Source organism: Erythrolamprus reginae, chromosome Z (assembly GCF_031021105.1).
Source record: "Erythrolamprus reginae isolate rEryReg1 chromosome Z, rEryReg1.hap1, whole genome shotgun sequence".
Lineage (NCBI taxonomy): Eukaryota > Metazoa > Chordata > Lepidosauria > Squamata > Dipsadidae > Erythrolamprus > Erythrolamprus reginae.
The window spans coordinates 76,879,418-76,951,506 of NC_091963.1; the positions used below are offsets into that span (position 1 = coordinate 76,879,418).

A 72,089-nucleotide genomic window follows, 5' to 3' on the forward strand; every position below is an offset into this window, starting at 1 on the left:
AGAATTGCAATTAACTATTAAAAAGCAACAAAGCAACTGGGCCTGATGCTATACCGGCAGAATGGTACAAAATAGATAGTGATGTAATAATAAATAATATGTTGGAAACTTTTAATGAAAGTAGAATGAGTGGTAAAATTCCTAAATCGAAGCTAGAATCTTTAATGACTTTAATTCATAAATCAGAACACATAAAGAAAACTTTCATCTTACTTTCTAAGATTTCAAAATGTGGTAGAGGCAGAAAATGAAAACCTTGGGGAGATTATGACAACAATAATCTCAGGGATATTACAGACTAACAGAGAGGAAGTCATAAATGAATTAGACGAAATTTACAGAATCAATACTAATTTTGCCAGAAGACATCGATTACCCAGGGAAATACATTTAAGATTCGCTAGAAAGATCACAAGAGACAGGGTATATGCAGCCTCTAGAGAAGGGAAAATGACATATAAAGGCAGAGAACTAAATATTTTGAAACAAATCCCTAGAAAGATTAGAGAACGAAGAAGGGAATATAAAAACTTAGCCTCCCTCCTGAACAAAAAGGAAATAACATTTAGATGGATAACACCAGAGGGGATGATGGTAAAAATAGAAGGAAGGAGAGTGAAAGTCGACAATGCGGAAAAAGCACAAGAGATATACGAACGAATAACTGCCCTAGACTCCGAATTAGAAAGTGGAGATAGACTAGAATCAAGCAAGGAAGAGGATATAGACACAGAGGGACAAATAGACAGAAAGCAAGGACCAGAGGAAACAGAGAGAAGAAAGGAGAAGGAAGAAGGGGCTAAGACTAGATCACAAACGGCAGCGGCAGTAGATAAACAAAACTAGCTTTCTTGCTTCAACTTTTTTCCTCCCTAGGAGGAATACTTAACTAAATGCTTTCAGATATTAAATTGATTTCAATAAATATAAATGGCCTTAATAACAATTGTAAGAGAAAAAAGGTTTTTTCCAAACTCCTAAACCAGAAACTACAAATAATATGCTTGCAAGTGGTACATATTAAATCAGCACATAAGAAATTCTCAGAATATACAAAATTAGGGGAATTACATGCTTCATTAGATGAAAATGAAAAAAAAGGGGAGTGGCCACATATGTGAAGAAAGAACTAAAACCAAAAGAAATTAAAACGGATCCCAAAGGAAGATATACAATGACAGAAATTGAAATATTAGGGGAAAAAATACTACTGGTGAACATATATGCCCCGAATCAAGAGTTAAAACAATTTTATAAAAATATACATCAAATTTTGCTTGAAACTAATTATATAAACATTTGTATGGTAGGAGATTACAACGGAATTGTAGACCCAAAAATGGACCACAAAGCAGGGGAAAAAAGTAAACTGAAAAGACCCACATTACCAAACACGTTTAATAAAATGACTGAAGAATTAGATTTAACAGATATGTGGAGAGTGAGACATCCAAAAGACAAACAATTTACTTTCCACTCTGGACCACACCACTCATTATCAAGAATAGATATGGTTTGGCTAAGCAAAAGATTACATAAATCAATAAAATCCCTGGAAATAGAACCTAACACGTGGGCAGATCATAATCCGATTACTATAATTTGGCAAGGAACAAAAAAAGGTTATAAGAGATGGTCATTGAACACAAATTTACTACACGATGAGAAATATATAAAGATGATTAACAGAGAAATAAAATTATTTTTAGAAGAAAATAGGAAACAACCCACTACAACACAAATACTGTGGGACACATTAAAGGCATACACGAGAGGAATAACAATATCATATGCAGCCAAGAAATCAAAGGAAGAAAGAGCAGAACACAACTACCACACAAATAGAATAGTAAATTTGGAAAAAATCCTCCAACAAGACCCCACAAATAATCAAACAATAAACCTACTAAGAGAAGCCAAATACAAAATAAATACTTTAGAACAACAAGAACTTGCCAAAGATATAAAATATTTAAAACAAAAACACTTTGAATCAGCCAACAAACCGGGCAGATGGCTCTCGCAAAAAATTAAAAAAGCGAGAAGCGATAAACTAATCTATCACTTAGAAGATAAAAATGGAATATTACAATACGATGAACAGCAGAAAAAAGAAATAGTGAAAGATTACTACCAAAATTTATATAAAGAGGAATCAGTAGAAAGCACTAAAATTGCCAAATATATAAATGAGAATAATATACTAAAGATAGAAGAGCCAGATAAACAACTTTTAAACATGAAAATAACTCTACAGGAAATTCAATTGGCCTTAAAAAAACAAAAAAATAATAAAACGCCAGGACCAGACGGACTTCCAGGAGAATTTTATAAATATAACAAAGAATTATTTGAACCTATGCTACTAGAAATTTACAACGAAATCCTGGAACAAGCTAAAATCCCGAATACTTGGAGGGAATCATATATCACAATGATACCTAAGGAAGGCCTGGACAAACAAAAAATAAGAAATTACAGACCAATATCCTTACTAAATGCGGATTACAATATTTTTATGGCAATTCTCTCAGAAAGATTAAAAAATATATTAAATAAAATAATCAGCCCGGACCAAAACGGATTCCTACCTAACAGACAAATCTCAAATTGTACAAGGACAGTCCTAGATATCATAGAATATTGTGAAGTCCACCCAGGAGAACAAGTAGCCCTGGCATTCCTGGACGCACAAAAAGCTTTCGATAGTGTCAACTGGCAATACTTAATAGCTGTAATTAAAGAATTGAAACTGGGAACCAAATTTGAAAATATCATTAAAAACACTTATACAACACAATCAGCCAGAGCAATAATCAACAATGACATGACGGAACTAATTTCAATAGAAAAAGGGGTAAGACAGGGATGCCCAATGTCCCCTTTGTTATACATATTAACCCAGGAAATACTATTAAACAAAAGATAAAAGACGAAGAATACAAATTACAGGCATACGCAGACGATATTGTACTTTTCCTAGGAGATCCTATAAGATCTGGCCCAGAATTAATCAGAGAAATAGAAATTTGTGGGGAACTCTCAGGACTAAAAATTAATAAGCAAAAAACGATGCTCATGACAAAGAATATGACCATAAAACAAATTAAAAAATTGGAAGAAATTACAAATCTACAAACCACAAAAAAAATTAAATACTTAGGACTAATACTATCAAATAAAACTTCATCTCTTAAAAAAGATAACTATAACAAACTCACACAAGAAACTAATAAAAACCTAGAAAAATGGAAAGATTTGCAACTATCCATGTTAGGTAGAATCGCGGTGATTAAAATGGACATCTTACCCAAATTCCTCTACCTTTTCCAAACTGCCCCTATTAATATCGAACAAATTTTTTTTTAAGAGATTAATAAAACTTTTTCAAAATTTATTTGGCAAAATAAAAAACCCAGAATTCAATTCAGATACCTCCAAGACACCAAAAACAGAGGAGGATTAGGACTCCCCGATCTGAAACAGTATTACACTGCAGCGTGCCTAACGTGGCTAAAAGAGTGGATTAATCTTACTAATAAAAGAATACTGGTACTTGAGGGCCATGATCTACAGTTGGGGTGGCATGCCTATTTATGGAAAGACGATAAACAAAAACAAACTGTTTTTAACAAACACATGATAAGAAAATCTCTTCTTAAAACCTGGTATGAGATTAAAAGAAAATTTTACAACAAAATCCCTAGATGGCTATCTACCATGGAAGCCATAGTATATCCGAATTTGATAGACCCTACCAAGACCATAAAATATAAAGATATTTTACATCCAAATGGAGAACTTAAAACTAAACAAGAATTGGAAATACAAAATTATAGGATGGACGAGTGGACATATATACAAATAAAATCAAGATATAATAAGGATAAACAAATACCAGGTATAGCAAATTCCACCCAAACTCTAGACAAGATCTTAACAGGAAACGCTGAAAAACAGATAACCAAACTATACCAGATTTTACTAGAACACGAGAAAGAAAAAGAGATGATTAAAAATCCAATGTTAGCCTGGGAGAAAAACCTACAAAGAAAAATCCATATAGCAGAATGGGAGAAAACATGGAATACAATAACCAAAATTACCCTATCATCAGCCTATAAAGAAAACTATTACAAACTATTCTACAGGTGGTATCTACCACCGGCAAGACTTGCCAAAATTTACCCAGCACTACAAAATGTATGTTGGAAATGCAATAAAGAAAAAGGAACTTTCTTCCATATGTGGTGGTCCTGCCCTAAAATCCAAAAAATTTGGGAAACAATTTACAAATGGTTAAAGGAAATCACGAAGGAGGAAATAGAGTACTCACCGGAGGGGATGCTCCTCGGAATTTGGAAAAAATCTTACTCGAAACAAACCCTTTTTTTAGTGACTCACATAAATACAGCTACAAGAATTGCAATTGCGCAAACATGGAAGAACAAACAGACCCCCAATGTAAATTTAATAATAGAAAAAATATATACATGTGCAGAAATGGATAAATTGACAAACCTACTTAAGGGAAACAGAATCAACGAAACTAAAAGCATGTGGAACAATTGGCACGAGTGGATTCAAAGGAAAAGATTTGTATAACCTTATACAAAATAGCAGTACAAACCTTAAAAAAAAATGAAAATACCATTTGAATGTTTTTACCCTGCTTTGCATTGCATAGTATTAAGTTAATATTATCCATATAACAACTGTAACCGGTAAAAAAGTTGGATAAGACCTGTAAACTGTATAAACAAATTGTGATATATGTATCTATAAAACAATAAAAAGATTTGCAAAAAAAAAAAAAGAAAACATAAAAAATTATAGGCCCATATCATTATTAAACGTAGACTATAAAATATTTACTTCTATTTATGCAGCTAGACTTAAAAAGATTTTAAATGGAAAAATCTACCAAGATCAAAATGGGTTCTTGCCAGGTAGACAAATTAAAAATAATCTTAGAACGATTATTAATACATTAGAATATTATGAACAACATATTGGAAAGCCAGTATCACTAATGTTTCTTGACGCTAAAAAAGCTTTTGATAATGTGAATTGGACTTTTATAAAAATGCAATTAAATAAAATGAGATTTGGCACAAAATTTGTTAATTTGATTGATGCAACATATTCAAAACAAACGACAAAAATTATATTAAACAATGAGCAACAAGAAGAACTTGAAATATTTAAAGGCGTTTGACAAGGTTGCCCGATTTCACCCTTATTGTTTATTTTATCACTGGAAGTTTTACTGATAAAAATAAGAGCTGATTCAAAAATAAAAGGGCTGACCATAGGGAAAGAAATATATAAAGTGCAAGCTTTTGCAGACGATTTGACATTCATTATGGAGGATCCGATTACAGCAGTTCCAATGTTGATACAGTCGATAGAACAGTATGATAAATTTGCAGGGTTAAAAATAAATAAGAGTAAAACGCAATTTATAGTTAAAAATATGACAGAATTACAAGAAAGAAAACTTGAAAATACAACAGGTATGAAAATTGTTAAGAAAGTTAAGTATCTAGGAATATGGTTAACATCTAAAACTATATCTTTAAAAAATGATAATTATATTAAATTAATTGAAGAAATTAAAAGAGATTTAGAAATATGGAACAACTTAAAAATATCTTTTATGGGAAGAATTGCCACAATAAAGATGAATATTTTACCTAAGATATTATTCCTGTTCCAGGTTATACCAATAAATCCAGGGGGGAAATTTTTTAAAAATCTAAGGACAATAGTTAGAAAGTTTTTATGGCAAGGGAAAAAAGCAAGAATAAAGATAAATATTTTAGAGGATATTAAGGAAAGAGGAGGGTTTGCTTTACCAAATTGGAAATTATATTATCAGGCAGCTGCCCTAACATGGATCAGAGATTGGATAGTGTTGGAGGATAAAAGAATATTAACCTTGGAGGGTTACAATTTAATGCTTGGGTGGCATGCCTTTATATGGTATGATAAAGATAAAATACATACATATTTTAAAAGACACACAATAAGAAAGTATTTATTAGAAGTTTGGAAAGAAGTAAAAAAAACCCACATTTTTTAACTATTCCAGATTGGGTTTCACCACTAGAAGCAATAACTCACCCCAAATTGATACAGGAAATGAAAATATTAAGGTACAAAGATTTGCTAGACGATCAAATGAAATTAAAACCAAGGAATAAACCTCAGGAAGAAGGGATTAAAATCGATTGGTGGCAATTTACTCAAATCCAGTCTAAATTTCAGAGGGACAGTAAGGTTTATGTCTTTAATAAGAGTAAAAATTTCTTAAGCAATTTATTAACTACAAACCAGACTAAATTAATTAGGAAAGCATATAAATATATGATTGGTCATAAAAATATAGACTTAACTTTAAAGGATAACATGATAAGTTGGTGTAGAAATATCAGCAGAGAAATTGATTTAGATACATGGGAAAGAGTCTGGACTTCTAATTGGAAAATGACAAAGTCGGTATCGTTAAAGGAAAATCAAATTAAGATGTTCTATAGGTGGCATCTCCCACCAAGTAGAATTACAAAAATGTTCCCTAATATGTCCCCATTGTGTTGGAAGTGTAAAAAAGAAATAGGTTCATATTATCATCAATGGTGGAGTTGTAGTAAAGTTAAGAGATATATTGGAAAATGATAGAAAGAATAATAAAAGAAATGGTAATGCAAGAGATAGAAAAAACTCCGGAATTTTACTTATTAGGTATAGCTAAACAGAAATATAAGAAAGATATTTTACATCTAGTCATTCATATAACGACAGCGGCCAGGATAGTATATGCGCAAAATTGGAAGGGGGAAGATATTCCCAAAGAGGAAGAGGTTATTAAGAAAATATTAGACTGCGCTGAAATGGATATGATGACAAGACGGTTAAATAACAAAGAAGAATCTGGATTTTATGTGATTTGGAATAAAGTGTATACAGTGGTACCTCATGATACGAACCCCTCATCATACAAAATTTTCAAGATATGAACCCAGGGTTCGGAATTTTTTTGCCTTTTCTTATGAACTTTTTTCACCTTATGAACCTGCCAAGCCGCCACTGAGATTCCCCGGACTTTCCTTGCAAGCCACGCACAGGTTTTTGCGATCCTGGGATCCCCTGAGGCTCCCCTCTATGGGAAATCCCACCTCCTGACTTCCGCGTTTTTGGAATGCTGTAGGGAAATCCCAAGAGGGGAATCCCAGGATCGCAAAAACAGGAAGAAAAGACTCATGGAGCTCAAGGGAGGAGAAAGGTGTGTGGGGAGATGAAGAGAGTGAGGTGGGCAAAAACGGGAAGAAAAGGCTCATGGAGCTCAAGAGAGAAGAAAGGTGTGGGGGAGATGAGGAGAGAGAGGTGGACAAAAACGGGAGGGAAAGGCTCATGGAGCTCAAGGGAGAAAAAAGGTGTGGGGTAGATGAGGAGAGTGGGGTGGACAAAAATGCCCCCCCGCGGGCACTTTTCCAGGGGCGTGCACGAAGCCGCGGCCACCCCCGCCCAACCGCACCTCTAGCCCCCTCGTGCCCCTGGCTACTCACAGCTGCCCCGCCCGCCTGATCGGCCTCTCTCCTCCACTGCAAGAGAGGCGGGGCAGGCGTTCTCACAGCGGGGGCCAGCGAAAGCAATTTACAATGTCGGACACGCGGGACGGCACGCACTCTCCCCATCCCCTCTGCCAGCCCGCCCGGAACATTCAAAGTAAGAGTGAAGGGTTTTCTTATTTTGAATGTTCCGGGCAGGCTGGCAGGGAGATGGGGAGAGCGCGCGCCGGCCCACGCGTCCGACGTTGTAAATCACTTTTGCCAGCCTCCGGAGAACAAGAGTGAGAGCGACAGAGCAAGATAGAGAGAGAGAGAAAGAGGGGGAGAGATAGAGAAAAAGAGAGAAAGAAAGAAAGAGATGAGAGAGGAAGGAAGAAAGTTAGAGAGAGGAAGAAAGCAAGAGAGAGAGAAAGAAAGAAAGAAAGAAAGAAAGAAAGAAAGAGAGAGATGAGAGAGGAAGGAAGAGTGTGTGTGAGAGGAAGACAGCAAGATAGAGAAAGAGAGAGAGAAAGAAAGAAAGAGATGAGAGAGGAAGGAAGAGAGTGAGAGGAAGAAAGCAAGATAGAGAAAGAGAGAGAAAGAAAGAAAGAGAGATGAGAGAGGACGGAAGAGAGTGAGAGAGAGGAAGAAAAAGAGAGAGAGAAGAGTGGAAGGAAGAGAGAGAGAGAAATGATAGAAAAAAGGGGAGAAAAAAGAGAAATGAGAAAATGATTGAGGCAGAGAATGACAGGAAAGAGAGAGAAACAGAGAGAGAAGTGACTCTTGATTTAAAGCATATGGTAAAAGCACTTAAATAATAGCAGTGAAAAAACCCCAGCCCTCATCTGTTTTTATTAATAGTTTTGTTGGTTGTTTTAGTTTTAATAGTAATGCATTTTGGTTTTTTAAAATTATTAATTTCTTTTAATAAAAAAGAAGGGATTTATTTATTTATTTATTCATTCATTCATTCATTCATTCGTTTGTTCGTTCATTCATTCATTTATTTATTTATTTATACTTCTATGCCGCCCAGTCCCAAAGGGACTGTCGCTCAGGCACTATACTTTTCCGACCACACCGAAAAAAAATTAGAGGGAACATTGTCCACCACTTTTTTTTTAAAAGCCTTAATATTTTGGATTCTCCTAATGGGCTTGCAGGCATTATTGGCTTTTCCACTGATTCCTATGGGAAACATTGTTTCATCTTATGAACTTTTCACCTTATGAACCTTGTCCTGGGACCAATTATGTTCGTAAGACGAGGTATTACTGTATATGGATAGAGAAAAAGAAGAAGTAAAAATGAATACTAGGTGTGAACAATAGTAGTAGGGTTAGGATTTAATCTTTGTGTTTGTATTTTGCTTATATACAAAATTTATTTTTCTTTTATAATAAGGTAATATAAAATTTCTGCTTTTCATTTAAAGTAATAGGTTGACTTAAGATATTAATAATGTATTCTTTTTCTGTATTGCAATTTGACTTCTAGAATAAGAGGGGTATTTGCAACCCCAATTTTATGTTAAGTGTGTGTTTGTATGTTTGTCAATTTTAAGAAAATCAATAAAGTTTATTAAAAAATAAATAAATAAATTGCAGTTTCCATTGTCATGCCCACCCCCTTCACTATGGCTTATGTTTGGGTAGGGCTTATGTTAGGCACAAGCGTGAAAATCAGGCTAGAGCTTTTTTTTCTCTCCTTACACCTGCATTTCCAACAAACATTTGAAACACACTATGCATCTTAAATAATTTATATGGTATTAAATACTACCGGTTCGTCATTGTATAGAAATTCTCTTTAAGATTATAATTCAATGTGAATGTCAGGCCTTCAGAACTTCAAAACCATAATTTTTTAAATCCAAAGCAAATATTTATTTTTTATTGTACTTTCTATTGTAAACCAGTGACATGTACAACCTTATAGCTTTTTTTAAAAAAAGAATGGGTTCACTTTGAACAAAGAGTATTATTTCATTATAAATGCATCAGTTTGGGTTCCCCTTGATTGCCTTCTTTAAAAAGGTACTTTTCTTTGAATTTATTCCTATCTCTATAAATGTGGTTCTTAAAATCCACATTCATTTTAATATTTCCTACCACAGTTAAGCATAACAATTCAATAGCAGTTTCAAGGTCATGATTGTTAGCATCCACTGTGCCCAACAGTTCCTGGCAGCCTGGCAGATAATCATATGGCTGCTGTGGAATAGCATATTAACAATGAAAACCTGACTCTAGCAAAACTATACTGGCTGAAATCAAGTGAGCCGTATGTTTAAATGCTCAGAGGATTCTCCCTCCTCCACCCCATTCTATAATGGTCCTCTACTGCATTGTCTGTGCTGTATGGTGTTCTTATAGCAGATTTATCATGAAATAGATTGCTGACCAAGTGAAGTGGCCCAAACAATTGTTCCAACAAATATGCCTGAGGTAGGCAGCCCCAAACAATGATAAATATTCCAGAAGTTTATGAGAGAGCACTTTGCAGTTTTCTATGAATATGTGCAACATCAGAAGGGCAAGAGAAGGAGAATGAATTCATTTAGTGCAAACCTTCTGAAGTATAGCATGTCCTTATCCAAAAGCAGGGCATCCTTTGTGGAACATGAACCCTCAACCTCTATAGAGGAAATGTCAGTGCCCATAAGCCATAGATTTAGTATTAGCAGAGGAGGAAGCCTTTTAAGACCATCTGCTGCTTACATAGGTATTATACCTATGGAAAGTGTCAGCAGCCTGGGCACACGGATATCCCGCAGAGCTCTGGGGATAAGCAGTGTCTTCTTGCAAGGTCTTCATAGTTCTTGTACAACCATACCGCTATTCCAAGGATTGGAAAAAGAACGAAGCCTATCTTATGAAAATATGAACAGATGTTTGGTGGATTACATTGAAAAGGTGAAAACTTTGGAGCAAGTCAACCAGGAACTTGAAGGACATATCCGTGCTTATCTGAACAAGAAATCTTCCACTGATAGTAAATGGGGATCCCTAAGGGAGAGCTGGGCAACCATTTATCATCAAGTAAGTATGAACTTTATGGCAAGAACAAAAAAATAAGCATTTGTTAACCAAAGTCAAATTCACCTAGATTTTGATGAGGCTACTTAAGTTGAAACTTAAATTACATTTTCTTATACCTGATATAATTTAATCTTCATAAAAGTAAATTCAATTGTTTATATTGTTTTTCAAAATTCAAATTAAATTTGAACATTTCCATAGGGCATATGTAAGTTTTTATTCCTTTATTTAGTGTATCACCTGACTCCACAATTCTGAGTGGTTCACAGGAAAATGTGAAAAAAGAATGAAAACTTGCTTATTGTTTCTCTTTGAAGTAATTATTGCGGAGGACTAAACAAGAGAAATACTGCCAGAATTGTTCAAGTTTATGTTTTATATGATCTTTTTACAGTGTGATTATATTATATTATATCATTATATTCCCATCCTTGTCACACTTTAGAATTTCAATTTTGTTCAGCGAATAGAAAAATATTAATCAGTGAAACTTAATATCATCCAAAGCATAAGTGTTAAGAGCACAACTGCTTTCAAAAAAAAATTCAGCTTGGAAAGGTATAAATCATAAAAATATAATACATGGGAACTATCATGGCATTGGCTATCCACATTTACCAATGATAAACATGTCCAAAGCTAATACTGTATATGAAATAATCGCATATTTCAAACATACATACAAATATAACATATTTCAAAATATAAACAAATTAATTGGAGGAGGGATGGCTCTGATAGACAAGAACTCAAACAACATGCTTGTTATGAAACAGCCAAAAATATCAGTCAAAATTTGAGGGTTTAAAAAAAAATAATTTGGTATTTACAGCCATCACTTAGAAACATAGAAACATAGAAGATTGACGGCAGAAAAAGACCTCATGGTCCATCTAGTCTGCCCTTTTACTATTTCCTGTATTTTATCTTAGGATGGATATATGTTTATCCCAGGCATGTTTAAATTCAGTTACTGGGGATTTACCAACCAGGTCTGCTGGAAGTTTGTTCCAAACATCTACTACTCTTTCAGTAAAATAATATTTTCTCACATTGCTTCTGATCTTTCCCCCAACTAACCTCAGATTGTGGCCCCTTGTTCTTGTGTTCACTTTCCTATTAAAAACACTTCGCTCCTGAACTTTATTTAACCCTTTAACATATTTAAATGTTTCGATCATGTCCACCCTTTCCCTTCTGTTCTCCAGACTATACAGATTGAGTTCATTAAGTCTTTCCTGTGAAGTTTTATGCTTAAGACCTTCCACCATTTTTGTAGCCCGTCTTTGGACCCATTCAATTTTGTCAATATCTTTTTGTAGGTGAGGTCTCCAGAACTGGATCACAATCTCCCTCTTTCTGCTTGTTATATCTCTAGTTATGCAGCCAAGCATTCTACTCACTTTCCCCACCACATGACTGCACTGTTCACCCATTTGCCTTTTTTAATAAAAAAATTATTTTTATTGATTTTTTACAATTTTAAGATACACACAACATAAAATGAGTGTTTAGTGAAAAGTGCCCACCACCCGACAAACATTCATACCCCACAACCAAATCGGGGGTGTTTCTTGTAAAAACCATTTTTATCCAAGAGCAAAATATCTATTTGCATATTATAAAGTGATTCCAATTTATTTCTTTTAGCTTGGTCTTGGATTCTGCTCGCCATATATCGCCTTACCTTGTCCCACCTTCCCATCAGTTGTCTCAAGTCAGTTTCATTAACCAAACTCATCCTTTTATCCATAATTTCAAATTGAACGTGGTCCACCATGTACCTATACCAATTTTGCATTGTCCCATTTTGAGACTGTCAGAAATCACTACCCTGAATCCTTCTCTTCTGAAATTTTTACTAACATAGAACTATCAATACAATACTCAGATTGAGGATTCCTTTTCCCCAAGTGTACTAATTTACATTTGGAAACATTAAACTGCAGTTTCCATTGCTTTGACCACTTATCTAGTAAAGCTAAATCATTTGTCATATTACAGATGCCTCCAGGAATACCAACCCTATTACACACTTTAGAGTCATCAGCAAATAGGCAAACCTTCCCCTATGTCACTCACAAATATATTAAAAAAGAATAGGACCCAGAACAGACCTTTGTGGCACATCGCTTATAACCAGTCTCTGCTCAGAATACTTGCCATTAACAACAACCCTCTGATATCTATGTTTAGCCAGCTGCAAATCCACTGAACTATCCAGGGATTAAGTCCAATCTTCACTAATTTATTTATCAGCTCTTTATCTGGAACCATATCAAAGGCTTTGTTGAAGTCCAGATAGGCAATATCCACGGCACCACCTTCATTCCAACACCTTTGTGACATAGTCAAAGAAATCAATGAGATTAGTCTGACATGATTTGTCCTCAGTAAGACCAATAAGTTATTGGTTTTTAGGTGCTGATTTATCCTCTTTTTGAGTAGAGTCTCCATCATTTTAACTACAACTGATGTCAAGCTAACTGGCCTGTAGTTACCAGCTTCTTCTATACTACCCTTCTTGTGGATAGGCACAGCATTGGTCATTCTCCAATCATTAGGAACGTCTCCTGTTAAAAGGGGTTGGTTAAACAAAATCAGTCAGGGGGTTAGCAATCACAGATCTGAGTTGTTTAAGAATTCTGGGGTGGATGTCATTTGGACCCATTGCCTTATTTATCTTTAATGGTTCAAGTTCTTCTAAGACATCTGCCTCTGAGAACACTGGAACTTAATCCCTACAGCTGAAAGCAATGCGCTATTAATCCATAGATATCCATCACTTAGGAATTATCACATACAATAACAGAGGAATCCCATCTCATTGAAAATACAGTGTACAGGAAACATGCTTATAATATATAGCAGTGTTTCCCAACCAGTGTGCCACGGAACACTAGTGTGCCATGAGACATGGTCAGGTGTGCAGTGAAGAAGGAAGCTCAGCTTCTGGGCTTGCAACTTTTTGCTGAGAGTGCGAAGAGCAAAAAGTTTTGAGACCAGAAGCTGAGCTTCCTTCTTTGCGCCTTCCAAGTTTTCCGGCAGCTGCAGCACCCTGCCCGGCTGGAGCTTCCCTGGCGGCGTCAGCAGGTGAGCTTTGGGGCCCGGCAAGAGGGCGGCGGCAGCGAGAGGGCGGTGGCAGCAGAGGCACCGGGCAGTAGCCATGGGGTGGCAGCAGGGTGGTCAGCTGTGAGGTGGAGCTCCAGAACGGAGGCACCGACGGCGGCGGCTGGACATGTTGCTGTACGTCATACATGCTGGCATTGCGTGGCTGACACTTGCCTGCTGGCTGGGCTGGGACAGAGGCTCCTGCCCCACGGCCATGCCCAGTGCAACACCAGCATGTACAGTGTCTAACAACACATTCAGCCGCCGCCATCAGTGCCTCTGTTCCGGAGCTCCGCCTCACAGCTGACCAGCCTGCTGCCGCCCCTCGGCTACTGCCCAATGCTGCTGCTGTGGCGTGATGTACGAGAAAAAGAGAGAGAAAGAAAGAAAGAGAGAGATAGAAAGAGAGAGAAAGAGATAGCAGGAGAGAGAGAAAGAGAGAGGGAGAGAAAGAGGGGAGAGAGAAAGAGAGAGAAAGCAAAAGAGAGAGAAAGAGAGAGATAGCAAGAGAGAGAAAGAGATAGGAAGAGAGGGAGAGAGAGAGAAAGAAAGAGAGAGGGAGAGAAAGGGGGGAGAGAGAAAGAGAAAGCAAAAGAGAGAGAAAGAGAGATAGCAAGAGAGAGAAAGAGTTAGCAAGAGGGGGAGAGAGAAAGAGAGAGAAAGCAAAAGAGAGAGAGAAAGAGAGAGATGGCAAGAGAGAGAAAGAGATAGCAAGAGAGGGAGAGCGAGAAAGAGGGGGAGAGAGAAAGAGATGGAGAGAGAGAAAGAGAGGGAGAGAGAGGGGGGGAGAGAGAGAGAAAACAAAAGAGAGAGAGGGAGAGAAATAGTAAGAAAGAGAGAGAGAGAAAGCAAGAGAGAGAGAGAAAGAGGGGGGAAGGAGGGTGAGGGAAAGACATAGAGGGAGGGAAGGAGGGAGAGAGAAAGAGCAAAAAAGAGAGGAAGGAAGGGAGAAAAAGAGGGATGGAGAGAGAGGGAAAGAAAGAGGAAGGAAGGAAGGAAGAGAGAGAAAGAGGAAGAGAGAGAGAATTATAGAGAAAGGGAGGAAGAGAGATTTTTTTTTGTCCAAACGGTTTTTACACACACACCCTGCTCAATGTTCCCCAGGATTTTGTAAATGTGAATAATGTGCTGCGGCTCAAAAAAGGTTGGGAAACACTGTTATATAGGACATATAAAAGCTGTTTAAAATAATTCCAGTAACAATTGTGACATGTAGCAAGTAATTATTACTCAGTGGTTCACTCTGAAGATTAATCCATTTTTCTACTCTACACTGCTGTCAGGAGAACATTAAGTCACATTTATGAAAACACCACTTGAGTAAGATGTTATTCTAGCATAGAGTTATACCCATTTATAATTTTGGATATAGACTGTATATTTTGTTTACATTTAACTCTTTGAATTGTTATAGGTAGGAGATGCAGTTCTGGAAAATGCCCGCCTCATGTTGCAAACAGAAAGTATTCAAGCATGTGCTGAAGATGTTAAAGACAGGTAACTTTAAATTAAAAGTAAAAATAAATATATTATATGGGAAATAAATGAAGGAAATTGAAACCCAATCCTCTTCCATTAGTAGAAGGCAACTATGACTTCAATATGTACTAGTTCTTCATGCCAGAAGTCTAAATTTTGTGATATTATTTTGACATATTCTCATTTATACTGCAGGTATGAAAATGAACAACCATTTCGAAAGGCAGTGGAAGATGAAATTAACTCTCTCTATAAAGTAATTGATCATGCTAATTTGACTAAAGTAGATCTAGAGAGTCAGATAGAAAACATGAAGAAAGAACTAGCTTTACTGTCAAAGAATCATGAAGAGGTAAATCAATTCTGAGAAATAAAAAAAGTTATATGAGTTCTACTTCTATTTAAACAAAAGATGGAAATGAACTTTATGTCTGAAAAAGACATTTTTATATCAGAATTTTAATGCCATCAATAAGATTTTATCATTTTGTAATACTGAGCATTGATAAAAGTCCAATTAACATTAGAATGTATAGCTGAAAAACACTTTATAAGAAAATATTATGGAACCTCTACTTTCTTTTGTATTCATATTTGAAATTTCTGAGTTCTCCTTAGTAATTATACTGTTGTAAATTGAGACAAACAGCTGTGTTGGAGTAACATTTTGCAGAAGCTAACCCACCCAGATAGCCAAAGCAGCTAATCAGCCTGCCTCAGACCAGGATATCAGGAACCTTTGTCTTTGAAGCCACATACTGCAGAATTTCTTAGGAAAATATTTACTTTTTTTGTAGCAAACCTACACTAATTATTTACACTGTAGCTATCTCTCTAGCAGTTTCTATACGAAGTACAGTGGCACCTCTACTTAGGAACTTAATTCATTCCATGACCAGGTTCTTAACTAGAAATGTTCTTAAGTAGAAGCAATTTTTCCCATAGGAATCAATGTAAAAGCAAATAATGCATGCAAACCCATTAGGAAAGAAATAAAAGCTCAGAATTTAGGTGGGAGGAGGAGAAGGAAGAAGAGGAGGAGGACAGTCTCTGCCAAAGGAAGAAGGTGAGATAAATTTTTAAAAAATCAAAAATTTAAGGCTTAAAATAAAAGAGGTACTCTGAGGCGGCGAGGAGGAGCATGTAGCCCCCATACACCCAACGCGAGGTTGCCTCCCATACACTGCGCCAGAGAGAAACCCAGGGGGAATGGCAGGAAACTGGCCAGGCCTTCATGCCACTCTCAAATTTCCTAGGAAATTTTTCTGGCTTGGGTTCTTAAGTAGAAAATGGTTCTTAAGTACCTGTAGAAGCAAAAAAATCTTGAACACCCGGTTCTTATCTAGAAAAGTTCTTAAGTAAAGGTGTTCTTAAGTAGAAGTACTACTGTACTCACAATTCTCTATCTACTATTCTCAGTTACAATATTCAGCTACAAGTCTTCAGCCACCACAAGCTACACTAATTCACAAGCCAGTCTAAATCATACTAAGCACACTACCTTCAAGCCAAGCCGCAAGCCACATCTATGCACAATATGTATATATATTTTTGTCAGCCAATCGGATTACATTACAATCTGCATATTCACCGTGACTAAGTCATTATAATTCCTCTCTCTGCAATTTGGAATATTGCATCAGGTAGGCCCCGATCCTGACAGGCTGTTCTGTTTTGTTTTTTTTACAAAATGTCATGGAAAATAAACAATGGCTATTAGCAGTACAGTATATACAAAGGGCTGCTAAGGTGGAACGGTGACATGTGCTCGTCCCCGTGGCTCTGAGTGCTACTGCACCTTTGCAGGTAGCAGAATCGCATATGGAGATGCAAATGCGCCCATGTTTCAGAAGCAAAATAACATGCCAAAACATGGGTGCATCTGTGTCTCCATGCACGATTTTGCTACCTACATAGGTGCAGTAACAAAATCGCGTTGGACTCCGCTACCACTCAGAGCCAGGGGGGTGAGCACATGTCACTGTTCCATCTTAGCAGTCCACCTCTGAGTATATATTCACTATCAGATGTACAGCCTTCACCATCATGGTTGTAAATATCAGTGGCTGTGGAATCCAAATATTTTGGAGTTCCCAGAATGGTTCTGGAGTTCCCAGAATGGTTCTGGTTATCCATTATGGGAATAGCGGTACATAAATTGGACTTTAATCTGTACCAAAAGGGCTTTTGAACATCAAAAATGTAATCATGTACCAGATTTAAATAAAAACTTTTGATACAATGCAAACCATCTGAGTCATAATACTGTGATAACTGTTTTATTAGATTGACAAGTTAAATTATTTTGCAAACTATCCATTTATTATAAGACACACTTTTTTTCACGTTTTTTATTTTATTTTGCAATATATCCATATCAATGCATGAACAGTGTGGCATCTGGGTATCATACATACATAAAATAGTGCTATTAATATTTGTTACATTCCTCAAGCTTATGTAATTTTGGTGTTAATACACATATTTATATTAATTATATATTTTCATTATTTAATTATTCAATGTTTCAATGTGTTATTCCAATGCCAATCACAATATTGTTTAAACATACATAACAATACCATCATTCAATATCTAATCTTTCCTCTTATTACTTTTGTCTTATTGAATCACAAATATTAATACTAACATTTTCCCATTTCTATCCATATTCTAACTTTTAATTATTAAAAATTATTAATTAAAAACAAATCCTTTCTATCCATCCTCTCTTGTCTGCTTTAATTGTTTGTTTTTTAAACTTGCCTTCCATATTCCTCCCTTGGATCTTTATCCTTATCTGCATCTACGTCCTGACTTTTCATTTTAAACATTTCTCCCATCCCTGCCCTTTTCCATTGTCTAGCTTCCAAAATATCTATCCCTGCCCCTGTCTCCCTTTCAAAACTGCCTTCCTGCATCTCTGGTTTCCTTTTTAAATCTCTTAAAATATTTTTCCCTTAGTTTATTTCATCAGCAATTATTGTTTTTATTATTGTCTCCTTTTCATCATCTTGTTTATTTGCTGATTAATCTGTTCTGCTTTTTCATATGCTCTTTCAATTGGTCCGTCCTTTTCCTGGGCATCTTGATTACTCATGCCCTTTGTTTTCATTCTTGCCATTCATTAAGTTCTTAATCTTGTGGTTTCTTATCAGAATGCTTTGAAACATTAACACCATTTCTTCCTAAATTCCATTAATTTCCTCTTGATGGAGCATCTCGTCTTATTTTCATAATCCAGTAATTGTCCAGTAATCCAAAAATCATATCTACAAGCCTAAAGTCACTCCTTCCAAAAAATCCAGTGTTCACATTTTTTATATTCCATAGTTAATCAATCTATTCCTTTAGATATTCCCCAAAGTTTTCCAGAACCTCCTTAAATCCCCTTTATATATTCAATCTTATATCATAGCATTTAGGTGTCTCATTAATGAAAAAAATCTTCCCTATTCTCATATTTAAATCTCCAATAGTCATGTCATTGGTGTGTAAAACATATCCTTGTCAGAATTTTCCATAATTTAAGATTATATTATACTTTCCTTTTGTCAGCAGATGGCACTCTCAGCTTAGATTTCAATGTTAACCAATTTTAGTCAAATAATATGTCAAAATGTAGAAATGAAGTAATTTAGGTAAATTGTTCCAAAAATTTTAAAATATCTTTCCAGAACAACGCCTGCTCAGTTTAAAAGTCCAATTTTGTGTATTTTAATGGTGTTGTTGTTGTTCGTTTGCTTTTCTCCCCTTAATTCTTTTCTTTCAATTCTGAAGTTTTCTCAAAGTGCTTAGTCACTGCTTTAGCAAATAGTTGTGAGTTTCTCTTTTCCTGGATGTTTTCCTTTAGGGGTTAAGTTTTAAGTACGAAAAAAATTCTCTCAATCAGTTCCAGACACTGTTCACTAACTCCACTCCACTAACTCTGCTGAAATATATTCAGCGCTTCTATTTAGAGCCCAAATGAAATGTTTATGTTTCTATTAAATTCTAGCAGATATTATGAAATACAAGTTGAAAAATAGCTCTCTTTCAACCCTTTATTATAGAGGCAAATGCGCTACATAGTGACAAAGTTGCATCAAATAATAATTGCTCTGGCTTTTGTTATATATGCTCTGTTTTTTTTAATAAGGATTATTTAATTTTATTTATTTAAATGAATTGATTATCTATTTGTAACAACTTTATTTTCAGAATATCAAAATGCTTTACAAACAGCTTGCTTTATCACCACTGGAAGAATCAGAAATACCCATTGGAATTAGCCTGGATGACATTTTGAAGAGAATCCAGATTCAATGGGAGAAAAATATTGAACAAAACTATGCTGAGACTAGTATCTTGCTCCATGCTAAGGTAAGCATGGGACACGCTAAGATTAACTATAAGAATTAACTTCAAATTTCCCACAGAATTCAGGGTCAAGGATAAATATAGTCTGGACCGACATAGTAACATTGAATAATATACAAGAAACTGAAATAAAACCAAATATATGGGCTGACCCCAATCCCACAACATTTACAATAAAAGGAAGGAAAAGGGGAAATAATAGATGGATTGTGAACCAGGCAATACTAAAAGAAAAGAATCATAATTATATGGATAAAGAACTAGATTTCTTTATGAAAGAGAATTGAACCAGGAAACTACAATTCAGAATCTATGGGACACCACAAAAGCATATATGAGGGGTTTAACCATAGCATATAACATAGAAACAAAAATAAAAATAAATTAATTAATGAACTACAAAAGAAGATTAGAGAACTAGAATGCAAACAACAAATGGAACCGCTAAAAGATAAAATCAGGGAAGAAAAGGAACTAGTCAAACACAGAATTAACTTATTAACACAGGAGAAATTGGCACAGAAAATCAAAAGATCTAAACAGAGCTATTTTGAATACTCAAATAAACCGGGAAGATGGTTAGTGTACAAATTAAGAAAAGAAAAAGAAGAAAAATGTATAAATCAACAAGAAGATGAGAAGGGTAATATAAAAGTAACGAAGAAAAAAAGTCATAATACATAGATATTTTAGCGAATTACAATACAAAAAAGAGGAAATAAGCCAAGATGATATACAAATATACCTGCAACAACAAATGTTCTACTGATCACAGATTTAGATAGAAATATATTAAATGAAGAAATAACAATTACGGAGTTAGAAAAAGCAATATAAAAACTAAAGAACAACAAAATGCCAGGGCCAGATAGTATTCCAGCTATCTGGAATAACTCATTAAAAAAACTCATTTAAAAAATTAGGTAAATATTTCCAATAATTTTAAAATATTCTAAAACTTGGGCAGAGTCAACATTGTAATCAGGAAAACTACAGGCCAATCTCACTGTTGAACATCAATTATAAGATCTTTGCGAGAATAATAGATTAAAAAACATAATTAACAAATTTATTTACCCAGATCAAAATAGTTTCCTTCCAAACAAACACATCAAAAATAACATGACCATGATTTTGGGCATATTAGAATATTTTGAAATAAATCCAGGAAAACCTGTAGTTCTCATGTTCCTTGACATTCAGAAGGCTTTTGACAATTTAAATTGGGATTTTCTTATAAATAAATTGGAAATGATTAATTTTGACCAAAAATATATTAGAATGATTAAAACATTATATTTGAAACAAATGGCCAGGATGATTATAAATGAAGATATAACAGATAAATTAAGTATCCAAAAAAGAGATGTCAATATTTACTCTTGAAACACTTTTATATCAAATTAGGCAAAATTGAAATACTGAAGGACTGAAAGTTAAAGAACAAGAATACAAATTTCAGGCTTTTTCAGATGACTTGGTTTTTATTATAGAAAACCCATAGAAGTAGCACCATATTAGAAGAAATGAATAAATTCGGAAAAGTAGCATTTAAAAATTAATAAAAAGAAAATCAAAATAATAACCAAATTTTTACTAAATAAACAAGTTCAAGAGTTAGAAGGAAAATTGGAAATTCAAGTTGTCAAAAAAAAAATTAAATATCTAGGAATAATACTAATAGCTAAATGTACAATGATGATCTCTGGCGGGCCCGGGACAGGGGCTTGTCCTCTGTCCTGGTGCTTTTTGACCTCTCAGCGGCTTTTGATACCATCGACCATGGTATCCTTCTGCGCCGACTGGAGGGGTTGGGAGTGGGAGGCACTGTTCTCCAGTGGTTCTCCTCCTACCTCTCCGGTCGGTCGCAGTCGGTGTTAGTGGAGGGTCAGAGGTCGACCTCTAGGTTTCTCCCTTGTGGGGTGCCTCAGGGGTCAGTCCTCTCCCCCCTGCTATTTAATATCTACATGAAACCGCTGGGTGAGATCATCCAAAGGCATGGGGTGAGGTATCATCAATATGTGGATGATACCCAGTTGTACATCTCCACCCCATGTCCAGGCAATGAAGCAGTGGAAGTGATGTGCCGGTGCCTGGAGGCTGTTGGGGACTGGATGGGTGTCAACAAACTCAAACTCAACCCAGACAAGACGGAGTGGCTGTGGGTATTGCCTCCCAAGGACAATTCCATCTGTCCGTCCATTACCCTGGGGGGGGAACTATTGACCCCCTCAGAGAGGGTGCGCAACTTGGGCATCCTCCTTGATCCACAGCTGACATTGGAACATCATCTTTCGGCTGTGGCGAGGAGGGCGTTTGCCCAGGTTCGCCTGGTGCACCAGTTGCGGCCCTATTTGGACAGGGAGTCATTGCTCACAGTCATTCATGCCCTTATTACCTCGAGGTTCGATTACTGCAACGCTCTCTACATGGGGCTACCTCTGAAAAGTGTTCGGAAACTCCAGATCGTGCAGAACGCGGCCGCGAGAGCCATCGTGGGGCTTCCCAGATTCGCCCATGTATCTACAACACTCCAAGGCCTGCACTGGCTGCCGATCAGTTTCCGGTCACAATTCAAAGTGTTGGTCATGACCTTTAAAGCCCTACATGGCATTGGACCAGAGTACCTCCGGAACCGCCTGCTACCGCACAAATCCCAGCGGCCGATAAGGTCCCACAGAGTTGGCCTTCTCCGGGTCCCGTTGACTAAACCATGTCATCTGGCAGGCCCCAGGGGAAGAGCCTTCTCTGTGGCAGCCCCGGCCCTCTGGAATCAACTCCCCCCGGAGATTAGAACTGCTCTCACCCTTCTTATCTTCCGTAAACTACTTAAGACCCACCTATTCTGCCAGGCATGGGGGATTTGAGACACCTTTCCCCCAGGCTTATTATAATTAATGTTTGGTATGTATGTGTTGTTTGGTTTTTAATTATGATAGGGTTTTTAGGGGTTTTTTTAATATTAGATTTGTGCCAGTATAATATTGTTTTTATCGTTGTTGTGAGCCGCCCCGAGTCTTCGGAAAGGGGCGGCATACAAATCTAATAAATTATTATTATTATTATTATTATTATTATTATTATTATTATTATTATTATTATTATTAAGAGAGATAATTATATAGAACTAAACCATCAATAGAAAAAGATCTGGAAAAATGGAACAAATTACCCATCTTGTTGATAGGGAGAATTACCACCATTAAGATGTCTATAAAGTGGTACCTCTACTTACGAACTTAATTGGTTCTGTGACCAGGTTCATAAGTAGAAATGTTCGTAAGTAGAAGCAATTTTTCCCATAGAAATCAATGTAAAAGCGAATAATGCATGCAAACCCATCACAAAATTCACCCCTTTTGCCTTATTACCGCCAGCATTCTGATCCTTGTTTGGGGCGGGTGGTGGAGGCGGGGAAGAAAGACAGTGGAGACTGCCTCATGGGTGATTAACACACGCAGAAAGCTGCCTGGTGGCTTGTCAGCCAGCGGGGCTTCCATCCTCCTTGAAAGTGTTTTCAGAGGTGGCGGCGGCAAAGGGGGATCCTGACACTTTGGCCTCAGACAAGGCTCCCTGGCTCTCACTCTGAGCCTGACACCTACTTTCTCCTGGGGAGTCCCTTCAAGATGCCCAAAGCAGCTGGCTTTAACTCTCCCCTCCCCCCGCAGGCTTGAGAACTGTTTTAATTGGAAGTGCCTGCCTGCCTCTTGCACCCCCATTTTCCCCCATACTGTGTGTGTGTGAGTACCGGGCTCTCTCTCTCTCACCCCACTGCTTTGCATTGATGTCTGCATACCCTGCAGGCTGCAACCCGAGTAGGCAATGATGGAGCTGCTGAAGAGGGGTGGCTGCTGCCACTCCTCCTCTTCCTCCTCGTCCCCTGGCGGGGGTCCCCATCTCATCTGCCCGCCACACCACGCCTTGCGCTGCCTCCACTGCCCAGCCTCCAACACCTCTACCGCCCAGCAAAACCAGATGGACCCCTGTGCGCTGTGGGGCTCCCCTCTCCAACTTCACCCACCCACCCAATTCCTTGCACACCCCTTCCCCGCTGCCCTGGTTTTTTCCATGTGACTCCCAAAGCTGCATGCCCACCCGGCGCAGCTTCCACCCCAAAGGTTGGATTGCCCAGAGGCTCCTGTCTGGAAGAGAGAGAGAGGAGAGAGGAGGTCTTCTGGAGCATGGAAGGGGCTTCTGCGATATCAACGAAGGCTGGGGTCTCACTCTCCAGAGCCCTGCGGTGCACAGGGCGCCCTCTGGGTTGGCAAAGCTGGGCGGTGGAGGCAGCACAAGGGGTAGTGGGCAGATGAGATGGGGACCCCCACCAGGGGAGGAGCAGGAAGAGGAGGAGGAGCGGCGGCTGCCGCCCCCTTCAGCAGCTCCATCATTGCCTACTCGGGTTGAAGTGAGAGAGGCAGAGCCATGCATGCGCACACACCTTGCACACCCATGGTAGGGGGAAAATGGGGGTGCAAGAGGTAGGCAGACATGTGCACACATGGCAGGAGCTGGAGGAGTCCCTAGGGTGCTGCAGCCAGTCCCCACCTTCTTCTTCTCCCTCTAAAGCTAAGGGAGGAGGGGGAAAGAGATACAGGGGAGGTCATGGAATTTGGCTCTTTTCCGCTCTTGGCCATGCAGTTAGGAAGGGGAGGTCCCTGCCTCCAGACTGGCGCCGCAAGCAAAGGGAAAATCCCAGGTGCTTCGGCATTTGCAGTCCGGAGGCGGGGAATTCTGGCGGAGGCGGCAAGCAAAGGGGAAAACCCAGCGTGGGCAGTCACAAAGCAGGGGAATCCCTGCAGGCATGAAAGGTGGGGAATCCCAGTGGGGGTGGCAATCAAAGGGGGAAACCTGGCAGGGGCAGTCACAAAGCAGGGGAATCCCTGCGGCAGTAAGAGCGCATGCACATTGAGAGAGCTCACGCACCCAGGCTCGAGTTCGTAAGTAGAAAATGGTTCAGAAGTAGAGACAAAAAAATCTTAAACACTGGGTTTGTATCTTGAAAAGTTCATCAGTAGAGGTACCACTGTACTACCAAAATTACTGTACCTTTTCCAAACTATATATAAATGAAAATGTAACCTGAACACAATTTACCATAGAAATATCAAAGAGGTTATATGTATATTTGTAAATCTAGGCCCTAAGCAATCAGGTTTCAGACCCGGCTACAGCACAGAAACTGCTTTGGTCGTGTTGATGGGTGATCTCTGGTGGGCCCGGGACAGGGTTTTATCCTCTGTCCTGGTGCTTCTTGACCTCTCAGTGGCTTTCGATACCATCGACCATGGTGTCCTTCTGTGCCAGCTGGAGGGGTTGGGAGTGGGAGGCACTGTCCTTCAGTGGTTCTCCTCCTACCTCTCCAGTCGGTCACAGTCAGGGTTAGTGGGGGGTAAGATATCGACTTCAAGGCTTCTCCCTTGTGGGGTGCCTCAGGGGTCAGTCCTCTCCCCCCTGCTATTTAATATCTACATGAAACCACTGGGCGAGATCATCCAGGGGCATGGAGTGAGGTATCATCAGTACACTGATGATACCCAGCTGTACATCTCCACCCCACGTCTAGTCAATGAAGCAGTGGAAGTGATGTGCCGGTGCCTGGAGGCTGTTAGGGTCTGGATGGGTGTCAACAGACTCAAACTCAACCCTGATAAGATGGAGTGGCTGTGGGTTTTGCCTCCCAAGGACAATTCCATCTGTCCGTCCATCACCCTGGGGGGGGATTACTGACCACCTCAGAGAGGGTCCGAAACTTGGGCGTTGTGCTGTCCCCAGAGACAGAGATAGTTGGACTGTATTTAGGCATGTCTCTTTAAGATATTGTATTAGGGGAAATGTAGTGAAATTGCACTCTGGGTAATGTGGTTCTACATGTGACCACATTTGTGTATTCCTATTGGCTCTGACTCGGGATGATGGGTAATTGGAGAGAACATTCCAGAGGGTCTTTGTCTTCACTCTTTCATTAAGCCAGCCAGCATGTAGATGCTCTACCTAGAGCCTGGGTCAATTCAACCTCTTTTTACCTGCACAATGGGAAAGATTATACTGCAGAAGAATCACATCATAACTGTGAGTTATTGTGAGAATCCCTGTAATAAAATTATCTGTGATATACCTTTGTGCTGAGTTATCTGACTGGGAAAAGTTGAGCTTGTACCAGAACAGTAAAAAGAGGTTGTAAAAAAAAACAGAAAAAGAGAGGCAGTAAAAAGAGAAGAAATTCATGTCCCCTGGCACAGCTGCAAGCCTTCAAAGCAATCACTGCTGTCTTAAAGAAGTAATCAGCCTACTAAAAAGGATTAATCCTCCCTCTCTCAAACTTAATAGCAAGAAAGAGGTCTGATCCCTCTTTTCCTGATGACCAGAAGCTTTAAATTCTCAGTCTGAGGGTGCTGCATGCTGTTTTACTGCCTTCTGAAGCCCTAAGAATAAGAGAAAGAAATTCCTCCCACTTCTTTCCCCCAGTTACTGTCTTGGAAAAGTATTGCTCTAATCTGTTCAGCATAAGGGAAGAAGGGGGGCACGTTTGCATTTAATGGCTATTATGCTTGCCTGTTTCAACTATTTGTGGATTTACAAACTCAGTCTTTGCCTCTCTCCACAACACTAACTAAGAAGCCTATATTAAAGTTATGCCTGAGAATTGAATGCTTGTTCTAGAAAACAGCACATAGCTCCCTTTAGACAAAGGAAGGGCCAGTGCACCTAAACCTTTACTAGCAAATGGCGCCATCTACTGGTTGAAGTGGAAATACACTTGAATATGCCCAAGCCTTAGCAAAAAAGCAGCGCCATCTGGTGGTTACATTCTGAATCTCAGTTAAAATACGCCAAAGCTTAGAATATGCTCGCCGCCTCCCTCTACTGGCCACCAGTGTTCCCTCTAATTTTTTTGGGGGGTGGGCGGAAAAGTATAGTGTCTGAGCGGCAGTCCCTTCGGGACTGGGCGGCACAGAAATAATAAATAAACAAACAAACAAACAAACAAACAAAAACCCACCCTGTTTTGCCTCAGAGAATTTCAAAATAAAATACTGTACTGTGTGTCTATAACAGTGAGCTCATAATAGGGCAACTCTATCAATATCAAAATGCCACTTAAATAGTTGAGCTAGTTTCAAACTAGATTTTGATTTTCTTTCTCTCTTCCTTACTCCCATTCTTTTTCTTTCTCTTTTCCTTCCTCTCTTTTTTCTATCTGTTTCTCTCTCTTCCTTTCTTCCTCTCTCTCTCCTTCCCTCTCACTCTTTCCCTCTCAGCTTCTGGGCAGGTTTGGAAAACTCTGAGTTGATTATGATTTTTAAGTGAGCGATTGCTCACTGTTCAGCTTAGAGGGAACTATGCTGGCCACCAGCTGAATTTTTCTAAACACACTAAAGCCAAATAAGCCAAGTGTAGCCCACTACCAAGCCTATAGCACGCCCTGTTATTCAAAGCAAGCCAAACCAGAGCAAGGTAAGCAAGGTAAACCAAAGCAAGCCAAGCCAAGCCAAAGCAAGCCAAGCAAACTGAACCAAAGCAAGCCAAGCCTAGCCAAAGCAAGCCAAGCCAAGCAAACCTAAGCAAGCCAAGCCAAGCCAAAGCAAGCCAAATAAACTGAACATAAGCAAGCCTAGCCTAGCCAAAGCAAGCCAAGCCAAGCGAACCTAAGCAAGCCAAGCCAAGCCAAGCCAAAGCAAGCCAAACAAAGTGAACCTAAGCAAGCCAAGCCTAGCCAAAGCAAGCCAAGCCAAGCGAACCTAAGCAAGCCAAGCCAAAGCAAGCCAAACAAAGTAAACCTAAGCAAGCCAAGAAAAGCCTAAGCAAGCATAGCAAATCAAATCAAAGCAAGCCAAGCATAACCTAACAAGCCAGTCCGGCAAGAAGCAAAGCAAAGTAACAGCAAGCAGCACACAGCAAAGAGCAAAGCACAAATACCTTCCACTCTCGAACACCAACAGCACCTCCTAGTGGTTGTGGACAAGCAACTAAATATGGAGTGGGAACAATTCAACAATTGTTGAATGGAACAAGTACTACCAAAATATGGAAAAACTTTGGAAGGATTTGTTACATCTCTCAAACATCAAGGAAGAAGAGCTTTCTTCACGTCGCATTCGGTCACTACATGAAGAGTGCAAGGGAACTCGCATACTTTGGAAAAACTGTGAATGGGAGCTAATTGACATTCAGCAGAAGTTACAAGATGAGGACTTTCTGAAGGACATACGAACTATCCAGCAGACAAACAAAGAACGAGTGAAGTTCCTCTTACGCAAATTTATTTTTTTCAAACCCATGGAAGATGAAGAGGCAGAAATTGAAGCAGAAATAGCCAAACTTGACTATTTGATGAGTGGAAAGGCCTATGAAAAAGAACAAGATTCACTACAGCAGGGAGGTGAATCTCAACATCTAGAAATACCAAAAGGTCAGGCATGTGACATCGCACACTCTGTATCACAAGATCCCTCCCTCACCATTACAAAACATAGCCTAATGGACCAAGACGCTAAGGGTAACCAAGGAGATCCTTCAGCAGCAGTGAAGGAGTCCCAGCCAGAAGGTTCGCAAGCAATTGTGAAATGTAACCTCAATGCTGAAGCTGAGACATTCCCGTCAAACCTGCAAGACCCCTTGGACGTGGGACACCAAATATATCCAAAGGTATGCCTGGAAAATGCTGTGAAACCATATGCAATGATAAACACACAAAGCAACTAATCATTATCTAGGTCTGCATTTCTCGACCTCTTTGACATCCAGACCGAGGAAGTATGCTACATGATGTCAGCGTGCGCTGGATACCAGCGCATGGCAGGGAGGAAAACCACTGGATACTGCGTGGAATCATCAGATGGGAGTGTAACATTCACACTACCACCATTGCCAGAATGTGACAAATTGCCAGGTAATCGCAGCCAAATCGTGTTGCCTGAAGTAGCAAGCAGTATACCCCACTTGAAGCCATGCCAAGAAGAGCTCATAACTTTCAAAGACAATCCTGTCCTAGAAGTGACAGTACTCCAGACCAACAAGGAAGACAATGATGTAGACATATCTGGAGGACAACAAGGAGGACAATAGTATACCCCACTTGAAGCCATGTCAAGAAGAGCTCATAACTTTCAAAGACAATCCTGTCCTAGAAGTGACAGTACACCAGACCAACAAGGAAGACAATGATGTAGACATATCTGGAGGACAACAAGGAGGACAATAGTATACCCCCCTTGAAGCCATGTCAAGAAGAGCTCATAACTTTCAAAGACAATCCTGTCCTAGAAGTGACAGTACTCCAGACTAACAAGGAAGACAATGATGTAGACATATCAATAGAGGACAACAACAAGGACAACGACTTAGCCACCTCAATAGAGAACAAATGTTCTCCACAGCTCATAGAAGGAGAATTTAAACAAGACACTAGCGGAAGCTGGGTTGCACCACTGCCCTTTCAACACTCACCTAACAATCATGAGCAAGCTTCCTCCCACCTTTTTAACCTGAGAAGACTTATGAACAAGAAGCCTGAAATCAAAGCTCATCTGGTGGAGTTCATGGACAAGATGATCCAGAATGGACACGCTGAACTTACCCCATCTCCTAAAAGGAACAAAGAATGGTGGTACTTGCCATTCTCTGGAGTGTACCTTTCAGAAAAGCCAGAGCAGAAACAAAAAAGGGAGTCAAGACATACCTCCCTGAGCAATCTTCAAGGCATCAGTATACAATGCCCGCCTGCCACCATGACGAAAAGAGAGCTGCATGTTTTCTCAGATGCATCCACGCAAACAATAGCAGCCATAGCATATACCAGAATCTACAGCGGGGAGCATAACTTCCAAGCCCCTTTTCCAGCTTCTGTTCCTACTCCTGCTCTTGTTCCTTTGGAACCCTTTCCACTTTCTCTTCTAGTTTCTATTCCAGGTCTAGGTCCAGTCTCCGATCCTGATCCTGTTCCAGGTCCAGCTCTAGTTTCCGATCCTGATCCTGTTCCAGTTCCTACAGCATCTGCTCCTGTTCCTGATCCTGTGGAACCTGTTCCTGTTCCAGATCCAGGTCCAGTTTCTGATCCTGATCCTGATCCTGTTCCAGTTCCTATGGCATCTGCTCCTGTTCCTGATCCTGTTCCACTTCCTACAGCATCTGCTCCTGTTCCTGATCCTGTGGAACCTGTTCCAGTTTCTCTTCCAGGTCCAGATTCTGATCCAGTTTCTGTTCTAGTTCTGATTGCACCTGTTCCTGTCAATCTGTTCCTGTTCGTGTTCCTGTCCTGGTTGCACCTGTTCCTTATCCTGTTGCAGGACAAGAACATATCTCCAAACTCTTGGCACATGGGACTTGTGCTCCAAGTTTTGCCCAGCGCAAAGACGTTCGCCAAGAACTATGCCATACCAGTCATCAACCTAGTCTTGCTGAAAAGACAGATCGAGCTTCAAGACTGAACCTCAAGCTTTGCATGCCTTGTGTCTACCTCAGTGTTTGCATTGTTTGATGATATGCTTCATTGACCTTTGTTATTCTATGTTATTCTATGCCCTTTATTTAGTCAAATAGATAGTTATGTTACATTGCTTACACTATGCATTGTTTACCTTAGTAAGATAGTTAAGCTGCACTATTTAGCCTATATCTTTGTTTATTTCAATTTATTCGCTAGTTACTGTGGAATTTTACAAATTCCAGACGGGGAGTGTGCTGTCCCCAGAGACAGAGATAGTTGGACTGTATTTAGGCATGTCTCTTTAAGATATTGCATTAGGGGAAATGTAGTGAAATTGCACTCTGGGTAATGTAGTTGTACATGTGACCACATTTGTGTATTCCTATTGGCTCTGACTCGGGATGATGGGTAATTGGAGAGAACATTCCAGAGGGTCTTTGTCTTCACTCTTTCATTAAGCCAGCCAGCATGTAGATGCTCTACCTAGAGCCTGGGTCAATTCAACCTCTTTTTACTTGCACAATGGGAAAGATTATATTGCAGAAGAATTGCATCATAACTGTGAGTTATTGTGAGAATTCCTGTAATAAAATTATCTCTGATATACATTTGTGCTGAGTTATCTGATTGGGAAAAGTTGAGCTTGTACCAGAACAGGAGTCCTCCTCAATCCACAGCTTACATTTGAGAACCATCTTTCAGCTGTGGCAAGGGGGGCGTTCGCCACAGTTGTGGCCTTACCTGGACCGGGAGTCACTGCTCACAGACACTCATGCCCTCATCACCTTGAGGTTCGACTACTGTAATGCTCTCTACATGGGGCTACATTTGAAGAGTGTTTGGAAACTTCAGATTGTGCAGAATGCAGCTGCGAGAGCAATCATGGGCTTCCCCAGGTATGCCCATATTACACCAACACTCCGCAGTCTGCATTGGTTGCCAATCAGTTTCTGGTCACAATTCAAAGTGTTGGTTATGACCTATAAAGCCCTTCATATCATCAGACCAGAATATCTCCGGGACCGCCTTGTGCAGCACGAATCCCAGCAACTGGTTAGGTCCCACAGAGTTGGCCTTCTCTGGGTCCCATTGACAAAACAAGGTCATCTGGTGGGACCCTGGGGAAGAGCCTTCTCTGGAATCAACTCCCCCTGGAGATTAGGATTGCCCCCACCCTCTTTGTCTTTCACAAACTCCTTAAAACCTACCTCTGTCGCCAGGCATGGGGAAATTGATTCCCCTGGGCCGTTTCCGCTTTATGTATGGTTTGTATGAGATGTATGATTGTTTTTTATATTAAGGGTTTTCAATTGTTTTAACCATTGGATTTGTACTGTTTTTTTGTTGTGAGCCACTCTGAGTCTCCGGAGAGGGGCAGCATACAAATCTAATAAATAATAATAATAATAATAATAATAATAATAATAATAATAATAATAATAAATGTATATATTTTTGGTTTAATGTTTGTTCGTCTTTTTAAATGTTTTTTAAATGCTTATATTCAATAATTTTTTTTTAAAAAGAATTAATTTCCAATTCTTTTAGGTCAATTAAACATAATCAAACAGCATACAGTATAAGCTTTTGAATTATGCAGAATTCTTCATCAAAATTGTAGATAAAATCAACAATGTAGCAGACAATAGTAAAACCCCAGCCACACAGGATTTGCATTTGATCCAGTGTATGTGTAGAAAAGGATAAAAAGTCATGCAATGCATATAAAAAAGGACAAGCCTTCAAGTACAGTGGTACCTCAAGATACAAACCCCTCGTCTTACGAACAACTCGTGATACGAACCCGGGGTTCAGAAAAATTTTGCCTCTTCTTACAAACTTTTTTCGAGTTATGAACCGGCATTTGGAGACTGCTGGGAAGCCGTGCGGCTGTTTTAAAAGGTGACAGCCGGGCGGCGGGGCTTCCCAGAAGCCTCCCGAACGCCGGTTCGTAACTCGAACAAAGTTCGTAAGAAGAGGCAAAATTTTTCTGAACCCCGGGTTCGGTTCGGGAGGTTGCTGGGAAGCCCCCCAGCCCGGCTGTCACCTTTTAAAACAGCTGCACCGCTTCCCAGCTGTCTCCCGAAGCCGAACGCGGAAGTTCGGCTTTGGCGTTCGGCTTCAGGAGACAGCTGGGAAGCGGCGCGGCTGTTTTAAAAGGTCGCAGCCGGCCTGGGGGGCTTCCCAGAACCCCCCCAAACCCGGGGGGGGTTCGGGGTGGTGCTGGGAAGCCCCCCAGGCCGGCTGCGACCTTGTAAAACAGCCGCGCCGCTTCCCAGCTGTCTCCCGAAGCCGAACGCAGAAGTTCGGCTTTGGCGTTCAGCTTCAGGAGACAGCTGGGAAGCCGTGCGGCTGTTTTAAAAGGTCGCAGCCGGCCTGGGGGGCTTCCCAGCATTCCCCCGAACCCTGAACCCGGGTTTGGGGGGGTGCTGGGAAGCCCCCCAGGCCGGCTGTCACCTTTTAAAACAGCCGCCCGGCTTCCCAGCAGTCGCCGAAAGCCGTTTTTTTCTGGGGTTTTTTTTGGTTGCACGGATTAATTGACTTTACATTGTTTCCTATGGGAAACAATGTTTCGTCTTACGAACCTTTCGTCATACGAACCTCCTCCTTGCACCAATTAAATTCGTATCATGAGGTATTACTGTATATGGTTGCAGCTCCCATATTGACTTTTATAATAATCCTCATTGTGGATGTCTCTAACTTGGTACATAAAGGAAAAAAGTTATAGACATTCAAATTAGGCTATTAGGATACTCTTTGATAGTTCCAAATTGCAACTAGAATTATCTATAGCTGTGCCAGGATGAAAAGAATCTAGCTATTGACGTTCCATTTTATCAAAAGTTAACTTCAAATTGTCAAGTGGAACTGTTAAGTGAAAGAATAAAAACTCCCAAATGTAAATTGGATACTTACCCACCCAAATCAAAAGCATTTATCAGGCTAATCTGAAGGTTAACAAGTATGGGAAGCTTTTGATTTCTCCAGAATTGTTCATCAATAGAATGATTGTGTGCTGTTTTCATTTCTAGCTACCACATAGTTTTTCTCCTCAATGCTCTATCCCTAATTTGTTTTTTTCAAGTCTCCCAATGGTGCACTTAATCAGGATAACTGAATCTAGCCATCTTTCTGTTGGTCATCCTCTTCATCCCTTTCCTTCTTAAGAGACTTCTCCAGAGCTGGATCTTTGCATATCTGTAGTAGGATAGATGATGATGATAAAAGCTGGCTACTGTTGAAGGAAATTAAGAAATTTAGGCAATTATAAATTCACTGGCTAAGTTCTTGCCTATAATAGTCATACTTACAGTATAATTTTATGGGTCAAATTATCTCACTTAAGTGTCATCAGTTTTACTGGATTGAAATGAGACTGGTATAATCTAGATCTAACCCAGTTGTGTGCATCTATTGGTGTTCTGCTTGGGTCTATGAGACCCATTTTTGAACTTTGAGACCCTGTAAAAAGTTTTCCCTGCATATCTGAAACTTGAAATTTCATGACTTTGAATCATTTCAGAGAGTCTATGAGAATTTTTAGGGTGTGGGGGGCTTCATTCTTGCTGAAAAAAAGTCCCTAAAGTTCTGTTCCTGGGTCACCCTGACCCGGACTGCAAATTGTTCATTTGAGGTGCCTATGTTTGGTCAATTTGAAAACATTTTTCACTTGGAAAGTAGTCTGAACATTTCTGCACACAATTATATGAAAATTGAACTGAAAAAATTAATGCTTATTGGTTTATTTTGCTCATAAAAGGCCACCCCCTTTTTGGGAACTGTTTTTCAATTTATAGATAGTTTAGCTTGCAAAATGCGTTCAATTTTACTAAAATTGGTGTGGGATTGGTAGCTTGAACATTTCTGAACATAAGAGAAATATAAATAAACTGAAAAAAATGATGCTTTGGGGTTTTTTAAGTCAGAAATAAGGCCTGACCCCCCCCCCCAAATGCTTGCAACCATTTTCACTTTAAATTTTTTTTAGGCTCCAAATCAGAAACATTTTTAATATCTTAGGCATTGATTTACTAAATTTAACATTGCTGATCATCATAAAAATATTTGGGGGTGGGTGGGGGCTAACTTTTTTCTGGGCAAAATTTTACCTACACTTGTACTGTTCCTGGGTCTATTTCACCTGAAACAAAAAAAATATTTTAAGTACTTACATTTGGTCTTTTTGAAAACTTTTTTCACTGGGAAACTAGTTTGAACATTTCTGAACAAAATGAAAATTGAACTGAAAAAAATGATGCTTATTGGTTTATTTTGATCAAAAAGCCCCCCCCCCCAGTTTTGAACATTTCGTGTCAGTTTATATTTTTTTAGGCTACAAATCTCCAAGGAATTTTCCCCAAAAGGTTTGATATACAAAAATTGAACATTCCTGATCATAAGAAAAATATAAATGAACTGAAAAAAATGATGCTTATCGGTTTATTTACTTATACTCGAGTATAAGCCTACTTGAGTATAAGCCTATTTGAGTATAAGCATGGGGGCCCTTTTATGAGCAAAATAAACCAATAAGCATCATTTTTTTCAGTTCATTTATATTTCTCTTATGTTCAGAAATGTTCAAGCTACCAATCCCACTCCAACTTTAGTCAAAAAGAACACATTTTGCAGGCAAAACTATCTATAAATTGAAATAAAATTCACAAAAATGGGGGGGCGCCTTTTATGAGCAAAATAAACCAATAAGCATTAATTTTTTCATTTCAATTTTCATTTCATTGTGTGCAGAAATGTTCAAACTTGTTTCCAAGTGAGAAAAGCTTTCAAGTACCTAAAATGAACAATTTGCGGTCTGGGTCAAATAGACCCAGGAACAGAACTTTAGTATAGTGTTTGTGAATGGAACAGCAGGGTTAATGTAATGCTATTCATTATTAAGACTGTCCAATGCTTCTGATTTGATTAGGAAGAGATATTTCCTCATGTAAAGAAATGTAGCCTTTATCTGTGACTCATTAGAACAGCCACAATCCTGAAAACAAGATAGAGCCACTGAAGTGAATAATAGGTGTGGTGTTTACACAGACAAATTCAACACTTCTTCCTAGCAATCTGAAGCACTACTCATTAGCTCATTAGCCATAATTTTTATTTCCATTTTCTTCTGACATTCTATTCAGTAATCATATTTATTTATGTTAATCAAAAGGCTGGATCTAAAAATAATTTCCCTTTCATTTTTCTCTAATATGCCTATGTAGGAGAGATTAGAAAATAAAACAATGTTTTTTTGTTTATCACTGTTATGTCAGCAATCCACAGAAACAGTGCCTGCTGTACAAACGCAAGTGGCAGAGTTGGCTGAATCCCTAAGGGCAGAGTTTCATGAAACAGCTTGCAAAATTCAAAGCCTGCAAGTAGAGACTGAATCACTGAAAACACTGGTAAGGGACTAGGCACCTCTGGCAAAAATTCCTGATCTGTTATATTATGTGAAAATGTGTTTGGCTTTATTTTGACTTGGAATTTTAGTAAACCTGTATGGCTTCTATCTGAATATTATAGAAAAGCAGTATTTATTCAACAAACATAACTCATAAAAGCCTAGATTAATGCAACATGCCAGTTTAGTAATTTCTCCTTTGAACTTTCTTTCTTTCAATTATTTCAATTTATCTGTGGTATTATCTTTCTACTTTGAAAGGCCACCTCTCAGGAATAAGCTGTAAAGCAGTGTATATTAGGAGTTAGATAAAAATAAAACTGATTTTGTTCTTCTCCCAAGCAGCCAGTTTAGGAAAAGAATGCACAGATCTTATTTAAAGTCTGGACTGATCTCTTCCATTAGGCTTTTCAAATTAATTGAAAAATAGCAAATACCGTTTAAGATATAAAACTTTTACGCTAAAAGACTACATTTTAGACATCACAATTTTTCCATTCCATTATTAAAATGCCTAATTGTCTCTTTTCCTCATACATATTACAGTAGAATAGCCATTTTATGAACTGGATTCCCTCACCTCTAGAATGACCATTTGCTTTTGAGTTCACATGTTTTGAAAATATCAAATGGTCCCCAAAGCTTGGGGGCTTCTAGTGCATTCTTAATAAACAGCTGACCAGCTCTAATCTGTTTATTATCAAATAACACTTTCTACTAGTTTTTATAAGTCATGAACTAGAACCTACTTTCTAATAAAACAGTAATAATTACTACCATTACTAAATTATCCACGTTAACTTGATAGTATGATAATATGGGGATAACATTGATATCATTCAGAAAAATATTTTTGACCTTTTACCAAAATATTAAGTGCAGCAACATTAGTATTATTTAAATGTTCTTGGTCAGTATTTATTTTGATGGCCAAATAAATTCTTTGACTGGAATTCTTTAGTCTGTGCCCGGTGTTCCCTCTAATTTTTTGGGGGGGTGGGCGGAAAAGTATAGTGTCTGAGCGGCAGCCCCTTCGGGACTGGGCGGCACATAAATATTAAATAAATAAATAAACAAACAAACAAACAAATAAAAAACCCACCCTGTTTTGCCTCAGAGAATTTCAAAATAAAATACTGTACTGTGTGTCTATAACAGTGAGCTCATAATAGGGCAACTCTATCAATATCAAAATGCCACTTAAATAGTTGAGCTAGTTTCAAACTAGATTTTGATTTTCTTTCTCTCTTCCTTACTCCCATTCTTTTTCTTTTTCTTTTCCTTCCTCTCTTTTTTGTATCTGTTTCTCTCTCTTCCTTTCTCTCTCCTTCCCTCTCACTCTTTCCCTCTCGGCTTCTGGGCAGGTTTGAAAAACTCTGAGTTGATGATGATTTTTAAGTGAGCGATTGCTCACTGCTCAGCTTAGAGGGAACTATGTCTGTGCCTAGTAGATATTTTGCAGGAATCATTTATTAATATCTTTTTCTTATAGAAATTAATATGTATTTGAGAGGAGGATTCTGTATTTGAAAACCTAGTATATATGGATTTAATAATTGTATATCTAAAGACAGAAATTCAAAAGATTCAATATTCAACATTTCATGGATGCTTTGTCTTTACAGAAGAGAGGCTTAGAAAACTCTCTTTATGATGTCAAGCATTGGCATGATATAGAGCTTCAGAATTTAGGCTCTGTCATTGCCAAACTGGAAGCAGAGGTAAGAGAAATCCAAGGAGAAACTGAGCAGCAGCAAAGAAATCATGAAGCTCTACTGTCCATTAAAACAGAACTCGAATCAGACATTGCTGCATATCACTGCCTCCTAGAGAAGGAAAGCAGGTATTCTTTTTCATGTGTGAGAATTGTATGTTGAATTTACATAATAGCATGTCTGGGCCAAATGAAAGAGGGGAAACCAGAGTAAGCTGACTTGGAAAGTAAAATATTCCTAGCTTTGGATTACATTAATATAAAATGATAGAATTCCTGGTTTGCCCAACATGCTCCTTCTATCAGCACCTGTATTATGGGAGGGATCAGGACATCCTTCAAAACTAATACATTCCCTCCAGCAGCTAAATTCAGGTGCCATATCAATGCTTCTTGCCATCTTTTGTAGTCCATATCCTCTTGTTAAGATTTTTGAGCTCATCATATGTAACCAGTGCCATTTTGGTTCTTTGCTTGAAGAACTGTATTTCTGCATAAGAAAATCCAAGCAGTTTATTAATAACTAATAATTAAGAACCTATCACAAATACTACTTATTAAATAGGAATGCAGTTAAACACACACTTTATTCACATATTCGCTTTCTCCAACTTGATGTCTCTCTAGATTGCAAACATTGTCAGCTAATGATTCAGTTTGTTCAAAGTTTAAGTACACTACAGTACAGTACTACTTTTTAAAATCAGAGCAAAAAATAGCAGGCAGTTGTCAAACTATCAAACTATGAGGGTTACCCAGAAAGTAATGCACCACATTTTTTTTCTCAGTCTACAGTAATGGTGCGAATGCAAAACTTTAGATATACATTATTTGAATTGTCAGGCGTGCGCATGTAAATTTTGTGTTTGTTCAGACAGATAGCATAGCTGCAGCAGTGTTTTGAAACAGTGTCTGTAAGTGATGTACGTTATAAGCAGCGTGTCATTGAATTTCTCATTGTGGAGAAAGAAACTGTTGGGAACATTCACAAACATTTGTGTACAGCAGCGGTCCCCAAACTACGGCCTGCGGGCCGGATGCGGCCCGCTGAGGCCATTTGCCCAGCCCGCAGCAGTGTACGAGATTTTACAATCTATATACTAAGTTCCCGAATCTCCCCTCCACTCTGCTGCTGAGCGTCTGGCGGCGGCAAGGAAGAGGAGGAAAGCCAGGGGGCGGGGAGGAAAGCACCCTATGGCAGAGCAGCAACAGTTCCTCTCCCTAAAGGCGAGAAAGAAATTGGCCAATTGCTTTCCTCCCCGCCCCCTGGCTTTCCGCCTCCTCCTCCTCCAGACACTCAGACATTAAATGCAGTTAAAAAAGAAGAAAAGACTTCCTCCCTTGTCCAGCACATAAAAAAAACAGGGCACGAAATTGACTTTGAAAAAACTAAATTACTTTCCGAAACAGAAAATTTATATAGAAGAATTACTATGGAAGCAATAGAGATTGAGAAACACCCCCTCTGCATAAACAAAAGAGATGATACGTCCCGCCTACCAGAGATTTGGAAACCAGCCTTAAACAAAAAAAAAACATTTCATAATAATCACCATGTCAATCCTTCAAGTAATTGTGATTCCACCAACCAATCAAATCACTAAAACATAGTCACCCAATCTATTTGCTACATTCAAACCAAATCTCCACCCCTAACACTATATATAAGGAAGAAATGGCAGTTGCAAACATTCCATATTTACAACAGCACGAAGCTTAAAACTTCAGCCTGATGATGGTGAATGTGATTTCACCGAAACGTCGCATAGACACTCAAAATATTACACGGGGCAAACCCCGAACTCAGAACAATCTACATATACACACACACACACACACACACACACACACACACACATAGTAAAATACATGATGAAGGTTATAGAGGAGATACTCATAGTAAAATATATCTAAGAAAGAATAGAAAAGAAGATATAGTAATAGAACATATCAATGAAAGAATAGAAGAGATATAGGAATACAAGAAAGGTATAGGAGATATAGGAGAGCAATAGGACAGGGGACGGAAGGCAATCTAGTGCACTTATACTCGCCCCTAACTGACCTCTTAGGAATCTGGATAGGTCAACCATAGATAGTCTAAGGGTAAATTGTTGGGGGTTTGGGGATGACACTATGGAGTCCGGTAATTACCACGCTTCGACAACTCGGTTACTGAAGTCATATTTTTTACAATTAAGTTTGGAGTGGTTAATATTAAGTTTAAATCTGTTGTATGCTCTTGTGTTGTTGTGGTTGAAGCTGAAGTAGTTGCTGACAGACAGGATGTTGCAGCATATGATCTTGTGGGCAATACTTAGATCTTGTTTAAGGCATCTTAGTTCTAGGCTTTCTTGGCCCAGGATTGAAAGTCTAGTCTCGTAGGGTATTCTGTTTCAAGTGGAGTAGTGGAGGGCTCTTCTGGTGAAGTATCTTTGGACATTTTCAAGGATATTTGTTGGTATGTCTTGGTATAGCTGGGCTAAGAGACCTTCGACATACACTGAGCAGAGAATTTTAACAGAATGTGGGTGTATGATAAAGCCAAAGAAACAAAGACACAGACTTAGTTATGCTTAATAAGTACTATTTACATATAGACAAAAGATAGAAACAATTCCATAACAAGCACCAAGCAAATACAATAAAATACGCACAAAGCATAATACACTCCCCCCTCCAGGCAAAGTAATAATGACTGAACAGAAATGTGCGTCACAGCATCATTTGAGGGAAGGAGTACTGGTGCCCTCTAATGACGAACCAGCCTAGAATATTTAACAGTTAAAGTGACAGTACAATTTTACAGTGATTGTACAAGTTTAAAGAGATAGTACACGTTTACAGTGGCAAACCCTAACAAACATGTACCCTGTACTAACAATCTCCCTCTTAGGGGTTGACATTTAAACACAGTCCCATTTAAGGTTTCAGGTTATATCTAGTACAATTATCAATATGCGGTTTAGTTCCCTGCGCCTTGGTGAAATTGTCAGCAAGATTATCAGAACTTTCACAGTATTCCAAGATTAGGCCATCCTTAACCCACTCTCTTACATTACAATACCATAAATCTGTGTGTTTCAAGCATTTTTTTACAGCTCTACTCTTTACCATGGCCAATGCTGACTGGTTGTCCTCATAAACAACAACTGGTTTATGGCATTCCACACCGAGATCCATCAGCAATTGCCGGTATACTATTAGATCTGTACACAAAAGTGATAAACTGGCAAACTCGGCTTCCATCGTAGACATACTGATGTGCTGCTGTCTAATGGATTTCCACCCTACTAAGGCACTTCCAAATAATATCGCTAAACCTGTAGTAGACTTCCTGGTCACACTGTCCGAGGCAAAACCAGCATCCGCATAAGCCACCAGTTTCAAATTATCATCTGGCTCTAAAAACAAACTATGATACATAGTCCCTTTTAAATACCGTAAAATCTTCTTAACAGAGGATATCCAGTGATATTCCATTGGCTCCTTGCTATACTGCGCCAACTGATTAATGCTAAAAGCAATATCAGGCCATGACCAAAGTCCCAAATAAGACAAGCTACCAACCAATCAACGATAAAGTTCCCTATCAACAGCCTTCCCTTCTGTGTTTCCGTGCACAAAGCTACTCTCCATTGGAGTCCTTGCAACCTTACAGCTTTCCATATTATATTTTTTCAGTAGACTGTTAATCTTTCTAGCTTGTGACAACTTAACACCAGTCTTGGTTTTAATGTCAATGCCTAAATAATGGCTAATTTCTCCAAGTTTTCTGATCCTAAATCTCTTTTCCAGATCTTGCTCAATCTTATGTACAGCTTCAACAGACCTAGCTATGATCGCAATGTCATCTGCAAACAATAACAACATTTCCTTGGAATCTTTTCTGTTTCTCAGGAACATACAGGGATCAGCCTTACTCGCACAAAATCCCATACTTTCTAGTGCTTTCACAATCATGACATTCCATTCAAAACTGGATTGTTTCAATCCATATAAGCTTTTCTTAAGCTTCCAACACTGACCCTTGTCATGCTTGACACCAGGTGGAATTCTCATAAAGACTTTATGCTGCAACGGCGCGTGCAAATATGCCATTTCAACATCAACGTGGTACACACAATACTTGTGTTTCGCAGCCCACACTAATGCTGTTCTCAGAGTTGCCACTCTTAAACTTGGAGCAAATACTTCATCATAGTCACCCTCCATCTGGGAAAAACCCTGCGCTACTAATCTAGCCTTATATTTCAGAGCACCACTGGACTCAGTCTTAACTTTATATACCCAATGAGATCCCACCATATGCTCTCCAGGAGGTAACTGTACTTCTTCATAAACATCCAACTCCTTCATGGCAGCTAACTCTTTGTCCATTGCATCATGCCAATGCCTCTTCTCTTTCTCTGGAAACATTTTGAGTTCTCCATAATGCGATGGTTCCATGCCTGCACAAGCTACTAAAGCCTTGTACCTATCCGGCTCTTTCCTAATCCTAGAACCTCTCCTTGGAATAACAACATTGCTAGTACTTGGCACTGGTTCTTCTTTCACTTCATTCTTAAAATCCACCGGATCACTTTCACATATACCAGGAGTGTCCTCAGATATTAACTCCTCACTACCTGATCCATCAGACTCCTCTCTAACTTCGCATCTATTCTCCTTCTCTACAAACAAAGGAGATTGAACAATAACTTCCTTCCTTGTCTCTTTACAATGTTCTACCCTATTCCATCCGGCCTGTTCTAGGAACTTGGCACTGGCACTATACCTGCAAACACCAGTATTCTTATCCCAGAACTTAAAAGATCTGTGGTTATTATGATAACCAACAAAATACAACAACCTTGCTCTATGTTGCCCTTTCTTTCTGATCTGAGATGGAATATGCACCCATGCTGGTGACCCAAATACATGAAGATAGCTCAAGTCAGGCTTCCTACCATACCACCTAGTAAAAGGTATCTCTCCAGTAGTCCAGTGAGCTACATTGTTCAAGACCACATTTGCACATAATAGTGCCTCAGACCACACCTGTCCTGGCAAACCAGAATCCCTAATCATGGTTCTCATCATGGCCTGTAAGGTCTGGCCTCTACTCTCAACAAATGCATTATGCTGTGGCCTATAAGGCACAGACAGCCTGTGTTCTATTCCACAATCCTTCAACAAACCAACAAATCTCTTGTTTGTGAATTCTGTTCCATTATCAGAGACCACACTAATAACCTTCTTGTTCATTTTTCTTTCCACAAATTTCAGCCAGTCACTAAACAACTTATAGGTGTCTGCCTTTGTCTTCATTGCATACACAAAACCAAACCTAGAATAATGATCCACAATGCTTAAAATAAACCGTGAACCATCATAGCTAGTTACTCTCATTGGACCTATCACATTAACAAACACTAGCTCCAAGATAGCTTCAGTTTTAAATCCTCCATAAAGGTTTGCAGGGGTAACCTGGCTTTTCTCTTCAAGACAAATATTACAATCTACATATTTAAAACATGGTTTAAGTTTGATACCATCAACAAACCCAATTGTCTTTTTCACCAATTGAAAATTCAAATGCCCCATTTTTCTATGCATAAGATGAATACAATTACCATGAGATTTTACATTGCTAAGCATGGCATTTGTCTTTGCTTGTTTCTCCACATTAATTACATATAAACCGTCTTTAAACTCAGCAACAATTTTACACCCCTCTTTCTCAATAATGCAATGATCATTTGTAAATAAAACAGAGTAACCCAATTTTGTTAGAACATTTACAGACAGCAGATTATACCTTGCTTGAGGAATATATAAAGAGAATACTGTTCCTTTAAGAAATAAACAGTGTGCATTCCCTTCCCCAGAAGCATTAATTTTCCATCCGTTAGCTAAACAAACGCTTTCCCTACTGGCATTTAGCTTCTCAAAACATTTCTTATCATTAACTAAACAATGCGTTGACCCACTATCGACAACCCACAAACCATTTTTAACATTCCTGGTTTGTATAACATTTCTGGTAGTCAGACAGCTGTCACCAGATTTCTTCTTCTGTTGACAAAACTTTGCGATATGGCCTTTTTGTTTACAAATGTAGCAAGTCCTAACAGAAATATTTTTAGCCACAAAAACCTTTTGCTGAGGCTTTTCCTCTTTGAACTGCAAACGGTCTCTTCGAAGATTCGATTCTTCCAGCAAACGCCCTGTAATCTCAGTCAAAGTCAGTTCATATTTAGACAGTACACCTAACGATGATACATAGGCGTCATAGCTAACATCAAGTTAAGATAAGATTATGTACACCTGATGTATCTCTGAGAAAATAAGCTCCTTTGCATGCAGCTCCACCAAAATACCTTTCATCACAGTCAAATGAGCTAGCATATCTCCATTCTGGGCTAGACGGGTACGAAAAAGTCTCCTTGATAATTGAAAGCATAATACACTCTCCCCTCAAGGCAAAGTAATAATGACTGAGCAGAAATGTGCATCACAGCGTCATTTGAGGGAAGGAGTACTGGCACCCTCTAATGATGAACCAGCCTAGAATATTTAACAGTTAAAGTGACAGTACAATTTTACAGTGATAGTACAAGTTTAAAGAGTTAGTACACGTTTACAGTGGCAAACCCTAACAAACATGTACCCTGTACTAACAGTGTTGATGTCTGAGATGCGATATGGGTTCCAAACGGATGAGCTGGCAAAAGTTTTGTAAGCTCTGGTAAGTAGCGTGAGATTGCCAGAGCAGAAGCTACGTAGGATTAGGTTTACAACTCTTGAAGCCTTCTTGGCTATGTTGTTGCAGTGGGCTTTGGCACTTAAATCTTTTGTTGTTAGTATACCGAGGTCTTTAATAGAGTGGGGATTATCTGTGATAATTTGATTATTCAGTTCGTATTTGGAGTTCAGATTCTTTTTCCCAATGTGTAGGACCGAGCATTTGCTAGTTGAGATTTGGAGTTGCCATTCGTTGGACCACTCAGAAACAGAGTTCAGGTCTTTTTGGAGAGTAGTTGTGTTATCGGTGATTTTGAAGAGTTTTACATCATTGGTGAAGAGGACATAGTTGCTTGCGATGTAATCACAAAGGTCATTGATGTAGAGAATGAAGAGCATTGGTCCCAGTACACTTCCTTGGGGAACACCGCTTTTAACTGGGACGGGGGTGGATATGGTGCTTCCTATTTTGACCACTTGTTGTCTGTTTAACATGAATGCTGTAATCCAGCTGTGGAAGGATCCTGAGATGCCATAGGATTTGAGTTTTAGGAGTAGTTTGTCGTGGACCACTGAATCAAAGGCTTTGCAGAAGTCGATATAAATTGCATTGATAGATTTCCCTTGATCTAGATGAGTTGTCCATATATTTTTGCAGTGGAAGAGCTGCAGGTTGCAGGATTTTTTTTTCTGAAACCAAATTGTTTGTTAGAGAGCAAATTATTAGTTTCTAGATGGAGAGTAATTGATTTGTTTATAATTGATTCCATGACTTTGCATGGGACGCAGCATAGTGAAATTGGTCAACAAGGGAGGGGTCTCCTTTTTTGAAGATGGGGATGACCATTGCTTTCGACCATAGTTTAGGAAGTGTGCTGGTTCTGAAGGATTTTTCGAAAATTATGCTTAGTGGTTTAGCTATGGCAGAAGAGAGCTTTTTTAGGAAGTAAGCACAAAGACCATCTGGTCCGACTGATAGAGAAGGTTTAAGGTCACGTAATGCTTTTTCAACTCGGTCTTCAGAGAAGTCTACTTGGGTTAGGTTGTTGAGGGAGTTTGAGGTGCGATTGATGAAATTGGGGGGATGAGCCATTGCTGTTAACAAAGACAGAGCCGAAGAAAGAGTTGAGGAGATTGGCTTTGGATGAATCATCTTGGTATTTTTTATTGTTGGGTCCTTTGAGAGGTGGGATAGGTCTAGAGTCTTTGAGTTTATTGTTGACAAAGTTGTAGAAAGCTCTATTAGATTTGTTGCGTAGGAGGTTTTCCTCTTGTTTGCTGTAGTAGTTCAGGCATTCTGCTTTTATTTGATTGCAAATGCTTTTATAATGGCTTTTGAAGTTGGAAACTTGTCCTTTTTTGTTTTTCCTCCAGAGAGATTTTTTCTTGTTTGTAATTTTCTTATTGAGATGGGGAGGTTATTTTTTTTGTTTATGGTACATGTTAGAGGTACATGAAGTCTGATGATAATTTTAATTTCGAGTAGGAATGTGTTGTAGTAGTCATCAGTAGTGTAGCATTCAGCGAATAGAGTTTTCCAGTTTAATGTTGAGAGGTGGGCTTCAATGAGTTCGTAGTTCACTTTTTTGAAATTGAATTTTGGTGTTGTATTATTTTGGTGGATCATAGTATGGTTTAGGTTGAGATTGAAGTTTATCATGCTGTGGTCACTATTGGAAAATGGTTCTGTTATTTGTAAGCCCTATATTGCACTTTTGCTGTTGCAGAAGATAAGATCCAGACAGTTATCAAGTCTGGTATTGTTAGTTACTACTTAGTCGAGTCCCAGATAGGTGACGGTATTAGATATAGTAGAATGGATGGGTTCCGTGCTGCATTCATTTAAGGACCAGTTAATGTGTGGTAGGTTGAGGTCTCCGAGGAAGATAATGGGGTATAGGCAGTTGGTTGCCCATGTTAGTAATGTGGATAATTTGTTAGCATGTTCGATGTCATAGTCTGGGGCTGTATAGCAGAGTAAGAAGCAAATTGTGGTATTTAGGGATAAATCACAGACAATAGTTTCGGGTCCTGATAGATCCTGTGTAACTTTGAGGATGTCATTGGAGGCATTAGAACGGATTGCCCTTTTTGACCTCTCTATGGTGGTGGATCCAGGAAATCTCCATGGTTTACCAAGAAGTCCTGGGAGATGAAGCACCAGAAGAGATGTCTAGAGCAATGCTGGAGAATCAGTAAATACGAATCTGACCAAACACTTTTAAGAGCCTTTATTAGGACTTATTTAGTGGAAATACGGATGGCAAAATGTTCACATTTTTCCACACTTATTGTGTCAATGGATTTGCGCCCAGCTGCCCCACTTTAGGGTGACCCCACATGTTCCTTTCTAAATGTAGATGGAACGGAGGAACCCTTGCAAGGTAGAGCTGAGGAATTTGTTCAGTTTCTGTCAGATAAAGTTGCCTAGATTTGGATGGACCTGGACTCTGATTGGGCAATTTGGACCAAGGTGACAGGGGTAGGTCTTAGTCTATTATGTGGGATGAATTTGAGCCTGTGACTCTGAGGATATGAACAAAGCTATGGGAGTGATGAGTTCCTCCACATTATTTATTTGACCTGTGCCCCTCCTGGCTGGGTCCAGCCAGCAGGGAGGTGACATGAGGCTTGCTTCAGGCTTTGGTTAACATCTCCTTAAGGGAGGGGTCCTTCCCACAACCATTAAAGGAGGCAGTTGTGAGGCCCCTCCTCAAGAGACCTTCCCTAGATCCAGCTGAACCTTTGTCCAGTCTCCAACCTATTCTTTATGGGAAAGTTTGTAGAGAAAGTGGTGGCACTTCAGCTCCTATGGTCATTGGATGAAACAGATTATCTAGATCCTTTTCAATCGGGCTTCAGAACTGGCTACAGCACAGAGACTGTTTTGGTCACTCTGGTGAGCTCTGGTCATTCCTCTATCTTGGTGTAACTTGACCTCTCAACTGTTTTCGCTCTCATTGACCATGATATCCTTCTGTGACAAGGGAGTTGATACAGTGGTTCTCCGCCTATCTTTCTGGTCTGTCGCAGTTGGTGTTGGCAGGAGGACAGAGGTTGACTCCCAGACCTCTCCTTTGTGGGGTGCCTCAGGGTTCGGTCCTCTCTCCTCTCCTATTTAACATCTACATGAAAGTGGGTGAGATATTGGGTAAAATACCAGCAATATGCTGATGATACCCAGTTATATATCTCCACCCTGTATCAGTTCAGTGAAGCAGTGGATGTGATGTGCCAGTGCCTGGAGGCTGTGAGGGTCTGAATGGGAGTAAACAGGCTGAGACTTAACCTTGACAAGACCGAATGGCTGTGGATATTGCCTCCGAAGGATTATGTTGACTGTCCATCTTTGGTTCTGGGAGGGGAAAAATTATCCCCCTCAAAATGGGTGCGTAATTTAGGTGTAACATGTTGCATTTGAAATTACCATACCTACACTTTAAATAAAAAGCATAAAGTCCAATTTAGTAACTTCATTTGCATTCTAACACTTATTCAGACTTTAAAATTAAGAGAAAAGTATTCTTCATTGCTTCAAATTAGGTGACTATCCTAAGTATACCGTTTTTGGCATAGCTCTTACTAATCATTCCTGCATAAGAAATTGTGAATTTCAGGAGGTAACATTTCAAAGAGAGAAATCTTTCTGATAGTGGAAAATTTATGAGATTTAAGAGAACTCTTTAAAGCATTTGCATTGAGTTTATTGTTCACAAATCTTAAATGAGATCACCAAAATCTTACAAGAATTAGAATTGTTTTAATTGTTTTTTAAATGGCATCCATTCCATTGAACCATAATGGTACTCCATACTAGGCATGTTTGCTAACTCTTCATACAAATACATACATATACAAAATGTATTTGGGCATTGTAATTTTCTTATTTTCTCTTGCAAACATTAATAATTTTGTTTTGTTAATAAGTTAACAATTTGTTCTTTTTTTAGGAAATAACATGGCATTTTTTGCCAACTTCCAGCTGATCTCTTTCTTGGCAGAAGACAATTATCACCATTCAAAGAAAAAGCATTTTATTGGCAAGTGTTCATAGAAAATATGACAATAAAGTTTCTTTTTAATCTGCTAATCTAAGCAGGCCAACTTGCCTAATTATATTAAATGCCCTAAATGACTAGTTTGCATAAAAAGTATAATAGAATAAAATATTAGGTTCAAGTACTATTGTCCAATTTTTTAAAAAATACCGAGCAACTAAAATAATTTTATAATTGTATATATGTAATTTGGAGGTTGTACTCCAGTGATCAGTGGGATTTACTTGTGTTTTAATTAAAGGAACAATTGAGGAATCAGAGTGGCAGAACAGTATAATCTAAATTGTACAGTGATACCTTGTCTTACGAACAACTTGTCATACAAATGTTTCGCGATACGAACCCGGAGTTTAAGATGCTGCGATTTCGCTGAGGGTTCCCTTGCTGGGAAACCCCACTTCTGGACTTCCATTGCTAGCGAAGCATCCGTTTTTGCGATGCTGGGACTCCCCTGCAGCATTGCAAAAATGCGGAAGTCCAGAGGTGGGGTTTCCCATGGAGGGGACCTCAGGGGAATCCCAACAGCGCAAAAACGGGTGCTTCGGCTGGCAAAAGGGGTGAATTTTGGGCTTGCACGTATTAATCGCTTTTCCATTGATTCCTATGGGAAACATTGTTTCGTCTTATGAACTTTTCACCTTATGAACCTCGTCCTGGAACCAATTGAGTTCATAAGACAAGCATCACTGTATTTTTGTACAAAATAAGCTTTGTAAGCTTTGTGCACTATTCACTGGAAATATTTACACTAATCTTAGGTTCTTTGGGATTTGTCTATTTGTTTTTGATTGCACTCTCCAAGTATATGGATGTTTTCTAGGCTACCATTTGTTTAATTTTGAACAATGATTTCAACAGAGCCCTAAACTAACAAGTGAATACCAGGGTATAAGATGTACCAGAGTATAAGACACACCTTAGTTTTGGGGGAGAAAAACAAGGAAAATACAAATCTGCCTCTGCCTTCCACAATTTGCCTCCTAGCAACCAGTGCAGAAAATATAAACTGTTTGCTGTGTATTTCTGTGCATGGGTGTTTGACCCATAGAAATAGCAAAGAATTGGAGAAATGTACAATATGGTGCTATATTAATGCCAGAAAGTTTTCTTAAATGTAATCACACTAACTCCTCCCAATTATTTAATCTACTCCAAACATGACTAAGTCAGGGTTTAATTCAGCTGCCTTATTTTAATATTAAACAGGACACTGCTACATTTCAGATTATACTTCTACAGATCCTGTTAAAATTGATGTGGCTTTCTACAAGTATAATTATTCTCTGCTTTATTCCGGTTCCGGCGGGGCAGCAAGAAGGAGGGTGGAAACTGCAGCTCTGCCGGACTACGGCATAACATCAAAAATATAGGGGTGTATCAGTTCGAGCCAGCAATTTTGTTCTAGATGTCCGGGGGGGGAGTGCTCCAGCCTCTGAAGATCCTCGATTCGGCAGTGTCCGTGGCGATAAGAGCTGTATGGGTCGTGGGCAGGCCTGGAGTCGGATCAGCTGAGATGTGGTAGAATGGCACCCGCCATTTGCCACTGAGTCACCACTGCCAGGGGTGAATGAGAGAGTGAAAGGGAGAGAGAGCTAACCAAGCCAGCCGTGAAAACTGAGAAAAAATCAGCCGAGACGAGCTGAACTCGAGGGAAGTCTCCTAAATTCAAGGGATCCCCTGAAGAATGATCTCAGAATGTGTAGATTAGAAGATGAAAGATGAGAGGCAAGAGTGTGGACCAGAAAGCGAGGGGCGAGAGAAGATCAATGTCCGAGACTGCCCTGTTCCCAGCGCATGGACCCGAGACGCCGAGGAGCTATATGGTGGGAGCACCTGGTGCTGGAGGGTCTGTCACATGGAGAAACGTGAAAGAAGAGACCAATGAGAGGAAGGAGGAGGCCGAGGCGCACTCTACTGAGACCACTTGGAGTTTGTATTGAGGCTATATGGTGTTGCCGAAGGATTGGAGGGTTGGAAATACCACCCGATAACAAGAGAGATTCTGAGAGATGACCAGATCAAACAACAAGAGCCAGGGAGGGCCGGAAGAGTGGAAGAGCAAAGACGACTGCTGACTCAGAGAAAAGACCTGAGAGTGCTAGCTGGTGGCAGCGGCCGGCAGCAAAGAGCCTGGGGGACAGAGTTATTATGCCCAGGACTCAGACACTTCCCCTATAACACTGAATTTTTTCTAGAACTTACCCTTTTTAGAACTTGGTGTTTTATTTCTGACTTGATTGACTAATGAACTTAATTACCTCCTATATTTAAGCACTTTATCATTTTAAAATAATATTTAATAATTAATGTTTATTACTACTAAATTTAGAGAGTAATCTAGAGTAATTGGCAGTTTAGTATTAAGGGTAATTTGGCATTTTAGTATTATTAATGGGATTGTATTTTATGGAGATTTTAGTAATTAATGTTTTAGCTAATTTATTGGGGAGGGTTTTTAATTATGGATTTCTGGGATGGGTGGGAAGGTATGCATGGAATGAATGATTGGGGTGGGTGGGACGTTATGTATGAGGCAAATAGAAATACAGTAGTACCTCTAGATACGAGCTGCTCCACATGCGAGTATTCCAAGATACGAGCCACGAGGGGAGAGAAATTTCTTTTCGAGACCCGAGCTCAAATTCGGGATACGAGCCAAGTGTCCACTAGGTGGCGCAAGAATCCTTGCTTCTGGTTATCTCGGAGGGGAAAAACAAAGTCTAAAGCCCTTTGTTCCAGATACGAGTTGTTCGACATACAAGCTCCCTTCTGGAACGAATTAAACTCGTATCTAGAGGTACTACTCTAGTATGAATGAGTATAGTCTACCTGGCAATGGAGAGGCAGGAGGAATGGGGGTGTCTATCTCTGGAGTGGTGGAGGGCCAGAATATTCCCGTCTTGCTGGGGAGAGGCAGATATGGTGATATGGTGGGAGTCACGGGGTGAGCCATTCTGGGGGAAGGGATTGCTGCTTGAAAGCGATCTCTTGTTCCGGCCATGTGAGCTCAATGGCCATGACCACAGGGAAGGGGGAAGGAGTGGCTATCATAGCCAAGGAGACTTTTTGCCTACGTAGACTCATTGCTCCTGAGATTGCGGGTTGTGAGTCCCTCCTGGTGAAGTTGGACTTAGGGGTTCAGGTGGGCTTGTTGTTTACGTACCTGCCTCCCAGCTGCATATCAACAGCACTGCCTTTGCTGCTCGAGGAGGTGTCTGGGTTGGTGGTGGAGTTCCCTGGACTTATTGTCCTGGGGGATTTCAATCTACCATTGCTCGGCAGGTCCTCCGGGATAGCACAGGAGTTCATGGCCACCATGACAGCCATGGACCTGAATCAAGTAGTTCAGGGTCTGACTCACGAGGGGAGACACGCACCCGGCATGATATTTCTCTCCGAGCAATTGAGTAATGGTCTGAGACAAAGCGGCTTAGATGTGTTGCCTTTGTCATGGTCAGACCATTTTCTACTATGGCTTGACTTCCTGGCTCCAATCCTCCCCTGCAGAGAGGTGGAACCAATTAGATGGTTCCGCCCCAGATGCCTGATGGACCCAGAGGGCTTTCAGAGGGCACTTGGGGTTTTACCAGATTTACTTGTCCACAGCTTGGCAGAGTCTCTTGCCGTGGCCTGGAATAGGGCTGCGATGGAAGGTCTTGACCGAATTGCACCATTGCAACCTCTCTGTGGCAGTAGACCCCGAAGAGCTCCTTGGTTCACTAAGGAACTTTGGGAGTTGAAATGTCAGAACACTTGTAAGAGCTCATATTAAGACTTAGAAAGTGGAGCTCAAGGTGGCAAGGTGCATGTATCATGCCGCCTTGATTGCATCAGCGGAATCCTGCTTGGCCACTCTGTTTAGGGTGACCCGCTTCCTTCTTAACCACGGGGAAGTTGGGGAGCCCTTGCAGAGCAGTGCCAAGGAGTTCAATATGTTTTTTGCTGATAAAATCACTCAGATCCGGACGGACCTTGACTGATTGGATAGCAGTGTCGACTGACAATGAGCCAGTTGAAGTGAATGGGGCCCATCCTTGTCCACCTGTCTTGGAGGAGTTTGACTTGGTGACACCTGATGAAGTGGACAAGGCCATTGGAGCTGTGAGTTCCGCCACCTGCTTACTGGATCCATGTCCGTCCATTATCTGGGGGGGAATTATTGACCCCTTCGGAGAGGGTCCACAACTTGGGCATCCTCCTCAATCCACAGCTAACATTGGAACATCATCTTTCGGCTGTGGCGAGGAGGGCGTTTGCACAAGTTCTCTTGGTGCACCAGTTGCGGCCCTATTTGGATAGGGGGTCATTGCTCACAGTCACTCATGCCCTTATCACCTCGAGGTTTGACTACTGCAATGCTCTCTACATGGGGCTACCTTTGAAAAGTGTTCGGAAACTCCAGATCGTGCAGAATGCGGCCGCAAGAGCTATCATGGGGTTATCTAGATTCACCCATATCTTTCCAACACTCCATGGCCTGCACTAACTGCTGATTAGTTTCCAATTGCAATTCCAAGTGTTGGTAATGACCTATAAAGCCCTGCATGGCATTGGACGAGAATACCTCTGGAGCCGTCTTCTGCCGCACAAATCCCAGTGGCTGATAAGGTCCCACAGAGTTGGCCTTCTCTGGGTCCTGTCGACTAAACAATGTCGTCTGGCAGGCCCCAGGGAAGAGCCTTCTCTGTGGCGGCCCTGGCCCTCTGGAATCAACTCCCCCCAGAGATCAGAACTGCCCCCACCCTCCTTGTCTTTCGTAAATTGCTTAAGACCCACCTGTATCGCCAAGCACGAGGGAATTGAGACACCTCCCCCAGGCTTATATAGTTTATGTATGGTATGCTTGTGTTGTATGATTTTAATGATGGGGTTTTAGATGTTTTTTAAATACTGTATTAGATTTGTTACATTGTTATATTGTTACTATTCTTGTTGTGAGCTGCCCCGAGTCTGCGGAGAGGGGTGGCATACAAATCTAATAAATGATGATGATGACGATAATAATAATAATAATAATAATAATAATAATAATAATAATAATAGTTGTTATTATTATTGTTGTTGTTGTTATTAAAAGCGAATACAATAGCACTGGGCCTCTTCAGATTAAGCATTTATTTTAAAAATCTTCTTCATTTTGTTAAGTTGTCTAGAACAAGAATAAAGCAGTCCTTAAAAAATAAGTCTAATAATGTGAACATTCTATACGCATTTATAGTTATTAACTTACCTCCTTGCAGCAAACAACAGCCAGTTTCTGCAATCCGATTAGCACAAAAAAATTAAAAATTGCCTCTCCCTCCCAGCAATTTGCCTCCTTAGAGGTAGATCACCACTGCATCGAAGGGCGAGGACTACCCTGCAGCTTCGGGAGGAAAGAACCGATGCGCCTGCCATGGCAGACACTCGGCCATAGCAAAACATCCACATACAAGGAAGCAATAGAGTGACATTCAGAAGTTGATTGGAGTAAGTAGATCGACAAAGAAACAAAGTGATTTGAATTTGACTTTTAGAGAATCCCAAGAATGAGTATCTGAAAGATGTGGAAAGGCAAATTAAGAAGCGTTAGCACTTAAGAGATCAAAAAACCCGCAAAAGACTTTTAAAACTGCGATTTGTATCACTGCGATTTGAAAAATAGTTAGATATCTGGCAAGCCTTTAAAACCTTATTTGTGGACAAAAGTGAGTACTCACGGTCACGGATAGATTGCTTAGGTAATAAGGAGCTGGCAAAAGATGAGGGGCGTGGAGAAATGTACAGGTGGCACCATTATAGATGCAGACCAAAGTGACAGTGTGAAATAAGATCGGGATTTGAAACTGAAAGTGGCAAAGGATTTTAGTAAATTAAGTCAAATAAAAATATGTGGAATTAAAGTTCATATTCTTCTGGAAAAATATTAAAAGAACATTCAATATGTCTAGCATGATGACAACTACAAAGATAACTACTAGTGACTTCACATGTGTCACCAAAGGTTTTAGACTCAACCACAGGAGGCTCCTTGAAAATGTTTTGAAAAGTTGATAGAAACTCCCAAAAACTCCGCTAAACTCCTCAAAAGTTGGATAGAAGGAGAGAGAAATTTAAGGAGAACAAGGAGAGGTGAAGAGAAAGTTTGAAAAATCAAGGGGCTATAGGATGTCGCTGGATTCTGGAACTGAAAAACAGTGAGTAACAGACAAAGGGAATATGGCCGAAGGCGGAGACAACCCAGGTATGGAAGGAAAAATAGACAAACTGTTACAAATGTTTACTTTGATGGAACAGAGATTCAAATCCCTGGAAGATGTATTGGGAGGTTTTGCTAACAATGTAAAATATCTTTAAAAAGGCACACAAGAGCAAAAAGAGAAAATACAATCAATTAAAAGGGAGATGAAGGTCCAGGCCAGAAAAAATACTGAGATCCCAAAGTAACTAAACTCTAGAATAGCAAATTTAGAAGATTGCCAGAAGAGACATAACTTACGTTTTTGTGGTTTCAAGCAACAGTTTGGAGAAGAAGTAAATTTATCTAAGGCCATTCAGGTGTGGCTTAGATTTTTTCATGTTGATATTGATCCATGTGATATCGAATGAGCCCACTGTAATTATGGCCACAGAAATATGCAACAGAGAGACATAGTCATTTCTTTTCAGGTGAAAGCAAAGCCGAGAAACTTTACAGACATTTCCGAAGACTGGCTGACTTAAAACATGGAGAAAATGATATAAGAGTTCTGAGAGATCTCTCCAGACAGACTCTCCTGGAAAGGGTCTCCTGGAGACCAATTACAAGCATCCTATTTGGAAACAGAATAAAATTTACATGGGTTTTCCCTACAGCTGTTTTAGTATTTAAGGAGGATCAGTCTTTTAGAGCATGCTCATATAAGGAGGGCATGGAATTGTTGCAAAAGATGGGGATTGCATTTGAAGAAATGCATGTGAAACCAGCAGGGCAGCGACTGCAGCTTTTATTGAAAGAGGAGGAGGGACTGACACTGCAACAGATTTGAGTGGAAGAGGCAACCAGGAAGACCTCCTCTAAATTGATTTAGAAGAGCAGGAAAGAGAACGCCAGCACAAGCAGCTCAAAAGCCAAGTGGCTGTTTTAAGGAAAGAATGGAAACCAAGACATCTACACGTGAAGAAACTGTGGAAATGAAGCATCTTCATTTACCTTCTCTCTCTCTTTTTTTTAATCCTTTGCTCTCTCTTTTTTTTGCTTCTTTTTGCTATTGTTAGGTCAATCTCCCTCCCCCTTGTTATGTTATTATAAGTACAGTGATAACTCATCTTACAAATGCCACTTCATACGAACTTTTCGTGATATGAACCTGGGGTTTAAGATTTGTTTGCCTCATCTTAAGAATCATTTTCATTTTGCATACCTGAGACTGGGTGCGTGGGCTCTCTTACTGCATGGAGGGGACCTCAGGGCTTGGCTCCGTAGCCTTGCCTGGCCACCCAAGGAGGAGCCCCGCTCCAAGGCAGGAAGTGGAGGAGGAGAAAGCCAGAGAGAGGGGTGGATTGGGCAGGCAGGAAGCAGTGGCAGAAGGCCAGGGGCGTGAGGGGGCCGGGCCCAAGGCAGGCGAGGGGGGCTGGACTCCCATGCCCAAACATGGCCTCCTTCCCTGCTGAGCCTCCCAGCCACAGAGGAGCCGCGGAAACTTTTGCAAACTTTGGAGCCCAGTGCGGCTCCTGTTGTGGTGGCTGCAGCGGTGGCGGAGGCTGCGGCTTCTCCTCCTCCTCTGGACGTCATCCTGCCATGCTTCTTGGCCGAGCAGGTCTTGTGCATATGCAAGGCGCTATTGCAGGTGGGTAATCCAAGCTGGCTAGACCGCTTCCTGGGCTTGCTGCCGGCTGAGGAGGTGTTGCGGCTGGTGGTGTCAGGCTCAGGCAAGAGCCTGGCCAAGGCGCGGGTGCTGCTGGCCTTCGAGCGCGGTGATTTTGGTGAGCTGTACTGGCTGGTGCAGAGCCGGCCCTTCACTGCGCCCCATCACCCGTTCCTGCAGGATCTCTACCTGCTGGCGCCCTTGGCCTCATGCCACTGCCCCCCGCCCGATCCGCCCATCTCTCTGGCTTTCTCCTCCTCTGCCTCCCACCTTGGAGCAGGGCTCCTCCTCGGGCAGCCCAGCAAGACTATGGAGTCCAGCCCTGAGCTCCCCTCCGCCTCTGTCGGCATCCCGCTCCCCATCTCTGGGCCCCACAGAATTCTCCCAAAACAGCTCCGGGCTCGCCCCGGTGGGTCCTTTGCAGGCAAAGTTGCTTTACACACACATACACACACCAGGACAGGGAAACCAGCTCAGACTGCACTTCTTGGCCCCCATGGGAGATCCTCCAATGCTCCCTTCCCCAAAAAATGGGGTGCTCTGTCGCTGGAGGTTTGCAAAAAACCATTGAAGAACCTTTTGTTCTAGATGGGATGAGGGTTGAGCATGGGGTGGACTAGAAGACCTCTGAGGTCCTTTCCAGCACTAGGATTCAAATGCCTTGTAGCTATTCTTTCTCTCGCTCACTCTCCTGCTCACTACAAGGACACCGCGGCTCGTCTCTCTCTCGCGCTCACTTGCTCTCCTGCCAGCTACAAGGACAGGAAGATCAAGAGGCTAATGGAGTGGGGACACGGGCAATGAGGGCATCCCATCCTGGCAGTTTTCCCGATCCTCCTTCTTAATCATTCTCATTTTGTAAAAGCGGCTGGGTAGATAACGTTTCCCGGTGGAGGGGAGGAGAAGAAAGGACAGCTCTGGCATTGACTTTGTGAGTCAGCTGAACCTGTGGGGACAAAGTCAGGCAAGGAAGGAGGCAGAGGAAGAGAAGGGCCCTCTATTTTTTTTTCTCTCTCTCTTCTGGATGGACAGGAGAGCCTGGAGCCGCCACCTTTCCACCTACCTGCCTTGCCGGTTGCTCCCCCTCACCAAAGGCACCCATCCTGCCCACTCCAAGACCTGCACTGAGGCCGCCCGGGAGCTGCCGCTGCCAGGACAGGACCCTCTCGCTGCACGTGTCCCCACTCCACCCCACACCAGGAACAAAGCAGTGGCAACTGCTGAGGTGACTTTTCCCCTCGGCTGCTTTTCCATGGCTGGAGTGGTGGTGGTGGCTAATGGAGTGGGGACACGGGCAGCGAGGGGATCCTGTCCTGGCAGCGGCGGCTCCCGGGTGGCCTCAGTGCAGCTCTTGGAGTGGGCAGGATGGTCGCCTTTGGTGGGGGGGGCGACTGGCAAGGTGGGCAGGCGGAAGGTGGCAGCTCCGGGCTCTCCTGTCCATCCAGAAGCCAAAAGTTCAGCCCTTTGGAGCTGCCACTGCCAGGATGGGATCCCCTCACTGCCTGTGTCCCCACTCCGTTAGCCTCTGCTTTATGTCCCTCTCCTTGCAGCCGGCAGGAGAGCAAGTGAGTGAGCGAGAGAGACGACCCTTCTCCGGCTGCACCTCGGGAGGACAATGACACCTGGTCTTGAACTCGGGACGCGCCCCTCACCTGTAAAGGACAGCCAAGTGGGGCACTTCAGAACCGGGCCGGCTGTGGAGCAAGGCGTGACCTCCAAGCAGCAATGGTGGCGGCAAAAGAAGAAGAGCCAGACACCAGACGAGCATGCAACTGCACAGCCCAAAGCTGGAAAATGACAAGGACACTGCGGCCCATCTCTCTCGCTCACTCACTTGCCGGCTACAAGGACAAGGAGATCAAGCGGAGGCTAACAGAGTGGGGACACTGGCAGTGAGGGGATCCTGTCCTAGCAGCGGCAGGCAGGATAGGTGCCTTTGGCAAGGGGGGGCAACTGGCAAGGGGGGCGGGCAGGAAGGTGGCGGCTTCAGGTTCTCCTGTTCAGCCCATCCCCACATCCAGCTTTGGCCCCTCGTGGGTTTCTGGCAGGAGGGGGAAGCAGGCGATGGCTGACGGGGCTCCCACAGATGCATTTTGGCAGGGAGATGGTCTCGCCCACCGCTTCCTTGGTTCACCTTTGTCCCCATTCCATTTGCCTCCACTTCATCCATCCACCGCTTTTTTTAAAAAGCCTGAATGTTTTGGATTTTCCTAATGGGCTTGCACACATTATTCACTTTTACATTGATTCCTATGGGAAAAATTGCTTCTACTTAAGAACGTTTCTACTTAAAAACCTGGTCACAGAACGAATTAAGTTCTTAAGTAGAGGCACCACTGTAATATCTTATATATTCAGAAACCTCTTAAAATATAGCTTTTCTCAAAAACCTCTTAAAATATAGCTTTCCCCTTATACATGTATATGTATAAATACAATATACATAAATGTATATTGTGTTTTTGTAGATTTTCACAGGTACAGGTATGAAGGTCTTTGCATATTCGGGTTTCTTCCCATGTAGGATTCAGAGATTTCTGGTGATGTTTCGATGAGGTCCCACTCGTCATCTTCAGGCTGGTGCTTCTGTCCTTGTTCTAGGGCGAACACAGTGAGACCTGAGCTGCCTTCCCTTTATAAATACTGGTGGGTGGGTGTGGTTTGATGGCTCAGCAGCTGCAAGCTGTGTTGAAACTTCCTGGTGAGTCAGTGGGGTAACACCTGGGGTCGTTGATGTAATTGATGTATGCTGATTAGTTGAAACATTGTTTCATCTTACGAACTTTTCTTCTTACGAACCTCTTCACGGAACGAATTAATATATAAGAAGAGCTGAATTTTAAGGAGGGAATTGAGGGGAGGACTTTGGAGGGGAGACTTAATTTTTTTTTTCCTGTTAAGGGAGCCAGTTGTGGGAGGTGTAGTCAATAAGTGCCTTCGTGGAAGGACAAGTATTTAACTTGTTGTCCTTCCCAATGAAGTGGGGGGATCAGGGTGGGAGGCACTTGCTGGGGCGGGTGAATGGGGTATATAAGAATATAGGTAAACAAAGAACATTGCAAGAGGATAAAGGGAGTGGTCTATTATGACTTTAAATGTGAATGGATTGGGATCAAATTTGAAACGTCATAGAGTTTTGAGGATGGCTAGGGATAATAGGGTGGATATTATGGTTTTAACAGAAACACATAAACAATGTCAAAAACAAGGATAAACTTATAATAGATAACAATTGGAAACAGATCAATGAATCTTGAGGAAACCAAAATAGAGGAGTAGCAATTCTTATTCATCAAAGAGTTTCTATAGAGGTGGTGGCAGTACAAAAAGATAGAGACAGGAGATGGGTATTTGTTAAAGGGAAAATAAATCAACAAAAAATAACGTTGGCAGCAATTTATGCACCAAATGTTAACACGACACAATTTATATTGAATACAAAGAGGAAGTTAGACAATTTTGGGGAAGGCTCAGAGTTTTGGGCTGGGGATTTCAATATACAATTAACAGTGGGAATGGCAAATAGAAGATCATTGCATTTAAATAGATTTAATATGGTTGACTTTCACCAGGATCTCGCAAATAGAGGTACATTTTATTCTGCAAGACATAACACATTCAGCTGCATTGATTATATATTAATGAATAAAACGGGGAATTAAACATCTGAAATTAAAAGCATATGGCTGTCAGATCATACCCCACTAATAGCGGTGGTTACAATGGGTCAGGAAAACAATAAAAAAACTTGGAGATATTATATGATAGTAACCGCAAATGAACAAGGTAAACATAAATTGCTAATGGAATTATGTGAGTATTTTAGAATAAATGATGCAGGCCAGACTAAACAATCAATTGTATGGGATGCATGTAAGGCAGTTATGAGGGGACATTGCATAAGCTTGGAAGTTGATATAAGAAAGAGATGGGGAAGAGAAAAGGAGGCTAGGATAAGGGAAATACAGGGGGTGGACAAAAAAATGGAAACACCTTGAAAAATCATCAAAATAGCTTTTAATATGGTATTGGTCCACCTTTTACGGCAAATACAGCCTCAATTCTCCGAGTTATTGATTCATACAAATTGTGAATTGTTTCCAAAGGAATTTTAGCCCATTCTTCAGTTAAAGCACCTTCCAGTTCTTTTAGAGACGATGGTGGTGGAAATCAACTTCTTACTTGAATCTTTAAAATCAACCATAAATGCTCAATAATGTTGAGGTCTGGTGATTGTGGTGGCCAGATGAGATGCTGAAATTCATTAGAATGTTCCTCGTGCCATTCTTTAACAATTCTTGCTCTATGGATTGGTGCATTATCATCTTGAAAGATGACATCCCCCTCTGGAAACAGTTCTTGAACCATAGGATGAATTAGGTTGGCCAAAATTCCTAAATAGTGATGGCTGTTAATACTTCCATGAAGGGAAATCATTGGCCCGGAGGATTTCCAAGAAATAGCACCCCAGATCATCACTGAACCCCCACCATGTTTGACGGTTGGGAGAAGGCAGTCTGGATGAAATGATTCTTTTGGCTGTCTCCAAACATAAACATGGCCGGAGGTCGGGAAAATGGTAAATGATTCGTCAGAGAAAATCACATTTTGCCACTGCTCAAGGGACCAATTCTGGTGGTTTCTACACCACTCTAAACACTTTGAAACATTTGTCTTTGAGAGCAGAGGTTTTCTAATTGCAGCTCTTCTGTGGAATCCAGATTTGTGAAGCTCCCTTCAAACAGTTTTTGTGGAAACTTGGTTCTGTACATATTTATTGAGCTCTGCAGTGATTTTAGGAGCTGTGGTCTTGCGATCCACTCTAACAATTCGCTTTAGAGTCTGACGGTCACTCTCAGACAACTTTGACTTTTAACCAGACCTGTGCTTGGCTGAGGACGTTTTCCCTTCTCTTTCAAAAGCAGCCGTTACTTTGGAGACATTGCCTCTTGAAACGCCAAACATTTGGGCATTTTCTGCTACTCTAGCGCCTGCCATTCGAACACCAACAATTTGTCCTCTTTGAAAGTCTGAGAGGTCTGTCATATCTAGAAGATTATAACCAATTTCCTTAAATTTCTGTTAAAAAAAAGGTAGTTTAAAAAAACATCAAATAACATAATTAAAAAACCCATTAAAATATGTCAATTTTTGATTGATTTGAACATGTTCAAACATTATGATGCCCAAAAGTCAAGTGTTTCTATTTGTTTGTCCCCCCCCCTGTAGATTTGATACAAGAGCAAGTGAGAGTTACAAGAGGAAGTGAGTGGAATACCTTATTGAAATTAAAGAAGAAACAATTGAAAATGTTTGATGAGTTACAATGGAATAAAATTTGAATGGCAGTCAGACAAAGGATTATGGGATGGGGGATTAAATCAATGAAACAAATGATAACATATTTAAAGAAGAGAAATGAAAAATCCTACATAATGGTGTTAAGTGACTCCAGTAGGAAGGTGAGGTATAGTAAAGATCAGTTGGAGAAAATAATGAGGAACTATTACAAAGATCTTTATATTAAAGAACAGGTGAATGTTGGAGTCATTAATGTTGGGAAAAAGTTAATGAGGAAGATAGACAAATGTTAAATGCAGAAATTACATAAGAGGAAAGCTAAAATAATTAAAGGGTTGAAACCAGCCAAAGCACCGGGCCCTGATGGGTATACAGGGGAATTTTATAAGACCTATATGGATGAATTGATACCGCATTGGGAAAGTTGTTTAATGATGTAAAACTTATAGTATCCCATAGACTTGGAGGACAGTAGAAATTGTTACCATCCCGAAAAATGATCAAGATTTTAGAGACCCTGGGGGTTTTGCGCATGCGTCAGTGAGTGTAGATGCTCTGCTGAACGCTCTTCAAATGAGAAAGTAAACATTGGATTTTAAACCCTATCGAACCTCCCGAAGTCTCAAATAAATTGAACTAAGTAAAAAAGCTATAAATTTGGAATCCGGAAATACCTTGGGCTCATCGAAGGAGAGAGAAACAACTTGGAAACAGCCTGTTTTCCATTCGGAACTATGAGTAAATAATAAGCTAAGAGGAAGAGATGGTGGAGAAAGTTGGGGAGGAGCTCACAGAGAGAATGGATGCCTTGGTGAAAACTTTTGTTGTGGTCGGTCAGCAGTTAAAAGAAATGCAAGACGTGGTTACTAAGACCGCAACTGAGCTACAAACAGTGAAAACAGAACAACAAGCCCAAGGTAATAGGGTTTCAAAACTGGAAGAAGAAAGGGAACAGGACTGTCAGCGTATAAATATGTTAGAAGACAGATTAAGAAGAGCAAATTTACGTCTGAGGGGTTTTTAAGCAGATTTTGCTGATAGCAGAAACATGATCCAAAATATCCAGCAATGGTTTAGGAGAATAAAATTGAAGTGTTGGATCAAGAAATAGAAAGGGCACACTGGGTTTTTGGAGCAAGAAGGGATGCAAACCAATGAGACATTGTAATTAAATTCCTCTCAGAAAGAACGGCTGAAACAGTTTACAAAGAACTAAGAAAAATCACCAACCTTACTTTTAAAGGAGCTCCGATTCGGGTCTTAAAAGATTTGTCGGTGTCAACTCTACAAGCAAGAAATCAAATGCGTCCGATAACAGAGACTTTGTTCAAAAGAAATGTGCATTTCAGTTGGCAGTATCTGGCCATTGTGATCATGTTTCAGGAAGGGAGGATGTATTGAGCGAAGACATTCGAAGAAGGAAAAGAAATGCTGGCGAAACTTGGCTTGAATTTGGATTTACAGCAACAGGCAGAAAAAACAACAGAGGCGCTGAAAGAGGGGGGTGCATCAAGAGGAGGAGGGAGTAAAAATCTCATGGAACTTTTACAATCAACATTCCTCGGCAAACAAGCCCTTTTGGGGAAGGAAAAAGAAGCACCGGACTCTTCCAAGATGGATACAAGAGTCACGAGGCAAAAAAAGAAATGAAATGTCTGTAAAAATCTTTGTCTTAACTGTTTTAAAGGTTTTATATATTAAGGGGAAAAGTTAAGGTCTGTTTCAATTCAATATCTGTTTTAACTTTAGCCAAATTAAGGGAGACTTAGGGAGGGGAGTGTGGGGTTTTATTTCCAATTTTAAAAAGGTGTTTGGGGGAGCATTAGCTTCGGTGGAACCATGCCCCTTATGGTGCCTAACCAAAGCAGTGGATTTCCCCCCCGCTTTTCTCTCATTGTGGGAGAAATTCGGGGGGAGGCACCTGGGTGGGGAGATTCTTTTATAAAAATGAAAAAACTAACAGAACTCTGGGTTGCAGGAGGGAAAAATGTTAGATGGAAATATTATGGGTGATCGAACAATTATGGTATTAAATATAAATGGTCTAGCATTGCCAGTGAAAAGGTATAGATTACTGAAGTTAGAGAAAGAAAACTATGTGGATTTCTTATTTCTTACTGAAACCCATAAGGGAAGGAAAAAGACGGATAAATTAATTGAGAGTAAAGAATGGAAATATAGTTTTGAGTCTAGAGGAAAAACAAACAGTAAAGGAGTGGCCATATTAATAAATCAAAGAAATGTTTTTCAGGTGATACAAACAAAAGGGGACAAAGAAGGAAGATTATTATTTGTAAAAGGAAAAATGAATCAAAAGATGATAACGTTAACGATAATATATGCTCCAAATGTAAATGCTAAACAATTTATTATGAATGTAAAACGTAAACTGGATTTATTTTCAGAGGGGACGGTGATATTTGCTGGGGATTTTAATGTAGAAATAACAGCTAATAACAAAGAAAAGAAGCAATTAAATTTGAATAAGTTAAATATGATAGACTTACACGCTGATAATTTAAATAGAGGAACATATTATTCAGCAAGATATAATAAGTTTAGTTGTATTGATTATATATTTATGAACAAAACAGGAAACATCCAAGTTAAAAAGGCAGAAACTAAAAGTAATTGGATATCTCATCATGCAGCCATAATGGCAGTTATAAAAATAGACTCCATTGGTAGACAAAGAATTTGGAGATATAACACAATTATCTCAGTAAGTGAAGAAAATAAGAAAAAAATTCAGAGAGATATTCAGGAATTCTATGAAATAAATCAAAATGATGGAATGAGACAATCAGTTATCTGGGACATGAAGAAAGCAGTTATTAGGGGTAATCTAATTAGTATGGAGTCTTATATCAGAAAAAGTTGGGGGATGGAAAGGGAAAAAAGAATAAGGGAAATAGAATCAATAAGAGAAAATTTGAGAATAACTAGAAATAAAGAATGGAATGACCTGTTAAAACTTAAACAAAGACAATTAAAGGACATAGAGAAAGAAAACTGGAATAATATGAGAATAGCAGTGAAACAGAGAATTGAAATATGGGGGGGGGGGAATCAGCATTACAAATGGTGAACTATCTTAAAAAAAGAAAAGAAAAATTAATAATAAATGGCCTGAAGGACAAAGATGGAGTAATGAGATATGGTAATAGAGAATTAGAAAATGTAATAAGAGAATTTTATGCAAAACTATATGAAAAAGAACATGTTATGTTACAAGAAATAGAGGTTAAATAAAGGCTGAATGAAGAAGAAAGACAAATGTTAAATGCAAATATAACAAGGGATGAAATAATTAAAGTGGTAAAAGAGCTAAAACCTGGTAAAGCACCAGGCCCCGATGGATTTACAGGTGAATATTATAAAATGTATATAGAAATTTTGTTACCGCATTTGGAGAAATTGTATAATAATATCCTCACAACATTGGATGTTCCACAAACATGGAAGGTTTCTGAAATTGTAACAATTCCTAAACCAGACCGAGACCCAATTAGTCTGCTAAATCAAGATTATAAAATTTTTATGAAAATTTTAGCAAATAGGTTGGAAAATATATTACCAAGGATAATTGGGAAAGACCAGTATGGTTTTATAAAAGGAAGAAGAATATATGAGCCTATTAGAAACATCGTGAATGTGCTGCACCATGCCACAAAAACCAAAAGGAAAATGGGATTACTAAAGCTAGATGTTTATAAAGCTTTTGATAAAATAAATCATGAGTATTTGTTCCAATTATGCAATAGTTTGAATATGGGAGAAGGGTTTTGTCAAATAATAAAATAAATATATAAGGAAAATACAGCCTATGTTAGAGTGAACGGAAATAGAATGGAGAAGATAGAAATAAATAATGGGACTAAGCAGGGATGTCCCCTATCCCCGATGCTTTTTGCAATGGCAATTGAAACGTTAGCTAATAAAATTAGAAAAGATAAACAATGGAAGGGATATCAGATAGGACATATGGAATTAAAATTAAACTTATTTGCAGATGATGCCATAATAGTTACAGAAACACCAATAGATATGATTAAAAGAATGATTACAATACTTCAGGAGTTTAAAAACCAATCAGGGTTAAAAGTGAATATGGAAAAATCAGAAATTATTTGTTTAAATACCGGGCCTAAAGAACAAATTGAAATACGGAAGGTATCGGTTTTAAAATTGGGTAACAAGAAAATGAAATATTTAGGAGTATGGCTATTAAAGAATCCGGAAAAAATGGTGGAGTTCAATTATAACTTAATATGGGGAAAAAATCAGAAACAAATTAAGACATGGAGAAATAAAAATTTGAGAAGATTGGCTAAAGTAAGAGCATTAAAGATGACGATTATCCCAAAAATGTTATACATTTTACAGGTAATGCACGGAACCTTCCCAATAAGGAAATTAAGAGAATGGGACATTAAATTAAACGAATGGATAGAAGGTAATAAAAGACCAAGAATTTTTAAAAAATGGCTGATAGCTACGGAAGATGAGGGAGGTTGGGGAAATCCCAGCTTGGAGTATTATAGGGACGCATATCAAATTGATAGGCTAATGGAATTACAATTATTAGAGGAAAAACCATGGGTAGAATTAGAGAAAGAAATTAATGATATTAAGAATCAGGAATTATTATTTAGGAAATGGAATAAGGTAGAAATAAATAGATTATTAGACCCTACTAAAGCGATAATAGAGAGTTGGATGAAATGGCAAGATAAATTGAAAATGACAAACGCTAAATTAGCAACGCTGCATGTGATAAATATAAAGAAAGAAAGTAACCTCACAAAGATAATATGGGAATTAAGGAGGAAAGGTATACAGAGAATAGAACAGTTATACAAAAAGGACAGAAGAGCTAATAGAAATGAAATAGAGAGGTGCCATGGACAACAAAATTGGTTACAAATTAATGTAATAAGTACATACTAGGTAAAAGGGAAAATAAAGAAATATTCATTAGACAAGAAACAAATTTAGAGAAGATATTAAGGGAAAAGAGTAAGAATATAAAAGCACAAACAGGTAATATATAGAGAGAATTATTAAAAGCAGAAGAACAAGTAGTAAAAGGATTGGCGAGATATTGGCAGGATGAATTAGAAATCGATGAATGGGATATGGAAGGTATAATTGAAAATATTAAAAGAATTAAAAACACAAGAATAAGAGAGATGAGAAGAAAAATATTACATAAATGGTATTATACACCAGTACAATTAGCATGTTTTCAAACAACGAAGAAAGGAAATTGTTGGCATGGGTGTAAGGAAAAAGGAGTATTTATGCATATATTTTGGGAATGTAATAAAGTTCAAAAATTTTGGAAACAAATACAAACGAAAGTGAATAAAATTACGAATGGTAATTGGAAAATAACCAAGGAAGCAGCATTATTGATAAAAAATAGTGAGGTAAAAGAATATGAAGAAATCAAAACTGCAGCGATAGAAAGTGCCCAGGCAACAATAGTGCTTGGGTGGAAAGATGATAATAAATGGACGATAAAAAATTGGTGCAGGTACATGGTGGACCACATTCACTATGAAATTATGGAAATTAGATTACATAACTATAAAGAAGAGAAATTAGCAGCAACAATGAGGCGGTGGGAGAAGGTTAAAAATTATATATTAACAACATCAGCAAGCAATGCAAATGTAAGAAATAAAATTCAATCACTTTATAAAGAATGAATAATGTAACCCAGAGATGAAGCAAATGAAGGATACAAAATTGAATCTTCCTTGGTGAAGGGAATTTTTCTTTTTCTTTTTCTTTTGGGTGATGGCACATTTTATGCATTATGGTTTGTGTTTTGTAAAATTTAAAAAAAATCAATAAAATTATATTTAAAAAAAAGATTTTAGGGACCCTGGTTCCTATCATCCTATCAGTTTGGTAAATCAGGATTATAAAATATTTATGAAGGTATTGGCGAACAGACTTGAGAATATTTTGCCAAAAATTATTGAGGAAGACCAATATGGGTTTGTAAAGGGAAGGAAGATAAGCGAACCAATAAGAAATGTTGTTAATGTGATGCATCATGCTACCAAGAAGAAGTTGGGCATTTTGAAATTAGATGTGTATAAAGCTTCCTACATTGCCCCAAATCACTCCAAAAATCACCCCTTCAAATGCTTCCTTTGCGGCGCCAAATCGCTCCTAAAATCACCCCTTCAAACACTTCCTATGCCTCCCCAAATCAAGGTCCTAACGAAGGCAAATGAAGTGAAGAAAGGCAGCAAGGAGAAACGAGGGAAACATTTACTATGCCACCCAAATCGAGGTCCTAACAAAAGCAAATGGAGTGAAGAAAGGCAGCAAGGAGAAACGAAGCATTTTGAAAGGAGAGGTGATTTTGGAAGACTTTGGAAGCGATTTGGCATGGGACCTCATCGAAACACTGTCAGAAATCTCTAAATCCTACACGGGAAGAAACCCGAGTATGCGAAGACCTTCATATATATATATATATATATATATATACTATACATACATGCATACATACATACAGTGATACCTCATCTTACGAACTTAATTCATTCTGTGACGAGGTTTGTAAGTAGAAAAGTTTGTAAGATGAAACAATGTTTCCCATAGTAATCAATGTAAAAGCAAATAATGTGTGCAAACCTATTAGGAAAATCCAAACTTTAAGGACAAAGTGAAGACTAATGGACTGGAGATGGACAGTGAAGAGAAGCGAGGAATGGAGGTCCTGACGAAGGCTAACGCTGCCCCAAATTGCTCCCAAAATCACCTCTGCAGATGCTTCCTATGCCGTCCCAAATTGCTCCCAAAATCATCCCTCCAGATGCTTCCTATGCCGCCCCAAATCTCTCCCAAAATCACCCCTTCAAATGCTTCCTATGCTTCGCAGCTGTCTCTGAACGCTAACTTCCGCGTTCGGTGGCAGCGGTTGTTTTTTTTGTTGCACGGATTAATTGACTTTACATTGTTTCCTATGGGAAACAATGTTTCGTCATACGAGCGTTCCGACTTACGAGCCTCCTTCCGGAACCAATTAGTCTCGTAAGTCGGGGTTCTACTGTACATCTTTGAGTTTGTTCAATTCAGTTTTTAAGTGCTCATGGTCAGCTAGGCGTTTGGTTCTGGTGATGAGAGTTTTGGCTACTGAGGTGATCTGTGCTGGGTGGTGGTGGGAGTGTGCATTTAAATAACGGTTGGTATGGGTTTTCTTTTGGTAGATGGTGTGTCCTAGGGTGCCATTGGGTTTTTTATAGATTAGTACATCCAGAAAGGGAAGTTGATCATTGGCTTCTGTTTCCATAGTAAATTGTATTTTGGGGTGTAGGCTATTGAGATGTGTGAGGAAATTGTCTAGTTTTTCTTTTCCATGTGGCCAGATTACAAACGTGTCATCAACATATCTCAGCCAAAGTTTAGGTTTGTGTTTAGATTGCTCCAATGCATTATTTTCAAAATATTCCATATAGAGGTTGGTGATGACAGGTGAGAGGGGCGATCCCATGGGGGCTCCCTCTATCTGTTTATATCTTTGTTCATTATAGATGAAATATGTATTAGTCAGACAGTGGTTGGTTAGATCTAAGATATATTTGGGGGGCTTGTGTTTGTTTTGGATAGCTGTTAAGGCTTCTTTAATAGGTATTTGGGTGAAAAGGGATACAACATCAAAACTCACAAGTAGGTCACCAGGTTGTAGGTTTTGTTTTTTAATTATTTGTATAAAGTGGAATGAATTTTGTACATATGAGGTGATAGTTTCTGTATAGGGCTGAAGATATTTGGCTAAAAATTTGGCAAGATTTTGTAGAGGGGAGCCTATGGAGCTGACTATTGGCCTGAGAGGTATTCTTTCTTTGTGTATTTTTGGAAGGCCATAGAGTTTTGGACATATGGAAGATTTTTCTCTGGGGATGATTCTTTGTTGGATTTCTTCACTGACGGGAGAGGCTTTTATTTTGGATTTGGTGGTTTTTTCTAGGTAGGTGGTAGGATCTGTGTTTAGAAGTTTGTAGGAAGGGTTTTGTAGTAGGATGGACAGTTTTTCTTTGTAGTCTGATCTGTTCATCACTATTGTGGAGTTTCCTTTGTCTGCTGGGAGGATGATTATATCGTTGTCTTTCTTCAAATTGATAAGTGCATCTCGTTCCTCCTTTTGTATGTTGCTTCTAGGTGGTTTGCTGGAACAGAGAATATTGGTGACTTCAAGTCTGATTTTGTTGGCTTCATCTGGGTTGATTTTATTTAGGGTAGTTTCAACTCCACATATGATGTTTTCAGTTGGAATGCGTTTGGGGGCTATTGCAAAATTGAATCCTTTTGAAAGAACATTGGTTTCTGCAGTGGTGAGGGTCCTGTCTGATATGTTATGTACTGTTTTTGTCATAAGTGGTTGTGGAGGGCTGGGTTTCTGCTGTTTTTCTAGTTTGTGGAATTTTTTTGTTATGTGTGTCTGTCTTGTATTGGGTTTCTGTTTCAGCTCTCCAGATTGATATTTGTTTGAATTTACCCCAGAGTATAGGGTGCATTTTGTTGCTGAGTTTAAGGTGAAGAGAGAGTAGACTTTTGTTGATTTCATCAAGTATGAATCTTTTCTTGTGGAGTTCATTTCTAATTAGGGCTAATTCAGTTCTTTTTAGGATCCTCTCAATGGCTGGGGTTTTTGGGTGGAATTTTTTAGTTGGAAGTATTTGGGAATTATTCTTTTGTCCCTGCAGTTACATAGGAATGTGAGATCACATAAGATGGAGGCTTTTCTGACTTCAAGTTTTTCATAGGTCCTAGTCAGTAGGAAAGTATCCTCCCCGTAGATGTAAGATATTTGTTTTCGTAGATTTTCACGGGTATATGTATGTAGATTGTTCTGAGTTCGGGTTTTGCCCCGTGTAATGTTTTGAGTGTCTATGCGACGTTTCGGTGAAATCACATTCACCATCATCAGGCTGAAGTTTTAAGCTTCGTGCTGTTGTAAATATGGAATGTTTGCAACTGTCATTTGTTCCTTATATATAGTTTTGGGGGTGGAGATTTGGTTTGAATGTAGCAAATAGATTGGGTGACTATGTTTTAGTGATTTGATTGGTTGGTGGAATCACAATTGCTTGAAGGATTGACATGGTGATGATTATGATATGTTTTTTTGCTTAAGGCTGGTTTCCAAATCTCTGGCAGGCGGGACGTGTCATCTCTTTTATTCATGCAGAGGGGGTGTTTTTCTATCTCTATTGCTTCCATAGTAATTCTTCTGTATAAATTTTCTGTTTTGGAAAGTAATTTAGTTTTTTCAAAGTCAATTTCGTGCCCTGTTTTTTTAATGTGCTGGACAAGGGAGGAAGTCTTTTCTTCTTTTTTAACTGCATTCTTATGTTCTGCAATGCGTGCGCTCACTCTTCGATTGGTTTGTCCAATGTATGTGGCTGCACATGTTTTGCAAGGGATTTCATAGATTCCTTGGTGTGTGTGTGTGTGTGTGTGTGTGTGTGTGTGTATATATATATGTATCAAAAGTTTTTAGCTGGAATTTTAAAATTAAGGGAAACTAGGATGGTCCCATTTCGGCCTTGTTCTGGCCTCATCAGCTAGCCACACCCTTCCTTACTGGGATTCGATCTGGCAGCCTCTGCCTTGTAAGGTAGAGAATTAGCAGTTGAGCCACCAGACCTGATCCCTCCAGCTCTGTACCAGGGAGGGACTATATGTTTTTTATGTCAGATCACCCTGGTATATTGAAGGAACGTCACAGCTCCTTTTTGCCTCTAGGCCCAACCCATTACCATTTCAAGGCAGTTAAATTATTCATAGCCGACAACTATATTCTGTATGTATCAAATGTTTTTTAGCTGGAATTTTAAAATTAAGGGAGACTAGGATGGTCCCGTTTCGGCCTTGTTCTGGCCTCATCATCTAGCCACACCCTTCCTTACTGGGATTCGATCTGGCAGCCTCTGCCTTGTAAGGTAGAGAATTAGCAGTTGAGCCACCAGACCTGATCCCTCCAGCTCTGTACCAGGGCGGGGCTATATGTTTTTTTATGTCAGATCACCCTGGTATATTGAAGGAACGTCACAGCTCCTTTTTGCCTCTAGGCCCAACCCAGGACCATTTCAAGGCAGTTAGTTTATTCATAGCCGAGAACTATATTCTGTATGTATCAAATGTTTTTTAGCTGGAATTTTAAAATTAAGGGAGACTAGGATGGTCCCATTTCGGCCTTGTTCTGGCCTCATCAGCTAGCCACACCCTTCCTTACTTGGATTCGATCTGGCAGCCTCTGCCTTGTAAGGTAGAGAATTAGCAGTTGAGCCACCAGACCTGATCCCTCCAGCTCTGTACCAGGGAGGGGCTATATGTTTTTTTATGTCGGATCACCCTGGTATATTGAAGGAACGTCACAGCTCCTTTTTGCCTCTAGGCCCAACCCAGGACCATTTCAAGGCAGTTAGTTTATTCATAGCCGAGAGCTATATTCTGTATGTATCAAATGTTTTTTAGCTGGAATTTTAAAATTAAGGGAGACTAGGATGGTTCCATTTCGGCCTTATTCTGGCCTCATCAGCTAGCCAAACCCTTCCTTACTGGGATTCCAGCTAAAAAAACATTTGATACATATAGAATATAGTTGTCGGCTATGAATAAATTAAGTGCCTTGGTACAGAGCTGGAGGGATCAGGTTATCAGAGATGACATTTATAAATGGTCAAGGAGCCAAAGTCTGAAGGGTAAGGAAATAATAATATTGAAGCAAGTCCCAAAAAGAGTATAAGAATGTAGATTAAAATATAACTTTCTAATAAGAAAATTGATAAAAGAAAATGTTATGTTCCACTGGCTTATACCAGAGGGACTAATAATTACATGGCAAGAGGAAAAAAAAAAAATTGAATATATAGATCAAACTAAGAATTTCTATGAAGAGAAGAGCAAATAAGTAAGTAAAGTAAAGGAAGTGAAGAACTGGAAGATCAAAGCCAGGAGGAAGAAGAAATAGTGGAAGAAAGACAAGAAGAAATAAAGAAGAAACAAACCCAAAAATTAGTAAAAACACATAGACTAAGAGAACCCAAATATACCAAGAGATAC

General features: G+C 39.6%; 1 protein-coding gene across 1 annotated transcript; it reads left to right on the forward strand.

The window, feature by feature from the left end:
- The first annotated feature begins 10,014 nt into the window (after positions 1–10,014).
- On the forward strand, positions 10,015–47,908 carry BFSP2 (beaded filament structural protein 2). Its single transcript, XM_070726558.1, is given in 8 exon segments — positions 10,015–10,038; positions 10,040–10,591; positions 15,117–15,199; positions 15,377–15,533; positions 19,382–19,543; positions 35,243–35,374; positions 36,999–37,216; positions 47,764–47,908. Coding segments are annotated over 8 exon segments (1,335 nt in total). The 3' UTR covers positions 47,771–47,908.
- The last annotated feature ends 24,181 nt before the right edge of the window (positions 47,909–72,089 follow it).